This window comes from Oryctolagus cuniculus, chromosome 11 (genome assembly GCF_051225735.1).
Source record: "Oryctolagus cuniculus isolate XC-2025 breed Fujian yellow rabbit chromosome 11, ASM5122573v1, whole genome shotgun sequence".
Classification (NCBI taxonomy): domain Eukaryota; kingdom Metazoa; phylum Chordata; class Mammalia; order Lagomorpha; family Leporidae; genus Oryctolagus; species Oryctolagus cuniculus.
Window position 1 is genome coordinate 119,914,621 of NC_142877.1, and position 68,137 is coordinate 119,982,757.

Consider the following 68,137-nt stretch of genomic DNA (forward strand, 5'->3'; position numbering starts at 1 on the left):
CGAGCACTGAGAGACCAAGTCACCCTGCAACCTGCCGATCGCCCACCTCCACGGAGCTGGGGGCGCCAGAGGCGGAGACCGGGTCTCGGTCTTCCCACCTGTGAAATGGGGATCCCACTGCCTGCCCCTCCTCGCTCCGAGAAGCCAGGTCAGCAGTGTCAGGCCCGGGTGTGGCTGGGCCGGTCCAGCCTGCCGCCGCCTCTGCCTCCTTCCCCGGGTGGCCACGGGAGACGGGTCTGCCACCTCCCAGTGGTGAGGGCTGTCCTGGCTGGCCCAGAGCCACAGCGGCTCGGGCTTCCCGGCGGCCCGCCGTGCCACTCCTCTGCAGAGGTCGGGCTTGTGAACGCCCCTGGGGCAGCTTCGACGTGGGAGGGGTCCTGCGAGAGGCTCCGCCTCCTGCTCACCCCGCTGGGGACCAGGGCCCAGGCCTCACGGCCCTCGCTGGGGGCCTCCTGTTGGCCTTCTGGAACCTTCCACTTTCTCCTCCCAGTGCCACCCCCTCGGTCTCCTGCCCGTCTTCCTCTGGCCTCCATCCCCGCTGATCCCCTCTCCGTCATCATTTTTATTTATTTGAAAGGCAGAGAGAGAGTTTCCATGTGCTGGTTCACTCCCCAAACAGCCACAGCAGCCAGCGTTGGGTGGGGCAGACCATAAGCCAGGAGCCAGGAGCTTCCTCCGGGTCTCCCACATGGATCCGGGGCCCAAGCACGTGGCCCATCCTCACTGCTTTCCCAGGCCATAGCAGAGAGCTGGATCGGAAGGGGAGCAGCGGGGACTCGAACCGGTGCCAACATGGGATGCTGGCGCTTCAGGCAGGGCGTTAGTTACCCACTATGCCGGCCCCTTTCTTTTGTTTTGAACACAAGCCTCCAGCTCCCACGGCCCAGAGCCGGCCCAGGCCTGCAGAGGTCCCCTCCCGGGGCGCTACCTGTGCTCACTCAGCCGCCTCAGCCTCACGGCAGATGCCCGCCTAAGAGCACCCATGGGGAGCCCGGAATTAAGGGTGACACTGAGCCCAGTACCTGCGAGAGGCCCGACGCGCAGCAGTGACATACGTCCCCCCCCCCGACTCGGGCCACCCACTGCCCTCCCCCAGGTCACCCACTGCCCTCCCCCAGGTCACCCTCTGCCAGCCCCCAGGTCACCCTCTGCCAGCCCCCAGGTCACCCACTGCCCTCCCCCAGGTCACCCTCTGCCAGCCCCCAGGTCACCCTCTGCCAGCCCCCAGGTCACCCACTGCCCTCCCCCAGGTCACCCTCTGCCCTCCCCCACGTCACCCTCTGCCCTCCCCCACGTCACCCACTGCCGTCCCTCAGGTCACCCTCTGCCCTCCCCCAGGTCACCCTCTGCCAGCCCCCAGGTCACCCACTGCCGTCCCTCAGGTCACCCACTGCCCTCCCCCAGGTTACCCACTGCCCTCCCCCAGGTCACCCTCTGCCGTCCCTCAGGTCACCCTCTGCCCTCCCCCAGGTCACCCACTGCCAGCCCCCAGGTCACCCACTGCCAGCTCTGTCTCCGTCCCTCGTACCAGAGCCACAGCCAGAGAGCGGCGACAGGGGCCCCGCTCCAGCATGGACCTGAGGGACCCCTCCCCCCAACACCTCCACCAGCGCAGGGGCTCAGCTCCGTGGCTCCTGCAAGTCCCTGCATCCAGCAGGGGGCGCTCAGAGCCTGCCCAGGCAGAGGGCGCGCGGCCTGGGACAGCCCAAGCCTCTCCCCGAGTGCGGGCGGTGCCCACGGTGCGTTCCCCCTCTGCTCCTCAGCACCTGCTCCGGGCCAGGCTCCCAGTGACAGGGACAAGGCGGGCACGCGGCCGGCCTGCCGAATCGCGGGGGAGAACCCAAGGCAGCAAAGGCACAGCTTTTGGTTCTTTTTAAGATTTACTTGAAAGGCAGAGAGAGCTTCCATCGCTGGTTCACTCCCCAAACAGCCACAGCAGCCAGCGCTGGGTGGGGCAGACCAAAGCCAGGAGCCAGGAGCTTCCCCAGGTCTCCCACGTGCGTGCGGGGGCCATCTTCTCCGGCTCTCCCAGGCCATAGCAGAGAGCTGGATCAGAAGTGGAGCAGCCGGGACTAGAACCGGCGCCCATATGGGATGCCGGCACTGCAGGCAGGGGCTTTACCTGCTACACCACAGCGCTGGCCCCTTGGCAAGCAGTTTGGCAGAGCAACCAAAAAGGCGGGCACAAGAACAAGACTGCGGCGTCATCAGAGAACCGGAAGCCGTGCAGGTGCCCAGCAGTGGACCTGGCAAAGGCCGCGTCCCGGGGTTCAGGTGACCGAGCGGAGGGTCTCCACACACGGCGCTCAGACCCACGGATGCGCACGGCGCCGCCTGGCTGAACGCCGCATCCCAACCCGTGGTACCAGCCGAGTTCAAGCTGAACAAGGCACACAGAAACGATGGCAGGGAGACGCCAGCCCCCAGAGGACAAGGGACATGGTCACATCGTCCTCCGCCACCTGCGATGCTTGCCGATGTGAAAGACCGCAAGCAGTCCCCTTCCGCTCCGGCTGAGCAAGCCCACGAGACTCACCTCTCCCAGGCTGAGGCTCGGAACCCTGAGCGAAACAGCACAGAACCCACACGCAGCGCGGACGCGAGGGCCTGCAGGGGCGGGGCGGGGGGCACACCCGGGAGGAGGGGGCAGCGCGGATGAGCGGGCTCCTACACGGCCTGCAGCTCCAAGAGAAGGCAGGTTTCTGGGGCAGCCCTGGCCTGCAGCGCCGGCATCCCACATGGGCGCCGGTTCAAGTCCTGGCTGCTCCACTTCCCATCCAGCTCCCTGCTCATCGCCCAGGAAGGTAGCAGAGAGGAACGCAGGCTCAAGTCCTTGGACCCCCGCACCCATGTGGGAGACCCTGGCTCCGGCCTGGCTCAGCCCCGGCTGCTGCAGCCATCTGGGGAGTGAATCAGCAGATAGCAGCACTCTCTCTCTCTCTCTCTCCCCCTGTAATTCTGCCTCTCAAATAATTTTTAGCAAAAAGAGAGCAAGACAGGTGCAGGGGCAGGGGCAGGAACCCACACGGGGGCAGTGGTGCCCTGGGGGGGCAGGTACAGCGGCTGGAAGCCCAGTGACCACGCGCGGCAGCTGAGGGCGAAGAGACAAGGTGGAGTCCACGCGGTTGCCCCACTCAGCGTCACCCGTGGGGCTGGCCGAGGGGGCCGGGAGGGGCGGCAGAGGTCAGGGCCCTGGCCTGGGGACTGCCAGCTTCTGGTGGCTGTAGTGCAGCAGCCCTGGGGGGCGGCAGAGGGCAAGGGGGGGCCGCGTCTCGTGGCCTGTCAGTCACTGCTGTTCCCAGTGTGCACAGGGGCACGGGGGCTGTCTGGGAGGGAGCCGGCGGGGGCGGGGAGGGGGTGTGGTGAGGGTGGCCAGAGCCCGCCCACAACCGAGAGATGGGGCTGCCCCTCCCACCCCTCAGGGCCTGTCTCTGACCCCACCCTCTCGCTGGGGCTGCAGCCAGGCCTGGGTCTGGGTGTGCTCTCCAAGCCCCTGTGGTGGTGGTGGTGTGGGGGGGTGCCGGGGAGTGGCAGTGGCAGGTGGCCGCAGCCTTGGGGCGGGGGGGCTCTGAGACGTCCCACCACCAATCCTGGCCTGAGAGGGAGGACCCGCGGGGAGGGCAGCGTGAGCACCCCTGTCCCCGCCCCCTCTCCTGAGGCAGGGCGGGGCCTCTCCAGTGCCCCCTCCCCGGCCATGCCAGCCCCCACCCCGGCCCCACAGAAGCGAGAACACAGGACCACACACGGCGTTGCAATCATCCATCAAGTTTAATGCTTCGTACAGAAGGAAACTACAGAGGCGTATGTAAGACAAACACTTCTCTCTATCGTCACTATCGTCGGACGGTCCTCCCCGGTCCAGGCAAGCCCAGCTCCGGACACGTGGGCTGCTGCCCCCAGGGCCGGCCTCTCACACCCTCCCGTGACACTGAACGCAAACCCATTCGCGAAGAAGAGAAAGACAGCAGCGGACGTGGGACGTGGCCACGTGGACGCGGCAAGCCAGGCGGCACCCATCCGGCACCGCGTGACCCCACACAGGCCACCCTGCCCACCAATACAAGAATATAAAAATCTCGCTCAGCCGTGTGAACTGTAGTAAAATAGATCTGTATCGTACAGCACAGTTTCTCCCGGAGTCGTGAAATGGCAGGAGGGGTTCTGGCCAGCCCCCTCGCCCTGCACGTGTCCGCGTGCACGCGTGCGTGTGTGCGTGGCCATGGCCGCACGCGCACACGCGTGTTCAATGCAATTCGGCACCATGTGATACATGCTCGGGGCGGGAGCCCTGCGGCTCCTTGACACTTGTCTTGTGCTAAGTGGCTCGGGACCGAGCGGGCGGCAGGCGGGACGAGCCCGCACGGCCCAGCCGACACAGGAGCCGGTGCCCGAGCACCCGGGACCCTCGGCTCCCTGCTAACGAGGAGACGTCGAGAGGAGGGCACTCTCGCGTCTCCAAAGGCCAGGCTCTCCCCCAGGCCACTGCCCCTCCTCCCCCCTCCCCCCACGCCCCCCTGCTTGCTCCAGGGAGACCCTCTGCGGCGGCGGCGAAGACCACCAGGAGCAGCCAGGGAGTCGGCGAGTGCCTTCTCCCACTGAACATCTCACAGTAAAAACGCCATACAAAAATGCAACGTGGTTTTCTTTTTTTTTGGCATAGTGTGTGTACCGGCAAGAAAGGTGCGGCCGCATCGGCACAGGTGTGGCCAACGGGGATGGGACGAGGCTCCTCCAGCCATCAGCCGAGCGGTCCGCCGGGAGGAGAAGCCCCCGGGCGCTGCCCAGTACAGGGGCCGCCCAGCACGGCTCAGAAACTCAGCGATGGAAGACGGGCCCGGCAGACTGCTGCCCGGGGCTGCAGGCACCGCCAGGCCAAGGCCTCAGCCGCATCCCCTGGGGAGCGCGGGCCTCACGGTTTCAAGTGGAACAGCTGTAATCCTGAACCCTAATAATACTGACCGAAGGGGCCCGCGGGCTCTGCCCAGGCCAGGGAGGGCCTCGGAGGACCGCCCACTACCTCTACAACTCAGCTACGTCCCCTGCGGGACGGCGCCCTGGGCCGAGGGACCCCTCTCCCGCGGATGGGGACGGCTGGGCCCGGGCCCCTCACAGCCCCTCCTGGCTCCCGGGCGTCCCCTGGGGAGGCGAAGGGCGCAGAGGACTCCACCCCGCCCGTCTGGCTCTGAGAAACTTGCACAGCTTCCCCTCCCCCTCTCTCCCAGCCTCCGTCTACACTTGTTCCTGTCTGAATTAAGGCCGACAGCGCCCCCCGGTGGTGGCGGGAACAGGTCTCACAGCGCTCTGGGGGCCTGAGGGTCAGTTGTGGCCCTGGGGATGCTGTAGGGAGGAGTGCATGGCTGCCGCGGGGGGCTTGGTCCAGGGCCCGGCCAGCAGCGGGGCGGGGCTGGTGGTCGCCACGGCGACCTGGAGCAGCTGCTCGCCCTGGATCAGTCTCAGGAGGGCCCGGAGGCGGTCCAGGGACGACTGGGTGCCCCTCTGGCGGGCCAGCAGGCTCGTCTTAAGCTCCAGGCATTTCTGTCGTGGGAGAGGGGACGGAGAGGGGGTCTCAGAATCCACCTCTGGGGCATCCTGGGGCAGCCGCCCGCTCGGCGCTCCCCCAAAGCCCCCTCCTGCTCCACGGAGCCTGAAAGGAAGCAGGCAGCGGCAGAGCGAGTGAGGGCTGGGGCGCCGCGCACGGTGGGCGGGGACGTCCCCTAGGATGGCCGACGCTCCTGAGCCAGGCCGCCGCCTCTGTCCTCCTCCGCCTGCCTCGGATGGCCGACGCTTCTGAGCCGAGCCACCTCCTCGGCCCCCCTCCGCTGCCCCTGGGCCCACACTCCTAAGCCAGGCCTGCCCTCCTCTGTACCCCGCTGGGCCACGCTCTGCCAGGCCGCCTCCTCCACTCCCCTCTGCTGCCTGGCAGCAGCAGCGGTGAAGACCTCTGGCTTGCGGGCAGTGTGTGCGTGTGTGTGTGTGTGCACGTGTGTGTGTCTCTCCCCCCCCCACCCGCCCCCTCTGCTGTGTGGCACGTCCCTGGACTCGCGCAGCAAATGCTCGGGCTCAGAGGCTGCTTCTCGGGCTCCCAGACCCTCTTTCCGAATCTATGCGGACAGTCAGCTCAGAGCCTCTCCCCAGAGTACTGCAAGGATTTGGTGAGGAACTGCCTTTAAAGAGCGGCTTCAGGCCTGGCCCCGCCCTCACCACCACCACATTCATTGTCACCACCACATTCATTGTCACCACCATCACCATCAGTCATCACCACTACCATCATCACCAACACCATCATCACCACCACCATCATCACCAACACCATCACCACCACCATCATCACCATCACCGTCTGTGGTGGAATGAGACAGCCATGCCAAGATGGCTGCTGGCAACAGAAACTGCCTGGCAACAGGCCATGATTGGATGGCTTTGGAAACTGCCCAGCAACAGGCTGTGATTGGTTAGGGCATAGACCACCCCTTGACCGGATTGGCTTCCTTGGCTATATAAGCTGCTGTACCAACTGAAATAAACGAGTCTGTGGGCTGCTTGCCTCTGGCCTGCTTTCACCCCACTCCCGGGGTCTGTGTGGTGACTCCACACCTCTTGCCCTCACCACGCTCCTCCTCTCAGAATGAATCAACAGTAACAACCGTCACCATCACCATCACCACCATCACATCACCATCACCACCATCACCATCACATCACCATCACCATAACTTCACTATCACCACCATAACCACCATCTTCACCATAATTCACTACCATCACCTGTATCTCCACAATCATAACTCCACCATCATCAGCACCACCATCACCATTTCAGTCTTCACTACTGTCACTATCACCATCACCACCATCACATCACCGTCACCATCACCACTACCATCATCACTATCACCATCACCACCATCACCATCACCACTACCATCACCACCATCACCACCACCACCATGACATCACTGTCACCATCACCACCATCACCATCACCACCACTATCATCATCTTCACCATAATTCACTACCATCACCAATATCTCCACATCACCACCACCATTCTCACCTGGTCATCACCACCCTCTTCATCGCCCTGGCTCTCACCACCCTGTGTCCCACTGGACACGAGAGGAAACAGGTTCAGAGATGGGCAGGGCCTGGCCAAGGCCACAGAGCTGGGAAGGGGCAGAGCCAGGATGACTTGGTGGCCTGGCGTTTGCTGAGTCCCAGGGCCACAGCCCCACATCCAGACTGGCTGAGTGCTGCCTGCGGGGCCTCAGGAACGTCCATGGAGGTCCGGCTCCACAGCTCCACAGGCGGGCTCCAGGGGCAGCACCCGCCCACCCGGCTCCGGCTCCACAGCCTGGCTCTAGGGACAGTGCCCGCCCGCCCGGCTCCGGCTCCACAGCCGGGCTCCGGGGGCAGCGCCTGCCCGCCCAGCTCTGGCTCCACAGCCGGGCTCCAGGGGCAGCGCCCGCCCGCCCCGGCGCACCTTCACCGCCGACGCCAGCTGCCGGTCCCGCTCGCCCAGCTGCTGGTGCTCGCTCCGGAGCTCGCTGCCTCGCTGCAGCAGCTTCTGCTTCTCCTCTTCTTTCACTGGGACAGAGAAGGCGGGGCAGTGGCAGGAGGGCCGAGCCGAGGCCTGGCCTCGAGACGGGAAGTGCCCGGAGCCCCGTGTCCCGGTCCCTCTGCAGAGCTCAGGCCTGGGAGCGCCTGCACCCACCCAACTCCCAGAGGTCCCGAATGAGCCGAGGCCGGGGGGGAGGGGGGCGGCACCCAGGGACGCCTCACCTGTCTTGTGGGTGGCGCAGGAGTGCACGATGGCCAGCATCCCGGACCAGGGCACACCCTCATGTCTCTTTAAGGCCTAGGGGCAGATGGGGAGGTGAGCGAGTGGACAGGCCCTGGGATCGCTGGGGCCAGCCCGGCTGTGCCACCTCGGGGAAGGCATGCCCTCTCTGTGCCACGGTGACAGGGGCGGGGCCACTGCTGCCTCAGGGCCTCCACCAGGGACGACTTTCTGGGTCTCCCTCCCTGCTTGACCCAGGGTCCGCGGGATGTGGCTCAGACCCAAGGACTGACCCCTCGTCTCCTTCCCACGTCAGCGGCCTGACAGCAGCCACCCCTGAGAGGCAGGGGGCAAGCGGGGATGCCCGCCGTTGCACTGACGTGGGGAATGGACACCTGCTGCCCCTCGAAGGCCCTCAGGAAGCTGGGAGAGCCAGGCAGGCACAGTGCGGGCTGGCGGCTGCCACAAAGCCCAGGACTCTGGGAACCTACACCTCAGCAGCGTGTGCGGTCAGGACTGGGCACCACGTGTGGGGGCGGGGCAGGGGCCGGCCCAGGGCATCGCCGGTGCGCTGCCCACAGCTCTGCACACACGGCCGAGTGCCCGCTGCCGAGCGGGCCAAACTCCGTGTGCAAAGAATCACTTCCCATGATTCCCGGGGGCAGCCCGGGCGTGTCCACCTCTGTTCTCGTGAGGGGGCCTTTGCCCATACTTGGGTTAGCTTCTAGGAGCCCCTGAAGCAGGATCCGGGGTGTATGGCCCCAGACGCCCAACGTGCTAAGGTCGGGGACACCTGTTCACGCCCTCCCTGAGGGTGGCGCTGGGGGAGGGGCCGTACCTTCTGCTGGCACTTGGGGCATAGCCACACCCCCTTGGGCGGTGTCTTGAGGGGCGGATCGAGGCAGCCGAGGTGGTAGGCGCAGGGGCAGGTGCCGCAGGGCTGCAGGCCAGCCCCGCGCTTGCAGGCCGCGCAGCGTTCATCGTGGGTGATCTCGCTCTGAAAGAGAGGGCGGGGCCAGCTCAGCAGACCCAGGGAGGGCGAGGGGCGGGCCTGGTACGGCTCTCGCCCCTCCCCCCAGCTTTCCCTGCCCGAACAGGACTCTGGGCGAGGGTGGCAGTGAAGGGGGTCCCACTGCGGCCTGGGGAGGTCCCCCTCGGGGTTTGTATGGGACCGGAGACCTGTATCCCAGGAGCAGGGTGTGGCCACGGCTGACATCTTCCCGGGGGCACTGCCGTGGAGGGAGGGGCTGTGGCCGGACAGGAGCCTGGGCTCCTGGACGCCCTGGCGAGTGACCACAAGCCTCGGACTCCACTCCTGGATATAGGCTGACGCCAAGTGCTCCGTGTGCCCCAGCCCAGGCAGGTGCATGAGGCTGGTGGTGAGCCAAGGCCTTTGTGGTCAGTGGGCAGCACTGCCCAGGACAGGGACTGCGAGGGGGGGGGGCTCAGATGCCATCTGACCCTGCTCCTTGTCGTCCACCGACCTCAAAGCCGCCGAGACCGCAGGGCCTCCATCCGCGATGGCCGTGCCACGGGGCACTGCACACCAGATGTCCCTGAAGGCGGCAAGGCCCCCGCAACCCCCCCCCCCATTTCAGTGCACATGTCCAGGGAGGGTGGGGTGTCTGCCGGGGCCACATGGCGTGCTAGAGGCGGAGCCGGGAGTGGCACTGGTCACTGGCTCAAAGCCAAGCCTCCCCCATCAACCTGGGAACCATGGCCTCTGTGAGGGTGGGGCTCAGGCTGGAGGTATCTCCCGTCCCCGCCCTGGCTGGACACGAGTGTCTGTGGACACACTGCCAGGCTGGCCGATACACATGTGGCTGACAACACAGCCTACTGCTTCTCAGCAGTGGTGTGGCCATCACACACACAGGATCTAGAAAATTCCTCTAGAATTAAGTCAGACATTTAGGAAGGAAACCTCTGAGGCCATGTCTGCGAAGGAGGCTGCACTGGCCAGGGGCGTGGTGTGGGGGAAAATGGGAATGTGGGTGTGTGCGGCGAGACCCGGCAGGGTGGGCAGCAGAGGACCAGAGAGGGCCAGCTCTGCGGGGCAGGGGCCAGCTGCCACCCAGCCTCCCCTGCTGCCAGGGCCCTCTGTGGTCCCCAGCACCCCCGCACCTCAGGACTGGGCAGGGAGACCCCACCCCCAGGGTGCAGACGCGAGGGGACACGTACCTTCCAGCAGGGGTCCTCGTTGGCTAGCACAAGGAAGAAGGGCGGACAGCGTTAGTGGCACGGGAGCAGTGACCCAGGGCTGGGACCCAGCAGGGCTGGGGTGGCGGGGGTCTGCCCCAGGGCATGCTGGGAGCAGCAGAGGCCCAAGGCTGTCTGGTTTTCACACAAGGGCGGGATGTGCAGCCCCTGGACACTGGGTCTCGCGCCAGGCCGGGGCCAGGAGGTGGCCTCAGCAACAAGCCAGGGCGCTGCCCGTCCCAGGACCAGGGCCCTCGGTGGGAACCGAGGCTCCCAGAGCCCTCAAAGCAACTCCGTGTTGTCTCAGCTGCAAACCACTCTCATCCTAGTGAGTGCAAATGGCTTCCCCTGACGCACCTGTCAGTTACGCCCCCGGGGGAAGAACCGGCCCTGGGAGCCAGCCCTCAGGGTTCACAGTCCTGCCCTGATCACCCCACATGCCCCCGGGGGGAAGAACCGGCCCTGGGAGCCAGCCCTCACGGTTAGCAGAGTCCCACCCTGATCACCCCACACACGCCCCCGGGGGAAGAACCGGCCCTGGGAGCCAGCCCTCAGGGTTCACAGAGTCCTGCCCTGATCACCCCACACATCAACGTCCCAGCTCCGAGGAGCAGGCAGTCATGGGCCCATTCTATAGGTCAGCGCACTGAGGCCCAGGGGAGGCGTCACACATTGAGCACAAGGAATCCAAAGACACAGATGGTCACTTCCTGCCTGGAGGACAGCTTCTGCTTTCCTAAAAGAAGCGGCAGGTGACTTCCTGCCGCTGGATGTGTGTGGATGTGGGCCCCCCACACCCTGCAAGGGGCCAGGCTGGCATGGGAGGGCGGGACCTGTGCGGACTCAGGTAACGGCCGCAGGCCCGGTCCAGCCAGAGCGGGGCGGGGGGGGGGGGGGGTTGCCAAAGGCCTGGCCCAGTGGCCTGGGGTCCACAGGGACCCAGAGGCAGAGCTGGGCTCTCTTGATGCCCAGAGCAGCACAGGATGGTGGCCAAGGTGCGGATTAGAGCCCCCAGCCCCGCGGGGGAGGGGTCTGAGCAGCCTGCAGCCGGGCAGGACCATGAGGGAGCCCAGGCCAGGACCTGCCCCGGGCCACACACAGCCCTGGGCCAGGGGCGATGTGAGCGCCGGACGGACTGAGAGGTGTGCGGCCCCCAGCCCCGTGGGAGGCAGGTCCCACCGCAGCAGCCGTGGCCATCACGGGGCCTGGTTCTCCACTCGGAGTGAGGGGACAGCCTGGAGCCCTGGGTCCCCGCCTTCCACGTGACAGGGGCGGAGTCCCCAGCTCAGAGCTGCCCTATCGGCCCTGCCCTTCCCAAAGCCTCCAGGACAGAGGCCGGGCCGGGCCTCAGGGCCTTGGTAACCGCACAGCGATGCCCGCCAGGAAGCTGCTGAGGTCTGTGCCGTGGATGGGGCCAGGCTCGGGCACTCGGGTCTGTGGCCACCAGACAAAGACCGGCCAAAGCCAAGGGCCCAGACCAAGACCGGCCAAAGCCAAGGGCCCAGGGCAGGTCGGGCAGAAGCCGCACGGCCGCGGCTGGCACTTACCTCTCGCGGTGAGGAAGAGGGAGCTGTGCAGGTAGCTGGGGGCCAGCCGTTTCCTCTGCAGGGACAGAAGAGCAGACAGCGCTGATCCACCAGCCCCGCCCCCCCGGCCTGGGACCCCCCCCCCCCCCCCCGGGGCTCTGCTCCACAGCCATGTCCCCCCTCAGCCTGGAACCCACCCAGGGTGCTGCTCCACAGCCACGCCCCCCTCGGCCCAGGACCCACCCCCCAGGGCTCTGCTCCACCAGCCACGCCCCCCTCGGCCAGGGACCCACCCCCCAGGGCTCTGCTCCACCAGCCACGCCCCCCTCAGCCCGGGGACCCACCCCCCAGGGCTCTGCTCCACCAGCCACGCCCCCCCCCCACCTGGGACCCATCCACACGGCAGGGGGAGTCCCCTCCAGGGGTGAACCCTGGGGGCACGGAGGACGAGGGGCAGGGAGGGGGCGCTGGCCAAGGCCGTTCCCCACGGGAGGCCAGGGGCTCCCAGCTCTGCTCCCCAGAGGGGCTCATCGGCTGCAGGCTGGCACCGGCTCAGCACCGTCTCCCGGATAGTTTGCTCCACTGGCTCCAGGGTCAGGTGGGGCAAGGAGAGGCCGTGTTTGGCTCCCCCAATCCTGCAGACTCAGATGCAGGTTCTGGTACATTCCAGAAAGGGGGGGCTTTAGTCCCGGCTTCTGCAACCCCACGGTCCACACCCATGTAGAGGCTAGTGGTAGGGCCACAACTTTGGCTGTGGTGAGAAGGTTCTAGAACCATGGGACTGGTTCTAAAACCCATCTCTCTCAATGTGGCCAGGCCGCTCAGGGCCAAGGGAAGGGTATGTGGGTTCACGGCCCTGGGGGTGTGGAAGTGACTCCTGGTTTGCTACCGAGCCCACAGCCTGGGGGACCAGGTCTGGGTTCTGTCCACACAGCACGAAGACAGCAATGGAGACAGGGCCCTCAGTTCGGGGGACAGGCCGCTTCCTGGGACAGAATTCTCCGGGAGGGTCCCAGTGCCCGGGGGCGGGGCCTGCAGGGGAAGGCTCTCCCCACACCCAGGCCAATCACGGGGCCAGGACGGACAGGGGTTCCGACAGCCCCCCGCCCCACCCCCCGCTGGAGTTCAAGTCCACAAGATCCTGATTCAGGACAACCGGCCTGGACGGACCCACGGCCCTGCCTCCCACCCTCGGGAGTGGGGCCAGACGTGCCGTGTGCTGGCCTCTGTGTGCCACGCCCTTTCTCTCGGGACAGCGCCCTGGAGGCCCCCAAAGGCCTCCAGCCCGAGGGAGGAGCCCAGGCCGCGGGCTCTGAGGCAGCCCGAGCCCCTGCTGACCGCCGGCCAGCAGACCTTGACGTAGGTTTCATAGTGGACTCAGCTCCCTGGGCACGTGCTCCCGGCCCGGGTCGCACACCTGGGCTCCGGGACAGCCCGGCCAGAGGCACCACCCAGGGCAGCCGCGGAGACACGGGCTCTGTCTACGTCGGGATGGGCCCTGGACAGGGAGGCAATTTCTTGCCCTGGCTGCTCACCTGTGTGATGCCTGTCCTACCTGTCTAGAGCCATATGGAGGCCACACCGCCCACCAGGGCCCCTGGGGACACGGGAGGGAGTAGCGCCTGCGGCGGGAACACGCTGTCCCCACGCGTGACCGCTGGCACACACAGGTGGGCCCCGGGCTCCGGGTTAAGTGATAGAGATCCGAGGGGCTTCTGCCAGAGTCTTGGCGGCTCTTCCCCTCCCCTCCCCCTCCCCGCGCCGGATCACGCAGGAGGAAAGCCAAGCGGGCAGGTGCTCTCGGCACCAGGCTCCCGGCGCCGGCCCTGCGGCAGCACAACGGGCACCCTCACCTCCTGCTCCGTCTCCCACTCGGGGGCTCTCGCCGCACGAGGCCAAGACAGGGACGGGGTTTACAGCTGCCCAACCCCACTTCCGGGGAGCGGGGAGGGAGGCCCCAGGCGCCGCCCCCCGTGGGCCCCCACCTCTGTCTCCAGGAGGCCGCTGTAGGCGGGGTTGGCCGTGCTCCTCCGCTTGCGCTCCTGCCGCTTGCTCTGGATTTCTGCAAAGGCACAGACAGCGGCTCCTGGACCCTCCTGTCCAGGGCGCCCCTTGCTCACCAAGCCCCAGGCGCTGGCACCCCGTCCCGGGGAGGCCTCCGACGGCCGGGCAGCCTCCGGGACAGCTCCAGCTGCACGCAGATCGGAGGGAGAATGACCGCGCTCAGCACAGAGCCCGCCTGTCGCCTGGCTCACGGCCATCTCTGGGACCCTCGGGGCCGCAGCGCCCACTGGCCAGATGCTGGCCGCAGAGCGAGCCTCCCGGCCGCCCAGGTGGCCTCCGCCCGCAGGTCACCTCCACCAAGACCCGCGGCGGGACCGGCTCTGTGCACCTGAGGGGTTTCTCCTCTCGCTCCTGCCTTTGCTCCGACTGCCAGGCTTCCGCTACCTGCGGCTGTTTTCGCCTTCTTTTCTAACCTCTGGTTTTTCCCAAGCCTTTCCCACGCCTCTCACTGCTCCCTGGAAGGGACCAGACCCTCTGTGGAAGCAGCCAGGGTCCAAAGAAAGGTTTAGGATGATCCCACCCAACCTGGAGCATCGCGAACCAGCTGTCTCCACCGGGTGCCGTCCGCACCGCCCGCCAGCCCAGCCCGCCGCCGGCAGGAGCCTCACCTTCCAGGTGTTCCGTGGTGACCAGGCCCAGAGCTACCATGAAGGCGATTTTCTGAAGGGAAGACAGAGAGAATGAACGCGGCCTTCCGCTGCTCACGGCCCCACAGCTCCAGCCCGGAGACCCGGGAGGCCGGGAGGCGGCGGCTCACCCGGCTCAGCTGAAGCGCCCTTGAATCCTAATTGAAAACCAAGCATCGCCACACAGTGGAAGGCGGGGGCCCTATTAGGGCGCAGCCTGTGCGCACCGACACAGGGCTAGCGACACAGCTGGAGGCCTCAGCCGGCTGCACGGGCTCGGGTCCAGCTGCAGCCTGGTGGCGCCTGGTTACACATCCCAGGTGGACGGGGCAGAGTCCTGAGCAGCTGGCCCGTGTCAGTGGCCTTACCTGGGAGCACAGTAGGGAGGTGGAGCCCACGCCCTGCCCTGTGCCACAGCCCCTCCCCGCCTGCCCCCTCACTCACTGGCCTCTGGGGACCAAACAGCCAACTGCAGCCACGTTATAGCCAGACTCAGGTCCCACAGGCCCTCAGGGAAATTCCTTTTTAAAGATTTATTTATTCATTTGTTTGAGAGGCAGAGTTAGACAGACAGAGGGAGACAGAGAGAGAGGTTCCCATCCGCTGGTTCACTCCCCCAATGGCTGCAACCAGTCCGAAGCCAGGAGCCCAAGCCAGCTCAGCCATGACACCACAGCGCCGGCCCCAGCGGTGATTCAGGGTTCGCTCTTCCTAAGCTTACTGCAGGATATCAGACTTCTTGGTTGTAGTGAGTGTTCTTATTCTATTCTTTTTAAAAAAGATTTATTTATTTATTTGAAAGTCAATAACACAGAGAGAGGAGAGGCAGAGAGAGAGAGAGAGAGAAAGAGAGGTCTTCCATCTGCTGGTTCATTCCCCAGATGGCCGCAATGGCTGGAGCTGCGCCAATCCAAAGCCAGAAGCCAGGAGCTTCTTCCGGGTCTCCCACATGGGTGCAGTGGCCCAAGCACTTGGGCCATCCTCCACTGCTTTCCCAGGCCACAGCAGAGAGCTGGATCAGAAGTGGAGCAGCCGGGACTAGAACCAGCGTCCATGTGGGATGCCGGCACTGCAGGTGCCAGCTTTACCTGCTACACCACAGCTGGCCCCCGCGTGGTTCTCATAATGGTGGTCCCGAGTGGTAGAACTCCAACTCTGCCTTCCCATTTCAAAGCTGCCTCGATTTAAGCCGGTATGAAGCCCTGCGCTGGCGGCTGCTTCCCTTGGCAGCCACAGTCAGGCCTGCTGTGTCGGCTCCTGCGGCTGCCGGGGCCCGGCATGGCTCAGCTCCCGGTGTGAGGCCTCCCCGCTCTGTCCCCAGCAGGACGCAGGGCTGCCTGACGATGGCGCCTACTTTGGATCCCGCAAAACAGACACCCTTCAACCCACGCCCCCCCACCTGCTCTCTCCCAGGACCCCAGCTCCCCTCCCCAGGCCCCTCCGCTTCCAGAGGGTCCCGAGAGCTGGGGGTTGCAGAAGCTGCAGCCCCACCCTGAGGCGCTTTCCTGCGTGTGTCTCCACCCCGGCGCTGCGCACGCCCCGCGGGTGCTGCTCCCGTCGCCAGCTTCTCACCGCTGCAGCTGCACATTTTCCTAACTCCCCCGGCCGTACGCGCCCGTGTTTTCCGATTCCTTATTCGCCATATCTGTCTACAGGACCCTCCTTTCCCTCCAACTCCGCCCAGCAGAGCACCCGGCACCCGGCACAGCACCAACCCCGCCCCGCACCGGTCCAGCGCCCGGTGCCGGTGCCGATGGTGCTGCGCGCCGCCCTGGCTATCAGGCTCGCAGGCTGAAGGACTCCGCCCGCACAACCGCCCCGTGCAGCTGCGGCCGAAAGTGCAGGCTGCAGCGCATCCCCCATGCCCTGGCCTGATCCAGAACGGGGAGCCAGAGTGCCCGGGCGCTGCTCCCCGTGGTGGCTGCTTTGGGGACCGCGTGAGGATCGCGTGTCCTTGCGACACCTCAAGTGGGCGCTGTCACCACAGCGCCCGAAGCTGTAGCTCCCTTTGCCCTCCCAGGGTCAGCCCCAGGCTCGGGTGACCCGCGTCCCAGACAGCAGAGCGTCCCAGCCACGAGGGGCCCTGCCTGCACCTGCGCACCACAAGCTGCAGCCCCGCCCCGCCCCCACCCCGCCCCCACCTTTCCACTCCAAGTGGTTTCCTGGGGGCCCGTTCTGTGTCCTTTTTTGTGGCTAGGAGGCTCCTGGGGCGGCACAGGCCACGGATGTCAGGCGCGGGGCTGGGCTCAGGAGCTCAAGGTCCAGCCGGGACCTTGGGCAGGTCACCTGCTGCTCTGCGCATCCTGAGACAGCTATGACCCGTGTGGCGGTGCAGCTGTGACAGGATAGCGAGGACAGACCCCGGCTTCCCCGCGGTGGCCCGGACGAGCCGACGGCAGGTGTCCTCGGGGAACGAGCAGCACATCCCAGACACACAGGAAGAAGACGAACAGGAACAGGTCCTCCATGGACGTCGTGGCCCGGGTCCCGGGGAGCGCAACTGGCAGGTGGGACCAGCACGGTCACCGACATCCATCCCGACTGCAGGGAGTGGGAGGAACGAGGGGACGCACAGGGCAGGAACGCCTGATGGCGCCAGTGAGGTCCGCAGGTCAGAGGCCCATGCCAGTGCCAGGGGCGAGTCACAGACCGGGCTGTGAGCTCCCTGGTGGCCACAGCAAAGAGGGACGTGGGGCCAGAAGTAATACCCCAGGGGTCCCTGGATCCTCTGCCACCCCTTGGAGGCGCAGGGGGCCCTGGTGGGGGTCGGGGGCAGCTTTGCGGCCCCCTGGGAAGCCTAGCCGTGGGGTTCCCTTGCACCCATCATCTTCATCTGCAGGAAAAGCCAAGACACGTGAGAGAGGACATCAAGGAAGGAGGGGACCCCGGGGGAGCAGCCAGTCCTTGCTGACTGTCCTGCGCAGTCCCACTCTGGCCCCAAGCTCACCCATCGGGGACACGGGCAGGGCCGCCTCCCAGCCCCGAGGCAGCACAGTGCAGACAGGGCCGGGGGAGGCGCCCGCTCCCAGGTCACTGCTGCTGGGCTTCGGCGTACCCACACGCACTGCAGGCCTATGGGAATCACCAGTGCACCGGCTGCCCCGAGGGGCCGGCTCTGGCCACGCCCACACCCTGCTTGGCCGCATGCACTGGGGCCAAGAGCCACTGGCAAATCTGCCATCCCGTCTGCCACGGCTCTGCCACCGCCTCACCGACCCCGGGCCACGTGCACGTCCCCCACAGAGTCCGTGCCCCCTGGGCTCCCCGAGCTGCTCTGGCTCCCAGACACCCCCCCACCCCCCGTACAACTCTGCTTAGTCTCCACATAACCTCTGCCGGGGTCTTCACACCAGGACGCGCTCACTGCCCGGTTCCAGTTAGGTCACCGCCCGCACGCAGGCTGATCCCGCAGTCTGACATCACGCACACTGGCGGACGGAGACTCCACCCCTAAACCCGCCCCATCCTTGAGGCTGCGGCACAGCCTGGGGAGGCCGCAGAGGGCTCGAGGGAACCTCGGGCTGCAGGCCGAGACACAGCCTCACCACACACGCAGTAGGCGCTCAGGTGCTGCCACACTGAGCCTGCTGGCACAGGGCGGACTGGGTTCACGCCGAGGCCTCCTTTAGCCTCTGGCTTTGCCGGCATTCGGGACACGTCAGAGGACCCCACGGCTCCCCGTCACCCAGGGGACACAGCTCTGTCTCCGCTGTCCGGCCTCCCAGGGCCAGGTTCTGCCTCTGCCTTAGCCCCACATCCTCACGCCCACACGGCCCTGCAGCCCTGAACGTGCTGAGTTCCCCCACGTCCCTCCCGCCCACGTGGTCCCCGCCAACCAGCACGCCACCTGCCGCCGCTCCCGCGTCTTGCCCACTGCCAGGTCTCTGCTGCTCTGCAAAGCCTGCGTCCGCCTTCCGGACACGGGGCTCTCCCCGGCTCCCCCCAACCCCGTCCCTCCCCGGCTCTCTTCCTGGCTCCCTCCCCTCCCCGGCTCCCCCTCCTCCTGCCCGGCTCCCTCCCCGGCTCCCCCCCACTCCCCATCCCTCCCCGGCTCCCCCCCCCCCGTCCCTCCCCAGCTCCCTCCCGGGCTCCCTCCTCCTCCCCCCACCCCATCCCTCCCCCGTCCCTGGCTCCCTCCTCAGCTCCCTCCTCTGCTCCCTCCCCAGCTGCTCCGATGGCACCCAACATTGCCTGACCCGCCCCAGAGCCCTCAGCAGCCATGCGCAGCCCTCGGCAGCCATGTGCGGCCCTGCCAGGGGAAGGTGCGCCCTCAGGGTGGAGACCACGGATGCCCCCGCCCCTCTAATGTCAGCGCAGCCTGAGGAGCCCAGAGGGGCTGCTTGGTCCTGCTGGGGACGGCCAGGGCAGGGCAGCTGGAGGGGCCTTGTGTGAACAGAACCTCAGCTGAACAAGGGCTCAGCAGGCAGAGGACGAGGACCAGGTAGGAGGCGTCGCACGGACGAAGGCGCAGAGGGCAGAGGCAGGCGGCTGCTGCCCCAGGGCGGCTGCGCATGAAAACCCCAGGCCACACCTGTCACCTGCTCTGGCCACTCACAGACAGGGGCCGAGGATCCACTGCGGCCTCCTTCCCCTCCGGGAGTCAGGGGCTGCCGTCAGCCGGGCGTTAGAGCAGCCAGCTCAGTGAAGAGCCTTGTTTTTTAATGCCGTCATCCGAGAGGGCAGAGCGACAGAGCGACATCTCCCACCCACTGGGTCACTCCCCAAAGGCCCACAGCAGCTGGGGCTGGGCTGCAACAGGAACCAGGAACCCAAGCCAGGTCTCCCCCGTGGGTGGCAGGGACCCAAGTAGGGGCCCAGGGCTGAGCTGCCTCCAGTCACCACTGGGGGCAGCGCAGGGCACTCAGCCTGGGGCCAGGACCACTGCGACCACTGCCCCACGCTGTCACCCCGCCACCCCGCCGCCAAGACCCGGCCTCTCAGGACCGCCCCGCAGGCAGCCAGCCCAGCTCCGCACAGTGGCTCCAGGCTGGGCCCTCACCCTACCTCGGGGTCCTCCTGGCTCGAGGGCCCGTCTTCCGCCTTCCTCCTGCCGGCCTGAGCTCCCTGAGACGGCGGCTCCTCCGGGGGCGGCCGCGACCCCGCCGAGCTCTCGGGCCGCGTCTGCACCTGCGGCTGGAGGATGATGACCTGGAAAAGGGGCAGGGGGCTGGGGGGGTTTCCAGTCCCGCCCGACCGCCTCCCACCGCGCAGCGTCCCCACCCATAACACCTTGGCAGTAACTGTGGGAGGGGCCCACAGCAAGGACTCCAGCAGAGGGTCCCTGTGCCCCAGCTCACGTCCAGGTAAACTGAGGCTGAGAGCCCAGCCGTACTCCCTGCCCGAGGCCATGGGGTTAGGGACGGGGTGGGGGCGGGGGCTCTCGCTGGGCCATCTGGCTGCACGGCTGACCCCTCCCCACCTGAAGTAGCTGAGCCACTGCGGGGGGTGCAGGTGGGCACCACAACCTGCTTTGTTTTTCTCTCTCTGCCCAGGGGGCCCCACCAAGACCACCAGGGTCAAGGCAGGAGGAGGTGGGCTCCAGACCTATCCCACCCCCACCCCTGTCCTGGCCGGCGCCCACCACCTGCATCACATCGCCACCTGTTCACACGCCACTCACGCACCTGCTCACCTCTCCCCCCACTCCGGCACTGGTCCACAGGTCCTCGGGTCACTCGTCCCTCCCGCGGCCATCCCTCCAGCAACCATCCGCTCACCTGCTTCCACCTCCCCTACCCGTGCGGCCACTGGTCCGCGTCCCTGCTGGACGACCCCCTGGGCCCGCCCTGCGCCATGCACCGGCCGGCGGGCACTCACCTTGCTGTCGGCACTGATGAGGAGGGGCTGCACTTTGATGCTGTCGCTGACCACGGACACAGCGGTGCTGGGGGCGGTGGAGATGATGGCGTAGGCCACCCCGGCACTGCTCAGGGGCGAGGTGATGGTGGCGGGCTGGGCGAGGGCCTGGGGCTGGCTGCCGGGCGTTGGCACATGGCTGACGGTGTTGTTGGCGGTGGGCAGGGCGGGGCTGGGGTTCTTGACGCTGACCGCGGTGGCCTTCTGGAAGGCTGGGGGCTGCTTGGGGGGCCGGTCCCGGCCCGGGGCGATGGGGAGGCTGTCTGGAATCAGAGTCTTTGGCCTAACCTGGAGGAAGGGGCAGGTGCACGGTCAGACACACGGACGCAGGCGGAGGGGCCTGGCTCAGAGCCTTCCCTCTGTGGGAGGCGATGGGGTGGCACTAGGAAGGCCAGTGACCCACCCGGGGTCGCCCAGAGGGCAGGCGAGACCTGGACTAGACGGCTAAAGGCAGCAGCGGAGGGATGGGCCAGAGGGTGTGGCCCTTGGGCAGAAGCTGGCAGGAGCCGTGGGGACTCCAGGGCCCAGCCCAGCTCTGCTTCTTGCCCGCTGGGACCCCTGAACACCAAGGGGCTGGCGGGGCTGTGGTTCCACTCCCAGGAGTCCACGCACACCTGGCAGGGTTCAGGCCAGGCAGGGACGGGCTGACCAGGGCCAGTCCTGGCTCCCTCGGGACACAGCAGGATGCCCTGGGCCCAGCTCCCTCGTTGGTGCCCTGCTGATGGGACACCCCCGCGGCCCCCGCGCAGCCCCTGAGGGACAACTCGCCCCTCGCAGGACGCCAAGTCAGCCCTGGGACGTCCTCGCTGGTTTAACTTGTTAAAAAGATCTATTTATTGGCAAGGCAGAGTAAGAGAGAGAAAGAGAGAGAGAGAGAGAGATCTTCCATCCCCTGGTTCACTCCTCAAGTGCTCCGGGCTGGGCCAGGCCGAAGCCAGGAGCCAGAAACCATCCAGGTCCCCCACGTGGGTGCAGGGTCCGTCCTCCGCTGCCTCCCAGGCACGTTAGCAGGGAGCTGGGCGGGAAGTGGAGCAGCCAGGGCTCAGTCCAGGCTGCCAGTGCCAAAGGCAGAGGCTTAACTCGCCGCGTCCCAGTGTGGGCCTGGGCGCTGCCTTCTCAGGGCTCACGGGAGGAAGCTGCTTTGCCTTCTCATCCTGAACACCCCTACCATGAGCCACAGAGGATGAGGGACTGGGTATGGTGTACACAGCAGGCGCCGAGCCACGGAGAATGAGGGATTAGATATGGTGTACACAGCAGGCGCCGAGCCATGGAGGATGAGGGATTGGGTATGGTGTACACCGCAGGCGCCGAGCCATGGAGAATGAGGGACTGGGTATTGTGTACACAGCAGGCGCCCAGCAAAGCTGAGCCATGGAGGATGAGGGATTGGGTATGGTGTACACAGCAGGCGCCAAGCCATGGAGAATGAGGGACTGGGTATGGTGTACACACCAGGCGCCAACCCATGGAGAATGAGGGATTAGATATGGTGTACACAGCAGGAGCCGAGCCATGGAGAATGAGGGACTGGGTATTGTGTACACAGCAGGCGCCCAGCAAAGCTGAGCCATGGAGGATGAGGGATTGGGTATGGTGTACACAGCAGGCGCCAAGCCATGGAGAATGAGGGACTGGGTATGGTGTACACACCAGGCGCCAACCCACGGAGAATGAGGGATTAGATATGGTGTACACAGCAGGAGCCGAGCCATGGAGAATGAGGGACTGGGTATTGTGTACACAGCAGGCGCCCAGCAAAGCTGAGCCATGGAGGATGAGGGACTGCGTATGGTGTACACAGCAGGCGCCCAGCAAAGCTGAGCCATGGAGAATGAGGGATTTGGTATGGTGTACACAGCAGGCACTGAGCCATGGAGGATGAGGGACTGGGTATGGTGTACACAGCAGGTGCCCAGCAAGGCTGAGCCATGGAGAATGAGGGACTGGGTATGGTGTACACAGCAGGTGCCCAGCAAGGCTGAGCCATGGAGAATGAGGGGTTGGGTATGGTGTACACAGCAGGCGCCCAGCAAAGCTGAGCCACGGAGGATGAGGGTGCCGGGCGCTGACCCCGGGCCCCTCTGCACCGACACGGCTCGACATGCCCTGGGCGTCTCACTCAGTCCTCACAGGGCTGAGGCGCGGCAGGCACCTGCGCTGGGCCCTGGGCAGCTGGGGGCCAGGTGACTGGGCCACAGCGTGCGGCCCCTGCGGGAACACCTGCTCTGTCCAGGACACAGCGCCTGGGGCCAGCTGACTCTCTGTTCCAGCCGAGCCTCCTCCTTCCTCCACGGAAACACAGCCCGGTCGGGGCCGCTAAACTCCCAGCGTCTCCACCAAGGAACGGGCGGGGGGCGGGAGGGGGCGGCGCCGAGGGACGGAGACCGCCAGACACGGGCCGCCCCACGCTCACCTGAGGTAGCACCGCGGCTCCTTGTCCGGCCAGCCTCTGCAAGGAGCTGACCTGAGGGCCCGTGACAGGCACTGTAGTGATGACGCCCAGAGCCTGTGGGACAGAGAGGGGCGAGCTGAGACCACCGCGGCCCCGCAGCCGGACCACCAGCGCGGGGGCCCTGCCTGCAGACGCCCAGCTTCTGCTTCCTTATGATGGGAAGCACGTCTCAGCAGAATCAACAGCCATCGAAGCCACCGAGTCCCGGCCACACCAGAGCCGGGAGCCGGGAACTCCACCCGGGTCCCCCACGCGGGTGCAGGGGCCCGAGCACCTGGGCCATCTTCTGCTGCCTCCCCAGGTGCCTCAGCAGGGAGCTGGATCGGAAGAGGAGCAGCCGGGACTCGAACCAGCGCCCCCATGGGGAGCCGGCCTCCAGGCAGTGTCCTGCCCCGCTGGCCACAGTGCCGGCCCCAGAAGGAAACACTCCTGGCAGAGCGGCAAACCAGTCCCGGCAGCAAGGAACGGGACGATTTCGCCCAAACAGGGTGGATGTGGCCGCGGCGCAGGGCTGGCTGCGCCGATGCCGGGAACTCGGTCCTGCCCTCGGGCCCCGGAGAGCTGTCAGAATCCATCCGGAGGAGCAAGGCGGCAGGAGCACCGGACGACAGGCGCCCGCGTTCCCACAGACCAGGCGCCCGCGTCTACGAGCAACAAAACAACTGAGCGTCACCTGTCACGGCGTCAAGACTTACCCATAAATCTGACAATGGCCAGTGAGACCTGCCTACTGAAAACCCAAACTCTGCCCAGACAAATCTAAGAAGAGCTACGAGAAAAATCTGAAAGACCCGAGCCAGGAGGTTCGGTAATTAAAAATTAACTCGGCACAATTAAAAACCCCGAGGCTGGAGTTCGTGCAGGAGAATGGAAAGCCCGACTGCTCCGAGTCGGCGGCGGACGAGTGAGCCGAGACATGAGTCGCAATTCGGGCAAATTCACAGCCCCCCCCGGCCCTTCCGAAGACCCCCTTGTGCCCCTGTGACACAGCTGTCCCGGGGGTTCCGTGGCAAGGACGAGAGAAATCCAGTGTCGGCGGTGGCGTGGGAACCAGAGGCAGCTCTGGTTGGACACCCGACCCCCGCGTGACAGTCCCTGCAGACGGGGTCGTGGAGGGTGACCGGGCCGTGGAGACGGAGCCCTCCCGTAGCGTCCTCATGAGAAGGGACCCAGGAGCGCTTGTGCCCCACCCCCCGTGCCTGTCCTGATCACAAAGGCATGGCTCCCGCTCCGCTCGGCCATCACCCCACCAGAACTCCTCCAGGCCCCGAGCCGGCCGCCTGCTCCTCTCGGTGGAGCCCGACTGCCCACTCCTGCCTGGGAGGTCCCAGAGGAGGCTCGGCACAGACCCGGCAGCTTCCTGTGTTCCTTGCCGGTGGCCTGGTGAGCGGCGCTGCCGTGTGGTCCTCGGTGCCACCCAATGCCCACTTTTCCAGGCGCATGTGGGGGCGTGGGAGCTGCCCCCGCCGTTACCCCTGACGCCCGCTGTCTCCCAGAGTCTGTCAGGCGAGGCGAGCGGAACCTCGGGCTTCTCCTGCCCCGGGCTGCCAGCGGCCACCTGCGCCCGGACAGCGGTCAGGTCCCTGGGTCCAGCTCAGACCCGAGAGGCGAGAGCAGCTGCTTGGTTCTGGGCTGCGGTGACTCGGCCAGGCTGGGGGCCCGGGCCCAGGGGCAGCTGCTGTGTCCCCTGCAGGCGCTACACAGGCGGCCACACGGCTCTCCCGTGGTCTGGTGTGGGCACTGCAGGGCAGGGCCACAGCGGCCCCGGAGTGCGAATTCCAGCTTCGATGGGTGGGGGCTTGAGGACCCCATAGGGACTGTGAGGAATCTGCTTCCACTGGGCTTCCCCTGTGGCTAGGAGGCTGTGGGCCCGCACACTTTCCCAAGTCTCTGGGCGTCCTCTGTGTGCCCAGCTGCTCTGGCGGGCCGGCTCCCGGCTCCCTGGGACCAGCAACTGTCCCAGGAGGGCAGTAGCATCCACACCCAGAGGGAGGGGAATGGGAAGCCGAGAGAGGGAGAAGGGGCAGTGGCTGCCGGACACTCGCGCTCCCGAGAGCTGGGTGGGAGAAAAAAGGCGGAGCGGACTTTGCTACACCCACGGGGGGGGGGCGGGGGCGGGATGTGGAGAACCCACCCCCGGCTCCACAGAATCAACGCGCTCAGCCCTGAGCCCCCGGCGCACCTTCTGACCCCACCCACTAGACCCCTGACCCCAAGCCACCTGGCGGAGGGCGGGGCACCTGCACCACCGTCGGGCCCAGGGCACCCAGCAGCTCCATGGGCGCTCAGAGTACGGGAGCCCCCAGCCAGGCTCCCGGGAGGACAGGTCCGTGCTCCGCACACCGAAGAGGGGACAGCCCTCTGGGCCAAAGCAGCTGTGGCAGGCAGAGGCCTGGCCGTGGCCCTTCCAAGACGGCTGCTTCCTCCCAGAACACGCGGTCGCCTTCCACCCACGCCAGCAGGGCTCCGGACAGTCCACTCTGACTGCTTCTCACCCCTGCTGGGGAGACCACCAAGCACGTGCCCCGCGTCCCTGCAAACCTCTCACTGCCAAGCTGGAACAACGCTGTAGCTGGCCAGGGCCGGCTCTGTTCCCGCTGGGAATTAACGGAAATGGCAGCGCCACCAGCTCGGAGGCCGGGGGACAGCGGAGTTCACGGCCGCCCTCTCGGGTAAAAGAGCGCCGACAACTCCATTTCCAGCTCCAAGCACTGAGCAGAGAGTGGCCACGAGGTCAAAGACAACGTCAAGTCTCCCTGCATTCCTGGGGCACCTGGGACTCCCCAGGAAGGCTGAGACAGGAGGGCACAGAGGAGGACACACAGGAGGGGACACAGGAGGGCACACAGGAGGGGACACAGGAGGGCTCACAGGAGGGGACACAGGAGGGGACACAGGAGGGCTCACAGGAGGGGACACAGGAGGGGACACAGGAGGGCTCACAGGAGGGCACACAGGAGGGCACACAGGAGGGGACACAGGAGGGCTCACAGGAGGGCTCACAGGAGGGCACACAGGAGGGCTCACAGGAGGGGACACAGGAGGGCTCACAGGAGGGCTCACAGGAGGGGACACAGGAGGGCTCACAGGAGGGCTCACAGGAGGGGACACAGGAGGGGACACAGGAGGGCTCACAGGAGGGCTCACAGGAGGGGACACAGGAGGGCTCACTGGAGGGGACACAGGAGGGGACACAGAGGGGACACAGGAGGGGACACAGGAGGGCTCACAGGAGGGCACACAGGAGGGGACACAGGAGGGGACACAGGAGGGGACACAGGAGGGCTCACAGGAGGGGACACAGGAGGGGACACAGGAGGGCACACAGGAGGGCACACAGGAGGGCTCACAGGAGGACACACAGGAGGGGACACAGGAGGGCTCACAGGAGGACACACAGGAGGGGACACAGGAGGGGACACAGGAGGGCTCACTGGAGGGGACACAGGAGGGGACACAGGAGGGCTCACAGGAGGGGACACAGGAGGGGACACAGGAGGGCACACAGGAGGGCTCACAGGAGGGGACACAGGAGGGCACACAGGAGGGCTCACTGGAGGGGACACAGGAGGGGACACAGGAGGGGACACAGGAGGGCTCACAGGAGGGGACACAGGAGGGCTCACTGGAGGGGACACAGGAGGGCTCACAGGAGGGGACACAGAGGGGACACAGGAGGGTACACAGGTGGGCACACAGGAGGGGCACAGACCAAACCAACAGGAAGCCACAGGTGGCTCTGGGAAAGCCCAGCTGCTAAACCGTCTGAGAGCTCGGGGCTGGGCCAGGAGCCGCGGCGGGGCCGGTCTGGGCTCGGGCAGCAGCATGGCCGCTGGGCCTTGCTCAGGAGGTTCCTCACCTGCAGCAGGAGGGGCTCCGAGGGCGGGTCCTCAGAGGAGTCCAGAGAGTGAGGCCCACAGCCAGACAGTGCCTGGAGCAGGCCCGAGGCCCCTGGGCACTGGGCAGAGGGCGACTCCCGGAACTGGGGAGGAGCGGGGGAGCCGGGCTGGCAGGAAGCAGGGCCGAGGTGCCCGGGGGCAGCTGCTTCCAGGGCCTGGCCTGAGCCGCAGGCCAGTGTGGACCCTGAGGGCAGGCGCTTGCCCCACCTGCCTCCATTTCACCCCCGCGGGCGATGTCTTCCTTGGCACAGGCTCTGTGGCCTCCCTGGAATGCAGGCAGCACCGGCCCCGCTCCCCTCTGGACTTGCGAGCTGACCCTTCCTGGGTCCCCTCGGCCCTCAGCTCGGGGGCCACACCCATGCCCAGCCGCTGCTCGTGCAGCCTCGGAGAGCCACCACCCCTGCACCTGCACAGAACAAGCAAGCGCCGATGCAGGTAACCGCTAATAAACATTACCACAGCACAGCGCCACGTCCTGCCACGTGAGCGCCACGTCCTGCCACGTGAGTGCCACGTCCTGCCACGTGAGCGCCACAGCCTGCCACGGAGGCCGGCGCTACCCACACAAGAAACACGGCTGCTGCCGAGAGAACAAGGCGGTTCCAGGCCGGGCCTTTACGCCTCGACCTCTGGCCTCCACTGGCCCCCAGCGTGTCCACGGGGGCTGCCTGGAGTCCACCTGAGCCCCAGGGACGTGCTCAATGCCCCCGCCTTGCAGCCTGGCTGCCCCACACAGGGGGCAGGGCCACCAGGCCCACTGCCCAGGCGAAGAGGAACCAGCCCAGACCTGCAGGACCCCCCACCCGGGGACTCCTGCCCACGTGCACAGAACCTGAACCAACAGCAGCAGCTGCAACCAGGATGGCGCCCCTGCCTGGGCAGGGGACCCGGTCAGCTGGAACGCTCTCCCAGGGCAGCAGCCGCGGCCTGGCCCGGTGACCCTGACCGCGCTGGGCCGGGGGCAGGCTGCAGAGCGCGCCAGACTCCTCTGCCCCGACACTCACCCCTGCCAGCGGCTCTCTGCGCTGCAAAGTGGTTTAATTAACTTGAAAGGATGCAATTTTATGCTATTTAGTTGGAAGCCCACACCCTGAAGGCGTCCTGGTCTAAGGATCGGGGCACAGCACGGTCACGAGGTCCCCAGCAACCACGGGGGTGGGGGTGGGGGAACGCCCACACAGGCAGGTTCTGTGGCGCAGGGAGGGCAGGGAGGGTGTCCCGGGAGCCGCCACGCCGGCCGTGTCTGCAGCGATTCCACTGGAAAACGAGAACTGGGCTGGGTGGGGCTGGGAGGGGCTGGGAGGGGCTGGGTGGGGCTGGGAGGGGCTGGGCCCCCCACCTGCTGCCATTCTCAGGCTCTGCCTGCTGGGAAAGCCGGGGGGCACAGCCCCGGAGAGAAGCAAACGGCCTGCGACCCGGACCCACGGAAGGAGCCTTCCAACAGGCACCCCTCAGGGAGGAGGGCAGGGCTCAGAGGACCCGGGCGGGGCGGGGTCCCGACTCCTGTCTGCTCCTCGGGCTGATGCAGCAGCCCCTGGAGAGGGGCCCAGGGCTTGGCTCCAGGGCCACTGGCAACGGGAGCCCAGAGGGGCTGCCTCCCTGGGGCCTGGGGTGCCCCTCCCTCCTCCCTCCCGTGCGCCTCGCCTGGGGTCCCCGTGCTCGGGGACTCGAGGCTGTGCAGGAGGCCCCGGCACCCGGAGGGGCAGGCAGGCAGCTCCCAAGCAGATCACGGCGGGTGAAACCCAACCCCTGGCCGGGCCTGTGACTGCCGCTCCCCCTCCGGCCTCCAGACCTCAAATCTAATTTCCATGTCCGCCGGCCCAGGCCTCATCACCCCAGCACCCCCACTGCCCCGGAACCTGGTTTAGGGGACGTGCACCTGCACAGGCGGTGCGGGCAGCCAGATGACGGCTGGGACCTGCCCCGCCACCCCAAGGCCCCCTCGGTGACACTTGGCAGTGACGGCAGGGGGGCCCGGGACCTCCCAGCCTGGACGCCCGGCTCTGCTGAGGACACACCACTGTTAGTAAAGATGGAGGAGCGATCCATGGCACAGGGCTGGCTGTGCAACCTGACGGGCTCTCCCTGGGGCCTACACCAAGGAGGCCCCAGCCAGCCCTGGCACAGAGGCCCACGGCCCCACAGGAGAGCCGGTGTGGAACCCGCCCCGGGGCCCATTCGCATGCACCACTTGGTCCTTCTGCTTTCTGAGCTGTGCACCTGCCCTGTGCCGGGCCTCCGGGTGCAGCAGGACAGTTACTGCCCGCAGAGTAAGGGGTGGACACCTCGGTGATGAGGGGCCCAAGGACATCCCGCCAACACAGACGCAGCACCTCCCCGTCCGGGCGAAGTCCACAGCCCGGGGGCCGCACAGGAGGATTCCGGTGGGCACCGAGAACGGAGAGTGAGCGGCCCCCGCTGCAGAGCGAGGAGCTCCAGGTCCCCCATGGCTCAGCAGGGCGTCGGGGTGTGCGTGGCGCTGGGGTCAGACGGCGGGACCGACTCCGTCCCTCCCAGTGCAGACCCGCATACAGGAACCCTCCCCCACGAATGGCCCGGTGCCACTCAGATGCCACGCCTGCCCCTCCCTGTGCTGTCCCCAAGTGAGAGTGCCCCCTCCCACCAGGAGAAGAGTCAGGCGCTGGCCCCCAACCCCCCACCCCGTATCTGACCGGCTGCGGCAGGGGCCTGGCCTGTGCCTGGAGAGGCCCCGCCCCTCCCGGCCCCCCCAGCTCCCCTCAGAACTCAGGCGCCGCCCCTCCCGGCCCCCCCAGCTCCCCTCAGAACTCAGGCCCCGCCCCTCCCGGGCCCAGCCCCCCTCAGAACTCAGGCCCCGCCCCTCCTGCTGCCTGGACCACCCTTCCCCTCTGCTTCCCATGCCGCCCCTCGAAGTGGGCCTCACCGGCAGGCCTCCAGTGTCTGGGCCACAGTGCCCGCCACGGTGCCTGCAGGCAGACCAGGCGCACTGCGCCGCGCCCTCCACACCAGCAGCTCCAAAGGTTCCCAGGGCAGACAGGGTGCAGGGTCAGGTGGGGCGTCTCCTCCAGCCTCCGTCCCCCCCCCGCCTGGGGGCCCAGCAGCAGGTGGCCCGGGTGCCACTCCTCCCTGGCGCACCTGCCTCCCTCGGGTGGGACGGGCTGTGCCCCCCGCCCGGTGTTTTTAGGGCACAGAAACAAGTCAGCACGGATGGCAAGCGTAGGACTGTGAGTGCCTGGAGCCTCCTTGCCGGCCAGACACAGCGGAAAGCCCGGCTCTGGGGCGACCTGGATTCAGGCTCGGCCTTTGGGCCGTGCCCAGCAGCCACGCGTGGGTTCACATCACAGAGGTTCCTGCCCCTGCTTAATCCACACACGAGAGCCTCTGCCCGGGGCCAGGCGGCTCCATGGGACGTCCGGGCACAGCTCCAGGTCCCACCCACCATCAGCCTGCGCTGAAGGCGCACAGCGTCCCAGGAGGCCGGCAACGAGGGGTTGCGGGCGCAGGCTCCGCGTGGGAAACAAGATGAGGGCGTTTTCGCCTGGAGAGCAGCTGAGCAGAGAGGGCCACGAGGAGGGCTCCACCCCCGGCACTGATTGATGGCGCCGGGCCGACCCAGGGCCTGCGCGCGGGGACCAAGCTCCCGCACGAGTGAATCTTTTCGTCATCACTCAACACTTGACAAGGGCAGCCAGGATCAGACAGACAGGAAGTCCTCCCCAGCCCCAGTGCCGCGCCCGCAAGGTGCCTCCAAGTTAAATCCCACCGTCAATCTTCAATCCGCTCACTGCAGGTGGCAATTCAGCCCCGGCACTGGCACCGCGGCACGGCAGGAACGCCGGGAGCATCCCGTGTCCCGGGACTGCCAGCTTCCGCCAAGGGGAGGGCGGACACCTCGCACGGCCCGGGAGAACCGGGTCCAACTGGCCTTGACCCTGAGGCCTTGGGAAGACCCTGGAGCCCTCTTGCTGGGCCCACTCTAGGAAGTGGTTTTCACTTTTGGAAACAGGAAACACAGGAACAAGTAAGGGATGGGCGACGGGGAGCTGGACAGGGCTGGGATTCCACGTGCGCCCAGCTAACGAAGGAACGACGGCCGGGCAACCCGGGAGAGGAGCAGGGCGACCACCGCGGCCACAGTCCCGGGCTCAGTCCTCACCCCGGCGCACCTCCGGCAGCAGGTGCTGTCCACCCTCCGGCCACTGCCCAGGGGCTTCCCGACCGCCCTCAGCCGCCGCAGGCCCAGCCCCGTCCCTCGAGGTGGACCGCGGCATTCACAAGCAGTGGCTTATTCGGAAAAGGCTGCCCTGGTCTCCCCCACCCCTGATTCTCCGCGTGAGGCCTCACGAAGGTACAAAGTCAAGTGCAGACAGCCGCCGCCTCAGGAGGGAAGGCGAGAGCCCTCCCAGCCTCCTCCCGCCCGAGACCCCCACGAAACAGCAGCCACTCCTGCACCTGCGGCTGTCAGCATGCCCACCGCACACCTGCGGCCTCACCCGTCTGCAGTCCCATGTGCCAACACACGCACACAGCACACACACACACTACACAGACGCACACACTCATGTATGCACACACGCATACACACAATACACATGCACACACACTCATGTATCCACGCACGCATACACACATCACTGGTTGAACCACTGCTTCTCAGGAGAGCCCTGATGAATACAAGCCGGGTGACCTGTGGCCCAGGGTCTCCTCAGGTGGACATCCGTGCGGGGCAGACGTGTGAGTGGGTGAACCGCTGCTCTCAGGGTCTCCACAGAGCCACGGCGGGCGGAAGCGCACGGGGGTCGCCCACACCCCACACTGGAGTGCCTGCTTTCAGTCCCTGTGATGGGCTCTGGCCAGTGCCGGGAGGCCGCAGGTGATGGGTGGAGTCCCTGGCCCCTGGCTTCTGGCTTTAGCTGGGCCCTCCAGCCGGTGCCGGCCATCTGGGGAGTGAACCCTTCCCCCCTCCCCCCTGCCTCTCCCTCTCTCTCTGGGGAGTGAACCATGGACGGAGGCCTCTCTCCCTCCCTGCCCCTCCCCCCTCTCCCCTGCCTCCCTCTCCCTCTCCCTCTCCCTCTCTCCCTTTTGAATCCCGTGCGCACACAATACCCTGCCCCTGGTGTGGGTTCAGGCGGAGGGCATTCCGGGAAGGGGCCTCAGCTCCTGAGTCCAAAGCCCAAACACAACCCCGACCTCGGCCCTGCCCTGCTGCCTGTGCGTCAGGAGGGGCTCCGGGCGGGAGGGGCTGGGAGAACAGGGGTCCCACAGGGCCGCCCTGGACACACGCGAGCAGGGCTCAACCTCTGCCTTCACCCAGTGTTCCCTAAAGCACAGGGGCACACGCGGACCCTCGGCAGCTGAGCCCAGCAGGCAGCCCCAGCATGGGCCGCCTCCAGGTGCCACCGTACCCCTCCCACAGCCCTGGAGTGGTGCCCCCCATCGGCTCAGGCCGGGCCCCTGGGGGCTCCGGGGAAGCAGGGGTCTTCGACCTGTGACTCAGCGGGGTAGGGGGAGACTTCGCGGAGGCTCACCCTGGACCCGCGACCCACAGCCACACTCCAAAGGCAGACACCGCCAGGGAGCTTCCCACTTGCAGCCAGAATCAGTCTACCCCCTCACTCGCTCACTCTCTCTCGGGGAGAGCACCTCCTCTCCCTCCCCTGGGCCAGGCCGATGCCCCCCCCCAGCCCCCAGCCTCCTGGAGGATCCCACTGCTCTGGGCTCGAAGCTGCCTCCAGCTCTGTTCTCAGCGTGCATGGTGTGCAGCTGGCCACTGCTACTGCTCCTGGCTGTGTCTACCTGGGCAAGCGCCTTAGCCGCTTGGCTCCCCAGCTTCCCCCTGGTACCCCGGAAAAGCACGCACAGAAAGTGCCCTCCCCCTCAGAGTGGCGGGTCTCCCGGCAGGGCCACCTACGGCTGGTGTGGACACCGCAGCCTCTCGTGGCTCCCGGCTCGGACCCGACCCGCCAGCCTGGAGCTGGGACACCTGTCCTGGCAGCTGCCGGGCAGACCTGGGTCCAGCCTCAGGCTGCACTCCCCACCCCCACAGGCAGGTCCCTCGGGCTCCGTGTGCACCCCAGATGGCACATCCCGTCCTTGGCACTCACGACACCTGCCGCCTGCACCCATCAGAGCTCACCCTGAACCCGACCGTCCCACCCGTCATGGGTCGTCCCGCCCCCTCCAGCCTCGACTCAGCCCCTGCTCAGTCCAGGCTCTCGGCATCTCCCCAGCTCCCGTCTCCTCCAAGATCCCGAGCCGACTCAACCCCCACCTCGGGGCATCTGCCACGGCAGAGCTGTGCTGACCGTGGGGGGTGTCCTGGCCCCCATCGCTGCAGGCCAGAGCTGAGCGGCTGGCGCCTGACCCAGGAGCCCGCATGACAAGACCACCCTGGCCACTGCTAGGAAGTCAGCCTGACACGGGAGCCACTGGCGGATGCCGGCAAGGGGCACATGCGTGCGTCCCCGCACCTGGGGCGAGCGCCAGCCCCGGGCCACACACCAAGGATGCCCGGGTCACCCCACCACCACCAGCAACACCGACCACTTCTTCCCCACGGGTGAGCCCCGGCTGTCCCACGCTCGGCAGGCCGGGCGTTCCGTGTCTGCTCACCTGCCACACCTGGCTCCCAAGGCGGGGCTGCGACTTCAGGTGGCACAAGAACACGGCCGGGCAGCGGGCAGCCGCGGGCGGCTCTGCAGGTGACCTGACCTGACCTCCGGCCTGCAAAGCTCTTTCCTCCTGGCAGCCGCCCCATCTCTCCAGCCCTGTGCCCTCACACGCTCTGCCAGCAGGTGAGTGGACAGGAGGCAGGCCGGTGCCAGCAGGGAGGACTGGCCCGGCACTGGAGGCGGAGCAGAGACCCAGCCGCTGTCCCCAGGGAGTCTGCAGGTAGCAGGGGGACCACAGCTGCAGAGCCTGAGCCAGCAAGGGTGGGGCTGGGTGGGGCTCCCCCAAAACCACCTCCGCACCAGCACAGAGGCCAGGGCCCCCACCGGCACCTGCAGCAGCCCCAGAACAACTCCAGGGCCGGGAAGGCAGGCCTGCGCAGTCAGAGCTGCCGGCGGCACGGCTGTCGCGGACCGGGACAACACCAAGGGCCACCTGCCGGCCCTCGGGCCCACCTTGAACTCCAGGGCCGGGAAGGCAGGCCTGCGCAGTCAGAGCTGCCGGCGGCACGGCTGTCTCGGACCGGGACAACACCCAAGGGCCACCTGCTGGCCCTCGGGCCCACCTTGAACTCCAGGGCCAGCCCAGCACCAGCAGCCAGCCTGTGAGCCGCCCTCCTGCACCCAACACGGCCGGGGCTCCCCGGGGTGTCCTCCTCGAATGGACACTGAAAAGCGGCCCAGCCCTCTGCTGGGTACACGCGCCTCTGCTCAGGGTGGAGCCAATCTATGTGCCCCCCCCACTGTCCCACTGTGTTCCCAGGCACCTGCGAGAGCCTGGCCCACTCCGCACAAGCCAGCTGGCCCGGCTCCCGGGGAACCGCGTGTCCCCACCCTCGGAGGCAGTCAGCAGAGCTGGACGCTCTGTCCTCTGGGTCATTGAGTGCCTGACGTGAGTCCACACCGGCCCCTCCCAGGCAGGGCTCCCAGGACACCTGCGCCCCCACCTGGCCCCACTCAGTCGGGCTCGGGGCAGGTGTCCCGCCACTGTCGACCACCGAGTCAGAACCCCGGCTGGGGAGGGTCGGCGGCAAGGGCCTGGGTTAGGGCTGGGTGGACACAGGCAAGGGTGGCCCTGGCTGTCCACACCACGTGCGCTGGCTGAACCCCCAAGGCCGGGCCTGGGGCAGCCCTCACAGAACAGTGATGAGTGATAAACTCTGGGCTGGGACATCCAATTCCCTGCACCCTCATGGACCCAGGCTGGAGCCTCCAGCCCTAACCACCTCGCCAGCATTGGTGAGAATGGCAAAGGCAGTTACCGACAGCTCAGGTTTTCATTTGGGGGAAAACGGATGAGCTAGGGACCTGGGTGTCTGGCCGGCTGTGCTGTCCCGTTTCACTAAAGGGAGGGGAAGCCTCGGACAGCAGAGACGTCCGAGTCCCCAGTGGCCCAGGGTCAGGTGGTGGCAAAACTCCTCAGCCACGGCCAGCTCAGGCGTGCTCTGGACAGAGCCGGACCCGGTGCTGGGCACTGGAAAGCCGTCACGCAGTCAGTCCACAGACGGGAAGCAACCTCCTCCCTGGACAAACGCAGCCCCACTCCTGCCCTCCCGCGCTGTGGGCGCAGGGCTGGCACCACGATCGCTGGAGGCCAAGGCAGGCTGGCAGGTGGCGCTGTCCAGACACGGGCGATGACCGCAGGTGCAGCCTGTCATCAAGGCGATGGCGGCCCAGGCATCCGCGGCTCCAGTCAGCCGGCAGAACCCACACTGGGCGTGGAGGAAGTGGGGTGCTGTCCCGGGCGAGGCCGCACACACTACAGCAGTGCACTGTCAGGATTCTGCACTGACCTCTCACTGGGCCCAGTCTGCAAACGCATCTTCACCCCGGGCGTGGACGGGCAGGAAGACACGGCGGGGCGGAGGGGGGGCTCTGGTCCTGGCCGAGGTGTCAGGTGCCCATGGAGGGCTAAGACACGGCTCCGGGTAAGGGGAGGGGCCGGCCCTGCACACAGCGGCCCCTGGAGCCTGTGGGTCTCCGTGCTGCACCCCCTCATCAGAGAGATCACGGGGATGACTCGAGTCCTACAGATGTCCGGGGGTGACATAACAGTCATCACTCCCACTCTGGACCCGAGAGCAAGGCCGAGCAAACGGAAAACTGGGGGCTTCTCGGCTGCATCCGAGAGCTGAGGCGCAGGACAAGCCGCCAGCCCGAGCACCGGGAGGCAGACGGAGGAGGGTGGGGGCTTCCAGGGGACCGCCCTTTCCCAGGGCTAACCTCCAGAAGTGACGGCGGGAGCAGAGCACCCCCGCGTCCCCAGCCTGGGCAAGGCCCTGGGACAGGTGGAGAGGGGGCACCATGGGAGGGGACTGTGCGCTGGCAGACCCTACCCAGGACGCTGAAGTCAGGGGAGACTTCTCGGAGGCAGTGGTGTCAAGTCAGTCAGCTGTTAAAGGATCAGCAGGAACAAGGCCAGAGAGCCGGGTCACGGGAACCCGGGCAGGAGCAGGAACAACAGAAGGTGCCCATGTCAGGGGCGCTGATGAGACCCCCGCTCCGGGGTGTTGGGGCTCTCCCCCGCGACCTCAGACGGGGAAGCACCGATCCCATTCTCTGCCTGGATATGTGTGTGTGTGTGTGTGTGTGTGTCGGGGGGACTCTGAGTGAAGACGCGGGTCTGTGACACCCACACCTCGCTGCCTGCCCGGCTCTCACAGCCACAGCCACACATGGGACGGTGGGAGGGACCCGGCCAGGATTCAGAGCACACAGACGTCCCCAGGCAGCAGGCGCCTCCCCCCAGCCACGCGCACACACGAGGTTCACAGCTCAGATCCGAGCCCGAGTCTGACTTGGACGAGCAGGACCGGGAGGCGCTCGCCACGCCCACCTGGTTTCTGGGAAGGACGCCGCCTCCCCCTGCTACTGAAAGCTGTGGTCACCCCGTGTCTGCTCAGCACCCACAGAGCCGAGCAAAACAAACCATTAACAAATGATGTGGCGGTGACGAGCCCTCGAAGCCGAGAGAATCCCCAGCCGATCCTCCCCTGGCCTGCCTGTACCTCGGCCACAGGGCAGGGCCGGGGCCTGGCTGGGGATCCCCCACAGCACCCTTGGCTTCCGGCTTTGCTTCCCCCTTGCCGGGGAAGAGAGCAGAGAACCTTCCAGAAGCTCCTCCACCATCTCCACTCCCACCCACGCACATCAAGCCCGCCTTTCTCCAGAGACTGAGAGTCAAGGGTCCAAGCCCACGACCGACCCACTTCAACTCCCTTCCCCACCCTGCCCTACCACCAGCAGGTGCCGCCTCCTCCTGTACCCTGGTGTGATCCTGGCGGAGGGTGGATGGGGGCCTCACGTAGCAACCGCGGGGCTCCTGGCCCCGCCCTGCCCCAGCCAGCCTCGAGAGTGACTGGACCCCGGGAAGCAGGACCGATCAGGCATCTCCGCCCCAACCTGGCCACCGCAGCCACTTCTGATGGCACAGGCTGGGGACTGCAGCAGTGTCGCCTCCCTCGGGGGGAAGACAGGAGGGAACGGAGGCTCGGACATCCTCCCTCCCTCCGCAGCTGCCCGGCCCGGCCCGGCCCAGCCCGTCAAGCGCACACCCACGCTGCGGACCAGCGGCTCCAGGAGCTGTCCATGGTGCTAACCCAACGGGCCCCCAGGACCGGCGCCCCTCCCACCAAGACCGCCAGGGACCCGGCCCCCTCCTCACCCAGGAGAGGGCGCAGGGAGGGCTGTTTCATTTCCCGAATTTATCTTTGTTAGAAACAAAGCGTTTACAACTTGGCCTTAAGCTTGTCATCATGGGTCGCTCTGTGTGTATGTAAAAAAGTGCCCTGTGTCGTTTTCTGCAGTTTTTAAACTGTAACAGAATCAGCCCAGGACATATAACGCTGCTTCACGCTGCCGCTGCCGCACGGGCCCGCAGGCTGCGCTCCCCTCCACTGCCGCGGGCACCGGAGTTTCGCTTCAGTGGCTGAGACATTCAGGTCTCCTGGTCCACCCGGGACCGAGGCTGGCCAGGACACCTGCATCCATCCCCAGCTGCACTGGCTGGCTGGCAGCTTCTTCTAGACGTCCCCATTCCCACCCCCCAGCCCTCAACATGGACCCAGAGGGGACAGAACCAAACCTCGCCAGGTAGTCACCGGCACTCCCCGACAGAGGTGAGGCCGGCATCTCTGTGCGTCTGACTGACCTCCCCTTTCTCCTCCTCCAGGAAGGCTGACTCTGAGGAAGCAAGTGTACGTGCCCACCTGGTGGGACTGGACAGGCCAGTCCAGCGTGGCCCCTGGGTGAGACAGGCCCACCCACCCCAGGGGGAAACGCAGGAGTGAGCATCGCCCCAGCTCCCAGACCTGCCCCCAGTAACAACCCCAGAAGGTCTTTCCTCAAGCCCCGACCCCGCCCAGGAACCCCCAACCCCGCACCCCCCACAACAGACCCAGGGCTCAGGAACCCACCCCCAGGGTGGGCCACACCTGGCTCACTCAGCTCCCCCTGCACCACTGACCCAGGTGCACACAGGTCTGGAGCCTGGAGCATCCCCCCGGGGGTGTGGAGGTGGTGGGGGACAGGAGGAGCTGCTGTCTGGGCTGCCCCTCCCAGCAGCCGTGGCTCCTTGGGTGCTACCTGCCCAAGGGGTGCAGCAGCCACGGCCAAGTCCACCTGTGGCACCCAACACCCCAGAGCCTGCCACGGGCTCCGATAGGCACCGAGATGCTAGAAGGTGGCTGTTAGCGGGAGGGGGGCTGCTGGCCTCCTCCCAGCCTCGATGCTGGCCCACTGCCCCCTCCCTGCGGCATCCAGGGGCACCCTGAGCACCTCCCCCTGCAGGGATGCGCCTGGGACCCGGCAGCATTCCCCTCCCCGCCTCACCCCTCCCGTTCCTTCCCCTCTCAGAGGCACCTGTTCAGAAACTGCCTCACTAACGCCTCACAGATGTGCCTGGTTTACAGGCTGGGGGCTTCAAACTTATCAGCTTAGCACTTAGCTCCTTTTCTCATTGAGATGGAATTGGTCCAACACAGACGTAACTGTTCTGGGGCCGGCGCTATGGCACAGTAGATTACGCCTCCACCTGCCGCACCCGCATCCCATATGGGGGCCAGCTCGAGACCCGGCTGCTCCACTTCCCACCCAGCTCTCTGCTGTGGCCTGGGAGAGCAGCGGAAGATGGCCCGAGTGCTTGGGCCCCTGCACCTGCGTGGGAGAACTGGAAGAAGCTCCTGGCTCCTGGCTTCGGATCGGCCCAGCTCCAGTCGTTACGGTCATCTGGGGAGTGAACCAGCAGTTGGAAGGCTTCTCTGTCTCTCCCTCTCTGTTATTCTGCCTCGCAAGTAAATAAATAAATCTTTAAAAAAAAAGAGCAACTTTTCCAAGCACTCGCTCCAGTGGCTTGGAGGGCGTTCACTGCTGCACAGCCACTCCGCGCGCTGCCCCACAGGAGCACCCGGCCCAGAGGACAGGTGCAGGGTCACCCTTGTCTGCAGCCGCGGAGAACACACGGCGAAACACATCGGCTTGCAACGATGGGCCCAGAGCTCCCGGTGTCTCCAACGGGGGTGTCCAGCACCCTCACCACAGGCCAGGGCTTGGGCCGGGGGCCAGCTGTCCAGTGAAGAGATTTGCAGGGACTGCTGGGCTAGGGAGGGAGCAGAGGAGATGAGCCGGGCACGGAGGAAGCCACTGCCACTGTCACTGACGGCGCGGACTCGGGCCACCCTGGAAGGCTGCAGCCCTGCCGACGCCGGCCCCACGGTCCCCCCAAACACCACGGAGTCACTCTGGGTGCTGGTGTGTGTGTGTGCGTGTGCGTGTGCGTGTGCGTGTGTGTGTGTGTGTCTCCCAAGGGACTAATTAGCGGCTACTCAGACTCGACAGCAGCCGGGCCAGGGTCCTGCGCCCCAGCTCGGTCTGACCCGGGCCCGGGAAGCAACCCCTGTCACCCACTGCCGTGGAGCCTCCGCCCGGCTAATCACCGCTAATTGTGACACGGGCTCTGTCTTGCTGCAAACGCGCTCAGACTTGCCAATCAAACACACCGCTCCACCTTGCGTGTTCTTCCGAACAAACGTTCGTGCAAGGCGAGAAGGAACTCCCAGCTCTGTCCTCTCCCCCACCTCGGGGGTGGGACCACGTGCACAGAAGGGGTCTGGGGTCCACAGCGTCCCTGCGGGTGGGAGGGGGCGGCAGCAGGGAGGGAAAGCGAGCCCAGGAGCCCAGGTGAGGGAGGCAGGGGGCACAGAGCTGCCGGCGTCACCTGCCTCTCCCCCTCGGGGACACTGTCTCCCTAGCCGTCCCCGCCTGGGCTGATGGCTCCCCTTCAGTCCCCCGCGGCCCTCTGGTTCCCACTTTCCCTCACCAGGCCGGGAACTGTGTGCAGCTCTGTCTCCGTGATCCCGGGCACCTCACCCAGGGCCTGGCACACGGCAGACGCACAGGAAGCTACAGCTCCATGGACAAACGGCCCGCCCCTCACTCAGGACTCGGGACGCTGAGCGCCTGGCACCGTGAGCGGCTGACGGCAGGGCCTGGCAGGTCTGGCTTTGCACCTGCGCTCTCTCAGCCAGAGGGCGGCAGTGCTGGCTCCTTGGTGTCCCTAAATAATACCCCCCGCCCCGGGGAAGCAGCACTGTCCTGGCCCAGCTCAAGGACACGGTGAGTGATCCTGGCATTTCTGGAATGGGAACTGACAAAAGGTTGACCCTGAATGTGACTTAATATAAAAGCATTGGTTACTATAGCAACGCCGCCAGAGAACTGACTCACCCCTGCACCCACCCCACCCCCCCAGGACAGGACCAAGGCATCATAAGACCCCCAGCCAAGGCCCTCAGCCAGCCCCTGTGGCCTTGGCAGACGCCAACTCCGTCACCCTGCCCGGCCTCGGTCCCTTCCCCTCTCCGAGACTTCGCTTCTGCCCAAGTGAAAGGAGCCTGGCGCCCCCGCCACCTGCCACTGCCCTCACAGAGACGTCAGGGATGAACAGAACAAGGCTAACTGCCTGGCGCAGGGAGAGTGGAGGAGGGGAAAGCAGGGGCGGCGCTGGGCACCGGCTGTGCAGTCCTGGGGGGCCAGTCCTGCTGAGCCCATTTCACAGATGAGGAACCTGAGGCCCAGAGGCTTGTCCACCTCCTCTAACAGGATGCCCGGGGCCCCAGTGGCGTCGGGATGGTTCCAGGCCCTCATCCCCTGCTCCATGCACAGGGCCAGGCAGCTCCGCAGGCCTCCCCGGCCCCGCCCCCGACAGTACCCAGCCCCCTCCACCTGGCACTGGCCCTGGCGTCTGGCCCCTGCCCCAGCAGGAACCACCCAGGACCAAGCAGTGAGAAGCAGACCCTCCGTCAGGGGAGGCTGTGGATTTTAATTAATGCCCGACTTCGTGTCTCTGGCACTTGTCTGTAACAAGGCTCGCGGAGGGCGCTGACCACCGATGGTGACTCTTATCTGGAAATCAACGCTCATCCGCACGTAGCTCACTCCAGGGGAGAGCCTGGCTGCCGGGGGAGGCTCCGGGAGACAGCGCGGTGCCGGCTGTGACGAGGTCGGGGGCGGCACAGCCACCACGCACGGCTCACGCACACAACACGGCATCTGACCCGCGTCAGACGTGTGCAAAGGCAAACCAGGGGAGGCCCCTTACACGTCTTATTATCTTCATTTTCTTTAAAAGAGGGAGAGAGGGAGAGGGGGAGAGGGGGAGAGGGGGAGAGGGGGAGAGGGGGAGAGGGGGAGAGGGGGAGAGAGATCTACCCACTGGCTCACTCAAATGCCTGTAGCAGCGCCGGGCTGCAGGCAGGAGCCGGGACTCCACTCAGGTCTGGCACGCGGGTGGCAGGGCCGAGTTCTTCCGCCGCCACCTGCTTCTTCCCATGGTGCACAGGAGCAGAAAGATGAGCGGAAACAGAGCGGCCAGGCCTCAAGCTGGGCACTCTGACGAGGGCTGGAGTGCCACGCGGCGACTTCACCCCTGCCCCAAACGCCCGCCCCGGGGAGTTCGCTTACTGACCCAGAATGGGAACAGAGCGGGGTCCTTCCCACTGTGAGCCATGCCGGCCGCAGCGTCGGCAGCCTCGGGGCTGTGGGACGCCCAGCCACCACGTGGCCCTGCAGGGAGCCCAGACCAAGGGGAGGAGCCACCGTCAGCACCAGCACCTGAGCCTGGCAGAGCCAGGGCCGGGCCCACCCACCACCAAGCTAAGGGTGGTGCCACAGACATGTCGGGTCACCTTCCATGCTTCGTGCATTTGTTGTTGTTTTTAAAGATTCATTTGAGAGATGGAGTTACAGACAGTGAGAGGGAGAGAGAGGTCCTCCACTCGCTGGTTCATTCCCCAAACGGCCATAATGGCTGGAGCGGCACTGATCCGAAGCCAGGAGCCAGGAGCTTCCTCCAGGTCTCCCACGTGGGTGCAGGGGCCCAAGCACTAGGGCCATCCTCCACTGCTTTCCCAGGCCACAGCAGAGAGCTGGATCAGAAGTGGAGCAGCCGGGACTCGAACCAGCGCCCATATGGGATGCCAGCACTGCAGACAGAGGATTAACCCACTGCGCCACAGTGCCAGTGTTGTTGTTAAGAAAATACATTTTAAAATCTGTCCTAAGAAACCCCAATGCAGGTGAAGAGAAGTGTCTAAACAGCCATCACATAAATCACCATGGCAACAACCTGACAGCGGACTGACCAACGCCAGGGTCGCCGGGTCGCGGCTCCATCGGGCACAGCCCGCGGGGCTACGGTGATCACACCACTCGTGTTTGCCGAGGACCTGACAGCTTAGAAGGCCTTCCTCTCCAGGTTCCAGGTGGCAAACCCAAGGCCAGGGATTCTATGCCTCACCCCAGTGCATGAGACGAGCAACGCAAGAACCTAGGGCTGGGCCCCTCTTCCACGCCCCACAGTCCTCACTCCATCCCTGGGGTTAGCCAGGCACCACAGCCTTCACCACCACCACCACCACCACCACCACCACCACGCCCTACCGCCACTGCCATCCTCACTACCCCCATCTCCATCTCCACCACCATCACCACCACCATCATCCTCACTACCCTGACATCATCACCATCCTCACTACCTCCATCACCACCACCACACCATCATCCTTACTACACCACCATCATCACCATCACCATCATCCTCATTACCCTGACATCATCACCATCACCGTCCCATCACCATCATCATCACCATCCTCACTACCCCCATCACCATCACCATCATCCTCACTACCCCGACATCATCACCATCCGCACTACCTCCATCACCACCACCACCACCACCACCACCATCATCCTCACTACCCCGACATCATCACCACCCTCACTACCCCCATCACAGTCCCATCACCACCATCATCACCATCCCATCACCATCCTCACTACCTCCATCATCATCATCATCACCATCACCATCACCATCCTCACTACCTCCACCACCACCACCACCATCATCCTCACTACCCCCACCACCATCCCATCACCACCATCACCATCACCACCACCATCATCCTCACTACCCCCACCACCATCCCATCACCACCATCACCATCACCACCACCATCATCCTCACTACCCCCACCACCATCCCATCACCACCATCACCACCACCACCACCATCATCCTCACTACCCCCACCACCATCCCATCACCACCATCACCATCACCACCACCATCATCCTCACTACCCCCACCACCATCCCATCACCATCATCCTCACGATACCACCATCACATCACCATCCTCACTACACCACCATCATCACCATCCTCACTACCCCCTTCACCGTCCCATCACCATCACCACTACCTCCATCACCATCACCATCATCATCACCACCATCACCATCACTACCCTGACATCATCACCATCCTCACTACCCCCATCACCATCCCATCACCGTCCCATCACCATCCCATCACCACCACCATCACCATCGCCGCCCGTGGTCCTGCAGCCGGGGGCAGAGGGCAGACGCGTGATTCAGGGCTCAGGACGCAGCCGCGGCCCCAGAGTTCCCTCTCCCTCCACGCTGAGCGAGAGGCTAACAACCTGGGGCGACAGCGGGGGCAGCGGGAGTGGAGACCCGGGTCAGCAGAGGGTAAGCCACGCTCACAGCGGGACGACAGACGCTGGGAACAAGGGGTGCAGCTGCTGGCGGCAGGCACGTTCCAGGTGGGAGCCGCCGGGAGGTGAGGAGGAAGAAGAAATGTTTAGGAAGTGAAGGCGCAAGAAGAGGGACGGGGCCAGGGAGACCGTGGCCGGTGGACGTCTTGAGCCAGCGGCAGCAGCGACGGCTCAGCCTAGAAATCCCGTCTCTTGGGTGGCCACGGCACCAGGCTCCAGACACCCATCACTCACTCACTCACGCATGCCTGCCGCCTACCGGGCGAGCGCCAGGATTTTCTGCACCTGGCTCGTGACGGCATCTGACAGCTGTCCAGGGCAGAGTTCACAGCAAGAAAATCTCACAGTCTCTGACCGCCCACAGCACTGGTGGCCACCTCTGGATGCCACAGCAATGGCACAGCCCAGCGCCAAGGAGCTCGCGGAGGGCAGGCCCTGCGGTTCAGGGCCCCCAGGCCCCCGCCACACGCCGTCTCTGTCTCGCTTTCACCCACATCTCCCCCAACAGGTGGACGGATGGGCGGACGGGAGCGGACAGACGCCGGGGTGCCCTGAGGATCACAGCTGGGCCTTGCTGTGTGGACGGTGCGGCCCCTGCCCCACAAAGAACCCACCCAGGAAGGAGGACTCGGAGGGGCTTCCTGGGCGACTGGGTCAGCACTGGCGCGGGGCACGGCCTGGCCAAGCGCCGTGAACTTGGGGCAGCGTCCGGGGCGAGCTCCCCACCGCATCTGCAGAGGCTGCTGCCCACCGGGCACAGGCAGCTGTCGGGGGTGGGCAAGGGCGGTCAACATAGGGACCAGGGCGTGTGCCAGCGAGAGCCAGGTCGTCAGCAGAGCCCGGGCAGCCTTCATCACCCACGTGCCTCGAAGCCCGGGCCCGGGGACCAATCAGAAGTGGCAGGCAGTGGTGTGGGGGTGGCTGTCTGCCCTGCCTCCAGATGTGTGCTGGGAGGCACAGCACGGCGCCTCCGCCCGGAGCCTGGCCTGTCCCCGGGGGGGGCATGGGGACTCTGTAAAGGGGACACAGCCCAGCCCGCAGGCTTTTTCAGTTCAGTGGACGGCAAGGAGCAGGGGCTGAATCACACAAGGACCAGAAAGTTAGCCGCAGGGCAGCTCCGGCCCTGGCTTCTCTGTGCCATCAGGTGGCAGAGCCGGCGCCAGGAGGAGGCTCACAGAGCTCAGTCTGAGATTGTACATGGGTGGCCATCAGAGTGGTCACTCAGAATGGCCTTAAGGACCAAGTCCCCGGCCTTTGTCAGGGTCCCCCGAGGTTTCCTGGGCTGCTCCCGACTCCACGACCGAACCATGGCAGAGTGGGGTTTCAACCAGGGAAGGCCGGGGCCCGGCCACTGACAGGATCTGAGCCGAGCCCGGCGCAGGTTAACAGCCTGATGCCAACTCCGATCTGGCGTGGATGTGACCAGCTTCAACCAGCAGAAGCACCGGGCTGAAGAGTGCCCCCGAGGGTCGTGTCCACCTGCAACCTCGGAACGTGGCCCTGTTTGAACCCAGGTCTTTGCAGATGCAATGAGGTGAGGCTGAGGCCACTCAGGTTAGGGTGGCCCCTAAACCCAACGCTGGAGTCCCCTAGAGGACGAGAAGACACGGGGGGAGGGGGCCGTGTGAGCGCGGAGGCAGAGATGGGAGTGATGCGACCACCGGCCAGGGACAGCAGGAGCCCCCGGTGCAGGGAGACGCAGGGAGGAGCCCCCCGCGCAGGGAGACGCAGGGAGGAGCCCCCCCACGGAGGACGCGTGCATTTCAGACCTCGGTGCTCCCGACGGGACCGTGAGCCGCTCCTGCTGCTCGGAGCCTGAGGCAGCCCCGGGACACCCGCAAGGCAGAGCAGGGAGGTAACAGGCAGGGGCCCTGCAGGCAGTGGCCAAGCCCACGGTGCCCCAGGCCCACACTCCCTCCCACATGCCACCTGCCGGGTCCACAGGGTCTGGAAGCAGCTTCTCTCCTGTCTCTCAGGCAGCTGACAGCGAGGGAAGATGGACCAGTCTCCACTTGTGCTGATCTGAATTAGTGTCGTTACAAGGGAGCCTGGACGAACAGGCAGGGAGGGCCACGCGGGGCGTGGGCTGCCAGTCACAGCAGCCCCTTCCCACCAGGGCCACGCTCCCTCCACACCCCAGGTCCAGGGCCACGCTCCCTCCACGCCCCAGGTCCTGCCCCCAGGGCCGCATTTACCTTTCCCCTCAACCAGACAAAGCAGCCGAGCTGCGGAGCCGGGTGGGCACACTCCTGCCTCCAGCCGCCCAAGTGGGGGACCGGGCGGGGGGGGGGGGATACATACCCGGTGAGTCCAGCTGCCCCGCCGTGTAATGAAATGTGTTGCTAAGATACGAGTGGCACAGAAGTTCATCAGGACACTGCCGCCGGGCCGCCGGCCCTTCTCCCTTCAAAGGCGGCTCATTTGGTTCCGGCCCCCGTGCTCCTAATTAGATCCACGCTATCGGAGGCTGCGCCCCCCGTTCCAGCCCACTCAGCAGAACACACTAATAAAACCGCTTCGACGGGCGCTGCCTTGCGCCGGGCGTGGGGGAGACTGTGGGACGCTGTATCTACAGAAACACACCTGAGCTCCACTTACTTATCTCAACGCGAGACGCGCACCCACGGGAGCCTGTGCCCACGGGCGTCTGGTCTCACGTCAGGACTGCACACTGCCAAACGCAGGGGTCCTGTGCTGTTTGAGAATCCGGGGTCGCCTGGTCCTGGCATCCAGGGGCATCTCAGGACCTTGAGGCGTGTCGGGGTCGGCCCCGCCCCCGCCCTCCAGTCTCTGAGCCCCGGATGGCACTGTGCAGGGGGTGTAGATGGGAGGGAGCGAGGTCACGGCCGCGTTACAACCCAGTGTGACAGGGCCACCAAGAAGAGGCACCCGGGGACGCCTTGTCCATGAGGTCAGGACGCCCGCTCCCAGAGCTGGCTCTGAAAGCAGAGGGCATGGCAGGCAGCTCAGGGGACGGCCACAGAGGGGACGGGCACACGAGGCCTCCAGGAGGGGCCCTCTCAGCTCCAGCCTTGGGAACCCACGGGAGCTCAGGCCGAGCAGGCTGCACAAGGCCGGGGCACAGAAGCATGGGGGTGCAGGTGGAAGCATGGGGGTGCAGGTGGAAGGGTGCAGGCCACACAGCCCCTGCCATGGGGCTCGTGCTCGGCACAGCCAAGCCCTCAGCAGGACCACGCACCGGCCCCTGCGGCATCGGCGTCCGCTGTCCCTGCCGAAGCACTCAGGCCACGGAGGCCCCGTGGGCCAGGGAGGTCTGGACCCCAGAGTCTCAGCACTGGGAACAAGCAGCCCGGCCTGCCCGCCCTCTGCTGCGGCTGCCGCTCCTCCCTTGGGGACGGATGGGCAGTTTGGTGGGCGAGGGTCTGCGAGAACCAGCCCCAGGCACCAGCTCCCGACGCGCTCACGAGCCGGGAACTCCTCCACACCAGGCTCTGCTAACGCCAGCTCCGATCAGTTTGGTTACAGGTGCAGCTCCGAGTGAACCAACGAGAACACCTCTTCCCCTCCCCCCCCAGTCCTGCCCATTCCACGTCTGAGGCCAAAAGCCTCCGGCCTCCCCAGGACACTGCTCCCTCCTCGGCCCCTTTTCCTCCTGGGAGTGAGTCCCCCCTTGCAGGCCCACGGTGGGCGTCCACCCCAGTGCAGACTCCGGGGACAGCCTGACACCAGGTGGGAGGAAACACCTCGGCTACCCCCACCCCGGGCCAGGGGAAGAGCAGCCAGCCTGAGCCAGTGACAGCCTGCGCACACCAGCCTCCACTCTCACTTGTGCAAATCCAACAGGGCTCTGGAAAAAAAAAGCCGCTAGGGTGTGGCCCAGGGTGCGCCTTGGATGCACACGAGAACTTCCTGTGCCCCACACTGCCCGCTGCCGCCCCACACCGCCCCACGCCGCCCCACACTGCCCCACGCTGCCCACTGCCGCCCCACACTGCCCACTGCCGCCCCACACCGCCCACTGCCGCCCCACGCTGCCCACTGCCGCCCCACACTGCCCACTGCCGCCCCACACTGCCCCCCGCTACCCACTGCCGCCCCACACCGCCCATTGACGAAGCAAAACTCCAGTGAGCCAAATCTCACTGGGGAGCGCACGCCGTGTGGCAGCTGGAGGGAGACAAGGCCTCTGGGCTGATGTGAGCGCTGGGCACGGCCCCACCCCCGGCCAGGTCCTCGGTTTCCCACAGGTAAGACCGGGGCACGGCCGAGGTGGCTCCGAAGCCCACCGAATCCCAGGTCGCCCAGGTCCGGGGCCGCTCGCGAACCTGGACAGCCAGGGCAGCCCGGGGCCTCCGTGCCGGAGAAAGCCGCACAGGAGCGCTTCCTCCAGAGCTCCCCAACAACTACCAGAGACGCGTGCCGGGAGGAAACCAGGCGCGCGGGCGCCAACGTGCTGCACCAAAATAAGCTGACTTTTCCTCCCATCTCCCACACACTCCTTGGACGCACCCGTTCTTTTCCACAGCAGTGACCCTCTGAGGCCCGGCCAGCCTCGGGTTCTCGTGTTGCCGCTACCAGAGTGAGAACACCGGGACCAGGCCAGGCATGCGGCACACACTCCCCGGTCCTTCAGGACGGGACACGCGTGCCGGAGGCAGCACCGTCGCCACTGTGGGACCAGGAGCCCCTCCTTCAGGCTGAGGGTCTGACCCAGCCCACACCCCCCACGGGGGTGGGTGCTGAGGCACGGCGGGCTGAGCCTGCACCTGAGACCCCGCTCCCACACAGGAGCACGGTGACGGAGTCCCCCCGTGCCTCCCCCAGCTCCTGCTAACGCACCCTGGGTGCGGTGGATCCCTGCCACCCACAGGGGCCTGGATGGGGTTCCGGGCTCCTCCTGGCCTCTGAGGGGTGGACCAGCTGCTGGTGGCTTCTCCCTCTTTGCCTTTTCCTCTCTCTGTCACGCTGCCTTTCAGATGAATAAAAAAGACTAAACAATCTTTTGCTAAAATCACACATGCAAGGGGTGGCGCTATGGCACTGTGGGTAAAGCCGCCATCTGTGACGCCTGCATCCCATGTGGGCGCCAGTTCGAGTCCCGGCTGTTCCACTTCCGATCCAGCTCTCTGCTGTGGCCTGGGAAAGCAGTGGAAGATGGTCCAGGTCCTTGGGCCCCTGCACCACGTGGGAGACCGGAGGAAGCTCCTGGCTCCTGGCTCTGGCCTGGCACAGCCTCAGCCGTGGAGGCCATTTGGGGAGTGAACCAGCAGATGGAAGATTCTCTGTGTGTGTCCCTTCCTCTTTCTCTGTAACAGCCTTCAAATAAATAATCTCAACATTAACGACAATCCCCACAGACACAGCCCTCTCTCCTGGGTTTAAGAACAGCGCCGGCGCCAGGCCAAATACACGTGGTGCGTCGGAGCCGGCCGGAGCGGCCGGGGCTGCCGGGGCTGCAGGAGTGGCTGGGGCAGCCGGGGTGGCCGGGGTGGCCGGGGGTGGCTGGGGCTGCCGGGGTGGCCAGGGGTGGCCGGGGCTGCTGGGGCGGCCGCTACGGCAGAACGAAGCTGCATCAGCGGTTCCCCCCCAGCTGGAGGCCGCTGGCCTGGAGCAGTAAGCAACCGCAACTCCAGGACGACGGTGAGGGCACAGGCCATCTGCAAGTGAGGAGGCCTCCACACTGACGCACCAAGTCACACCGGTAATAACACGGAGAGCCCGGGCAGCCAGACGGGGCAGCCAGACGGGGCAGCCAGACGGGGCTCCGGCTCGGGCCACGGCTCGGGCCACGGCTCGGGCCACGCAGACGCAAATGCAGGGGAGGTGCCGACAGACGCAGCGTCTCCACCAAGCCCAGGCTGAAAACTGGGGTCCGTCCGAGCTCCCACGGCAGTGGGCGCGGCTTCCCTCCTGCCCTTGGCCTGCCGTGTGCCCCCACCCCGCTGCCCCACGGGCAGGCGCTCCCAGAAGGGAGACTCCTGAGACCCAGGCCCAGGCGGCTGTACAACTTTTCACCAGACAGCTAAACTCCCGCTGTGCCGCCCGCCCCCCCGGCTCCCGGCCGCCTCCCCCACAGCTCTCTGCTCTGCTGTCACCTGGGTGACGCCCTGAGTTCCAGCACACACACACACGCACACGCAGACACACACATCCACACACACGCAAACACACATGCACACACATCCACACACACGCACATCCACACACACGCACATGCAGACACATATTCACACACACACACACGCACGTGCACATATCCACACACAGACACACACACGCACGTGCAGACACATATCCACACACAGACACACACACGCACACATCTACACACACACACATCCACACACCTGCCCACACAGGGGTTCAGGTCACGTCAGGCAGGAAGTCAGAATTAGCTAAGCTCACCTTGGAAGCAGCCCAGGACCCTACACGGCAGAGTCCTGCTGCGCCTGGCACCTCTCCAGGTGGTCCCCGCCCCCACCCCAGGGAAGCTCCAGGAGAATCCTCTCTGCCCAGCACCACCTGGGGGCCCAGCCTCACCACACGGGCGATGGAGCCCTCACAGCCCCCCCAAGCAGGCCTAGGGGCAGCGCCTCTGCCCGCCCAGGTGGGCTCCCCAGTGGGACCTGGGGAGGAATCTCACCTGATTCACACCCAGCAACCCCTGTGTCCTGGGGGGGGGGGGAGGAGAAGCGGGAAGAGCAGGACCCAGCGCCCTGGTAAACCCCCGCTCAGCTCTCTGCTCTCTGCCGAGCCGCCCGCCTGGCCCGCCGGTGCATTCTCTGCACTTGACCCCGTCCCCTCGCTCTCTCCAGTCTGAGTGCCCGGGCGCTCAGATTCTGTCCCGTCTGTTCTGACGGATGCCCACCCCACTAAACCTGTGTGCCCACCTCCCTGCGCCACGTCTGACTCCTCTCCCGAGGGAACTCGAGAGCCCACCCCACCCATCTCTGCCGACGATCACGAAGCCTACGCGGCTCCACTCACCGGCTGGGTGACCCCAGCAGACCGCTGAGGGCCTGGGAGGGGCGGCCTCACTGCCAGCCTCGCCCGGCGAGGCCCCAGCAAAAGACGACAGGGAAGTCCACGCGCTGAGGGCTTCACGCACAGCTCACTGAATCCTGTTACAGCCCCTTGAACAGTTGGGGGCGCTACCGAGCACGCCACGCACCCTGCTGTCTTTCCCAAACCTGCCCCAGACGGCAGACCCTTGGGGGCATGGGGCAGGTGTGGGATCCACCTCCATGGATGGAGCTGTGGAAACCAAAGACTTCCGTGCAGGCTGGGGTGGGGGGCTCCAGAGCAAAGCCCTGGAAGAGGGACCAGCACTCTCCCCTCAGGGTCTCCTTGACCCCCCGAGAGTGACCAGAGTGGCCAATGGTGCTGCGCCCCGTCCAGACCTCCCCTGCAAGGGCCGGGCCCTCAGCCCCGTGCGGGCCGCTTCACAGAGCGGGCTACACAGACCACAGGTCGGCTCACACCCACGAAACATACACAGGTAGCAGGCCCAGGATCAGGTTCCTGGAGAGACAAAAGCATTGTAGGAAAAACTCGCTACCCCGGGGCTAATCAGCAGAGCCAGCAATGGGGCAGATGGGATGACCAAAGTTATCATCAGCTGCACCAGGCTGGACAGCGGCAAGGTTAGTTGAACTCGGCCGGGCAGTCCCAACAGCAGGTGCGCGCAGAGGCAGAAGGCTGACGAGGGCTCAGACACTGCCGGGCACACAGGTGCCCTCCTGTGGAACACACAGCCCCAGAAGGGGCCAGCGAGGTCCCAGCTGCCCTTCGCTTTCCAACTCAGACGCTCTCCCCTGTCCACACTCTGGCTTCATCGCAGCCACCTGTCGTGGCTCCCTCCACCGGCCCACATCACAGGGAGGCAGGGGGGCTCCAGGGAGCAGACCAGCTTGCCCAGTGTGCCGACTTGGTAGGCAGACCGGCTTGCCCAGTGTGCCGACTTGGTAGGCAGACCGGCTTGCCCAGTGTGCCGACTCGGTAGGCAGGCCGGCTTGCCCAGTGTGCCGACTCCGTAGGCAGGCCGGCTTGCCCAGTGTGCCGACTCGGTAGGCAGGCCGGCTTGCCCAGTGTGCCGACTCGGTAGGCAGGCCGGCTTGCCCAGTGTGCCGACTCCGTAGGCAGGCCGGCTTGCCCAGTGTGCTGACTTGGGGGCCTCTGCTCCCCAGGGCTACAGCCACCCTGCCGGACGGGAAGCCGGCTGGAGATGAGGTGGAGATGGAAACAGACGGTGCCCGAGGCAGGGGCAGGCGCCCTCTTGGCCATCCTCACCTGTCTGACCTGTGCAGAGACAGGACTCACCCACCCATCCCGACCCAAGTCACGGGATTATCCTGACCATCGAAGGAAAACACGCCCACCGAGGAGGAGCGCACACGGCTGAGGGGACGAGCCTGCACACTTCCGCCCTGGCGCAAAAGCCACCTCCGTGGAGCGCCCTCACGCCTCCCACAGGAGCTCCCACAGAAGCGCCCGGTCTCTCCTGCAGGCCGAGCTTCCTCTCATACAAAACACCGGGGCCACATCTGCCTGCCCAGCTACACGGGCAAACGCTCACGGCAGAGACCCTCCCCGGGGAGCTCCCTCTACCCACAGACTGGCACAAGGGAGCCCTGGCCCGTGTGTGGAATCCGCCCGAGCTGCCCCCGGGAGATGCCCACACGCCGTGTCAGCTGCCCAAGGCAAGTACTGTTTGGTGCATCCACGTGTACAGCACAGAGGTGCCTACCCAATCACACACGTGTGCGTGTGCAGGACACGCCTGATGAACACGCCTCACAGCTGGCTCGGCGGCTCCCGCCCCCAGGACAGAGCAGGGCCAGCAGGGGGGGACCAAACTCTACCACCTCAAACCCACGCTGGGATTCTCCCGCAGCCCGTGCTGCTCCTCAACAAACTCCAGTCCACGCTGTGATTCTCCCACAGCCCGTGCTGCTCTCAACAAACTCCAGTCCACGCTGGGATTCTCCCGCAGCCCGTGCTGCTCCTCAACAAACTCCAGGCCACGCTGGGATTCTCCCACAGCCCGTGCTGCTCTCAACAAACTCCAGTCCACGCTGGGATTCTCCCACAGCCCGTGCTGCTCTCAACAAACTCCAGTCCACGCTGGGATTCTCCCGCATCCCGTGCTGCTCCTCAACAAACTCCAATCCACGCTGTGATTCTCCCGCAGCCCGTGCTACTCCTCAACAAACTCCAGTCCACGCTGGGATTCTCCCGCATCCCGTGCTGCTCTCAACAAACTCCAATCCACGCTGTGATTCTCCCGCAGCCCGTGCTACTCCTCAACAAACTCCAGTCCACGCTGGGATTCTCCCACAGCCCGTGCTACTCCTCAACAAACTCCAGTCCACGCTGGGATTCTCCCGCAGCCCGTGCTGCTCCTCAACAAACTCCAGTCCACGCTGGGATTCTCCCACAGCCCGTGCTACTCCTCAACAAACTCCAGTCCACGCTGGGATTCTCCCACAGCCCGTGCTGCTCCTCAACAAACTCCAGTCCACGCTGGGATTCTCCCACAGCCCGTGCTGCTCCTCAACAAACGGCTTTCTGGGAAGCAAGTCGTCCTCATCTGCTCCGCGGCACAGAAGTAACAGGAAGCCAATGGCCGCCTCTCCGGCAACGCCCTGCAGAACCGTAAACCTTCTCCCGACTTCAGGAACAAACCCTTCCTCTCCTTTCAGTCACATAACCCTGGACAAGTTATGGGCTGATGTTCTAACGCACGATTACCAGGCTCAGCACAACTCAGTGAGGTTACACTGTTTATCATTATAGTCAACAAAATCAGCGAAATAAAAATGTAGCTGATAGAGGCATCTAGAGATAAAGGTGTACAAATGGACAGACGCTTTCTTCTCAAACCAACTGAACAGGGGCCAGCACTATGGAACAGAAGGTTAAGTCTCCACCTGCAGTGCCGGCATCCCACGTGGGCACTGGTTCAAGTCCCGGCTGCTCCACTTCTGATTCAGCTCTCTGTTGTGGCCTGGGAAAGCAGTGGAAGACGGCCCAAGTGCTGGGTCTCCTGCACCCACGTGGGAGACCTGGAGGAAGCTCCTGGCTCCTGGCTTCAGAGGGGCCCAACTGCAGCCATTGTGGCCATCTGGGGATTGAACCAGTGGATGGAAGACTTCTCTGTCTCTCCCTGTCTGTAACTCTACCTCTCAGATAAATTTAAAAAATCTTAAAAAAAAAAAAAAAAGAACTGAGACCCAGCAGTTAGGTTGGGCTGGGAAGATTCACATCTGCACATCCGCTCAGAGCACACGGAAACCCTCTCCGAGGAGGGCACGGGAGGCACCCCGCCCCCAGCCGCACCCGCGTTCCCGGAGCCATGGAATCATGCTGGAGATGGGCCTGCGCCCAGGGAGGCCACGCGCGCCACCCTTTCAAGAACATGGATTTTATTGCTGCACCTGAGGACAGCCCCTTGGAACGCGAGTCCATCAGAGCGACGGATCGGGCCACGCACAAGGCCCCGGTTCACTCTCGGGGGGCTGAGTCCCGCCGGCAGGCTCCTCCAGCCTCCGTTAAAGCTGATGGAGCACAGGGTCTGGAGACGCCCCCGCACCCGGCCGCATGCGCACCCGCTGGGTGCCCAGCGAGGACGCGGAAGGGGCCCTCCCGGCTCTCAGGGGCCTGTCCTGTCCTGCGAGGTGCCTGCTTTTGACAAATGAGATGCAAACTTGGCTCCAGTTCCTGGTGTGAAACCGCGGGAGCAGCTGACATGTGGGACGCCGAGCAGTCTTCACACGTGGGACCCGGTTCCAGCCCTCCCCGGAACCAGGGCCAGCAGCGAGCAGCAGCCTCCCCACACCGGCTCCGCCAGGCCACCAGGCCACCAGGCCACGCTGGGCTCTGACCACACCCTACCACGACCCTGGGATTTTTTTTTTTTTTTTAAGGAAAACACAGGAGCTCTGTTTTCAAACACCAAGGTCCCGTGGAAGCTCATTTCCCGTTTACCCTCTAATCCCCAGGAAAACCCAGATGGTTCCAGAGAATTCATATGCATCTACTTGTGGCCAGCCAGCTGCTCACCCTCCCCGAGTCAGAGTCCTTGAATGGCCTTCCCACGCTTGTCCACAGCGAAGGCGTGAGTGGACACCTGGTGGCTGCTGTCCACTCTCCCAGTCCTGATCACCCGTGTCGCCATCTAGTGCAGCACCCACTTGTACACTGTTCATAAAAACTTCACCTGGGCGTCTGACACTCCCAGCCAGGGCAGCAAGCACACAGACACCCACCACCTGCCGGGAAACCCCCCTTCAACCCAAGCTGGAGTCTCACATACCTGCCTTCTCACCCCCACCCCCCCAATCCGGCTCCAGCTAGCTAGGCCCCCGCCTGCGCAACAGAGCAGGTCCAGTTTCGGCCCGGCCAGGCTGCCCACTGGAGGGCGAGACGCCTGGCCCCCAGGGCGAGATCTGCAGCCAGGGAGAGGCTAGGCAGCCTGATTAGCATGCGGAGCCACGGCCGGGCCCTCCCCTCCCCCTTCTCACAAAATGCCACAAAGGAAGCCGAAGCAGGCACAGGCTGGCTGTCCGCAGACACGAGTTCCCACGGCCCGGCCGGAAACCCCGGCTGCTCCCGCGCGCCGCTAAACGCAGGAGCAGGGTCTCCAAGGCCAGAGAATAAAAGTTTTCGTCTTTTTTTTTTTTTTTTTTTAACACACACAAAAAGATGGAGACCCTGGGCGAGCATCCTGGCCCGCGTCGACATTTCAAGGCGAAGCGCTCGGGCCCCAGAGCCGCGCACCGCGACCTCGCACCGCGTTCCCTCGGCGCGCTCCAGTCCCCAGCGCAGCGAACAGCAGCCACGCCGCGCCGGCCCCGAGGAGCCGCTCCCGCGGCGAGCTCCGGCCACGCAAGCCACGCAAATACACACTGCTGGGGCCGGCGCGGCGACTCCGGCCCTTCCTACGCCCGCTCGGGGTCTCAGCCGCCGCCGAGGGGCGCGAAGAAGACCCTCGGCGGCCGCAGCCGAGCGCCGAGCGCCCGACCCGACGCCGAGCGCACAGCAAACAGCTTTGTGCTCCCAGAGGAGGGGCTCCCCACCCCTCCCCTCCCCCTCCAAAAATGGCATCTGAGCCATCAAAATGGAAATGCCAGGCCGCCCCCTCCGCCGGGAATGGAAGCGTCCAGGCCCGGGCGGGGGCGTGCAGCGGGGCTGGGGGGCGGGGAGGGGGCTCTCCGCCCGGCCGGCCCGGCCGAGCCAGGGCCCGCACTGCCAGCTTCTCCAGCGCCCCCCGCCCCTGCCCAACTTTAAAGACTCCCAGGACGCGGTCCCGGCGCGCTCCCCCCGCCCACCCCGGCCTCGCCTCCCCGCTCCCGGCCCCGCCGGGACCCAAGTTTGGCTCCCGCGGCCGCCGCATTCCGGAGGAAGCGCGATCGATGGCCGGGGGGCGCGGGTGGGGGCGGCGGGGCAGAGGGGCGGGGCGTCGCGCCCCCAGCCCCGCCTGCGCCGCAGTGCCGAGCGCGGATTGGCCGAGCCGCTCAAAGTTCTCGGCTGGGGCGGCGCGGGGCGGGGCGCGGAGGGGAGGGGCGGGGGCGCGCGGGGCGGGGGCGAGGGGGCGCGCGCCGGCGTCTGTTCGTGGTGCTGAAGGCCGGGCGCCGAGCTGCGCGCAGCCAAGTCACAATGGACAACTTTTTGCCCCCGAGGGGGCCGGCGACCGCGCCACGCCACGCCGCGGGCAGCCGCCGGGGTGCCCCGCGCCCGAGAGGCGCCTGGAGACCCGGGCGGGGGCAGAACCGGGGGTCCCGGGGGCGCCTTTCTTTTGTTCCCCGGAGCCGGCGTCAGGTTCCAAGAATCCAAAGTGAAGCCGGCGAAGTGCAGCGAGGGGGCTGCGAGCCCGGGGCGCGGGCCACGGCACCCCAGGAACTGCTTCCACGGAGTTGCGCGTCCGGGCCCGCCTGGCGCCCCCACCCCCCGCGCGCGCCCTCCGGGCGGCGAGGCGGAGGCGATGGGGCCGGGAGGAGCCTGCACGTCCCCCAAAACACGGCCACCTCTCAAAATGGACGCCGGCGGCTCGCCTTCCGAGCGCGCCTTCCCTCCCCCGCCCCGGCCAGAGCCCACCCGGCGCCTCCAGGACCAGCGCCGGCTCCCCGGCGCGGGCGCCCTAACTTTGGGACACGGAGAAGCCCCCGTGGGACCCGAGCGCGCGAAGCCCGGGCCCGCACTTCCCCGGGGGCGCCGCCGAAGTGCCCGGGGCCCTCCCTGCCCCCACGCCCGGCGGGGGCCCCGCGCTCACTTGCTTGTCGCCGAGCGCCGCGACCCGCGCCGGCCTCTCCTGGAGCTGCTTCCTGAGGTCGCCGTTCTGCGGAGACACCAAGCAGCGGGCTCAGGCCGGCGCCCGGGTCCGGCGCGCGCCCCAAGTTTCCCGGGCGCGTCCCGCACGCGCGGCGGCGGCGGGGCAGCGCCGCGCGGGGCCGCTTACCTGTGGCTGCCGCCGCATCGGGACAGCTCGCGGGCGGGGCGGGGGCCCAGGCCACCCGGCGGCGCGCCCCGAGCCGCGCAAGTTTGCAGGCCGGGGTGCGCGTGCGAGGGAGTGCGGGCGTGCGTGTGTGCCGGGGGAGGGGGGAGGAACAAAGAGCCAAGTAAACACGGCGAGTCCGTGTAGAGCAAAGCTCATAAATATTCAAGTCGCGTCCTAATCTCCCCGACACACACGCGCGCACGCCGCGGTGCCGCCGCCGCCGCCGCTCGCCGGAGCAGCGATCGCCAAAACTACTTTGGCAAACAGTGCGGGGTGGCACGGGGGCGTGCGGGGCCTGTGCACGCAGCCCCCGGCTCAGGGGCGGGCTGCCGGAGGGGCCCCCTCCCGGCACCCCCGGACTTGGGACCCTGCGTGGCTCACGGAGAGAAACTGCCCCCGCGCCCTCGACCTCCCAGTGCGTGCCGGACCGCACGGGAGGGGGCCGGAGGCGGGGGCTCCCCGCAGGTGCGCACGTCCCTCCGCCTCCCGCCCGCGCCCCTGTCGGGGACTCGGAGGCGGCCGGGCTCGGCCGCGCCCCCCACCCCGTGCACCACTCGCCCGCCCCCGGCCGGGGTCCCCGGCCCGCTACCTGGCGGCGCGCGAGCTCCACGGCGAGCGCCTCGGGCCGGCTCTGCAGCTCCATCCCGCCAACTTAGGCACCACTTTGCGCAGACTTTGGCGCCGGCTCCCGGGAAGTTGTGCGGACCGGGCGGGGGTGCGCCCGGCCTCCGCGGGGGCAGGGGCGAAGGCACGGGACACGAGCCCCCTCCCCCACGGCCGAAAGGGACGGGGGCTGGCGAGGGGGAAGAAAGGCGGCCGAGCGCCGAGCCCGCGGCCGCCCCAACTCCTCAGGCGGCCCGGCAAGTTGCGCCGGGTCCCCGGACTGCCGGCGCGGCCCGGCGCATGGCCCCCGCCCCCGGTGCGGGGAGCCCCGCGCAACCCCGCGCGCGCCCGCGCGAGCCGCCCGCCGGCAGGGACTATATTTCCTCCGGCGCGCGCCTGGATCTCCCTGGGCCTCGGCGAAGTTGTGCCTCGGCACGATGCTAATTCGGCAGTGCCCGGATGGAGCGGGCCGGGGCGGCGGGGGGCGGTGCGGGGCCCCGCCCCCGCGCCTGCGCACAGCCGCGGCCCGGCGCCGGGAGCGGAGAACAAAGTGGCGGAGCACCGGGGCACACGCTCCCGGGCAGGGGGCGCGGAAGGGCTCGGGATGGGGGACGGGCGGCCAGGGGCGCAGGCTGGGGACCGGCGGCCAGGGGCTCAGGCTGGGGTCCGGCGGACAGGGGCTCGGGCTGGGGTCCGGCGGACAGGGGCTCGGGCTGGGGGCGGGCGGCCAGGGGTGGAGGGCGCACCCTCGCCGGCTGACCGGCCGGGGGCTCAGACTGGGGACGTGCGGTCAGGGGCGCATCCTGGGGACCGGCGGCCAGGGGCTCAGGCTGGGGACGGGTGGCCAGGGGCTCGGGCTAGGGACCGGCGGCCAGGGGCTCGGGCTGGGGCGGGCAGCCAGGGGCGCATCCTGGGGTCCGGCGGACAGGGGTGCATCCTGGGGTCCGGAGGCCAGGGGCTCGGGCTGGGGGCGGGTGGCCAGGGGCTCGGGCTGGGGCGGGCAGCCAGGGGCGCATCCTGGGGTCCGGCGGACAGGGGCGCATCCTGGGGACCGGCGGCCAGGGGCTTAGGCTGGGGGCGGGTGGCCAGGGGCTCGGGCTAGGGACCGGCGGCCAGGGGCTCGGGCTGGGGACGGGCTGACAGGGGCGCGTCCTGGGGCCGGCGGCCAGGGGCTCAGGCTGGGGGCGGGCGGCCAGGGGCGCATCCTGGGGCCGGCGGCCGGGCGGGCGCGGAGGGCGCACACTCCCCGGCTGGCCGGAGCGGAGCGTCCACGACGTCCCTCTCTTCCCTGCCCGGGAAGCCCGAGTGCCCCGTGCCCTCCGCGGCGCGCGCAGCCCAGCTCCGAGGCGCTCGGAACTCTGCGATGCGAGGGAAGACGCCGGTGTACGCCGGTGTACCCCGCTGCTCCCCAGGGGCGCGCTCTGCCCTTCTGCGCGGCGCGGGGACCTGGAGTCGGTGCGCCCTGTCCCAGGCCCCGCGCCGCGCCGCTTCAGCTGAGGACACTGACCGCTTGCCTGACTTTGTGTTTGGTTTTTACGCTCGCAGTTGCACTCTCAACAGATGTCACCAGAGTTAACAGTTGTTAAAAATTGTCAGCATGCACGGTCGATGGCGACATCAGACCGCGGTAACTACAGCTGCGGGCGCCGCGTTCCGGAACTGGGGGAGGCGGTTGTCCCCCCGCCGGATTCTTGGGTCAGCGTGGAAACGCTGTGGGCGCTGTCCGCAGCCCCCTGCGTTCCGGAGGTGCTGGGGCTGACTGTTAACTGGTAAAGCTGCTGCCTGCGGTGCCAGCATCCCATGTGGGCACCGGTTCGAGTCCCGGCTGCTCCACTTCTGATCCAGCTCTCTGCTGTGGCCTGGGAAAGCAGTAGAAGATGACCCAAGTGCTTGGGCCCCTGCACCCTCGTGGGGGCCCTGGAAGCAGCTCCTGGCTCCTGGCTTCCAGTCGACCCAGCTCCAGCCGTTGCGGCCATTTGGGGAGAGAACCAGCAGATGGAAGATCTCTCTCTCTTCTTTCTCTGTCTGTCTCTCCTCTCTGTGTAACTCTGACTCCCAAATAAATAAATCTAAATAAATCTTACAAGGGGGGAGGGGGCTGTGACGCTACTACTAGGTGCCCCTTTGAAGTGGTGAAGCATCAGGACGTCCACCAGCGGCTCCCTCGCCCTGCTGCAGCCGGCAGAGGGAATCCCGGGTCCCTTCCTCTTTGCTGACCCCTGCGAAGGCATTTGTCACAAATGCCCTGGCTTTCGGGAAGTGCGCAGTAAGCCCCGGGCTGGATTATTGGATGGCGGCCAGCACGTGTCCTCAGGCGCGGTGACCACGCACCTGCTTAGCACCTTTCTGGGCTGGGCTTGTCCTGGTCCCGTGGGCTGCTGTGGAGACCCATGTTGGGAGACCCAGAAAGAGAGAGCACATGGAGAGGATTCCTGCAGTAATCTCTGTAAATGTCACCGGCTTTTTGGTCAGCGTTCACCGTGCACTGTAGTTGAACCACCAGGTTGTCCACGAGCCAGGCAGGTGCTGGCCGGAGGACAGGGGCTCCTGGCGGGTGGACTCTAAGGCACCTTTGGCGAGTTTCTGGCAGCCCACGGGGCCATCAGGTGCCTCTTGCTGACTGCCTGAGGGGCTGGGCTGTCTCTGGGCGGGGGAGCCAGTGCTCGTGGAGTGAGCACGCATCTCCCCGACTGGGTCCCTCCTGGGGCCCGTGCCCCGGCCTCCCTCTGGGCTGCCCCTGTGCGAATCCTCCGCATCTTTCCTGGCTCCCTTCAGACCCCCCTTCTGGGAGACAGTCCTGACTCCTGCCTGTGAGTTCTTCCTTCCTCCCCTGGAGGCCCCGACACAGAGCTCGCTGAGCGTGGACGGCACCCTGTCCTGAGACGAAGGGAACCGCTTCCTCCCCAACTGGAGCCGAGCCTGGCCCACGCCGGAGCCACGCACGGAGCCGAGCCTGGCCCACGCCGGAGCCACGCACGGAGCCGAGCCTGGCCCACGCCGGAGCCACGCACGGAGCCGAGCCTGGCCCACGCCGGAGCCAGGCACGGAGCCGAGCCTGGCCCACGCCGGAGCCAGGCACTGGAGCTGGCGCTGTGTGGGTTCTGGAGCTGAGGGCTGTGGAACACGTGAGTGAGGAGTGGGTGCCGAGGCTGTGGAACGCGTGAGTGAGAGTGGGTGCCGAGGGTGTGTTCCCTTTGGGAAAGCTGGCCTGCTGGGAACGGGCGCGGCCGTGGAACTGAGTGGTGTCTGCAGGTAACCGCAGCCTCCCAGGTCCTCTCCTGCGCTGTGGCCAAGTGGAGGGGACGGGTGGGGCTGGAGGGGACCCAAAGGTCCCGAGCTCAGCAGGCTGGGGGCCTGGGGACAGTCCCTCCGCATCTCCCGGCCTCTGTTTCCTCAGAAGTAAGACGGGGGTGCATCAGTGCAAGGGCAGGTCCCCCCAGGGCCCCTCGGCTCCTGCCCGGGCTTGGTCACTCGCTGCGTCCATTGCTGGCTCAGCCTGGCCCCGGCTGCAAGCCCAGCACCCAGGTCCACTCCGTGGGCCCATGGAGGACCAGCTGTTTCCCCGTTCTGGTGCCTGAGTGAAGCCTTGCTCCCTGGGACCAGCCAGGGCTCGGGTCACGAAACCCCCAAGTCCAGGGAACTGGTCCTACATGGAATGAGCTCGGGCCGGTTAGAAACAGGATTCCGGAGGAGCACAGGTCAGCCCCTCCCTTGGTGGGCACGATGCCCTGGCAGCCTGGGAGGGTCTCACGTAGGCCAGCCCAGGGCCCCCTGTCGCTGATCAATCACCTTGACGGTGTGGCCCCTCCTTCCCCTTGCTGCCCTGGGAGCGCACCTGCCGGTGTATTCCAGGGCGCCCCAGGAAGGGCCAGGCCGTCATGCACACGAGAGGATGTCTAGAAAGCTTTTTTTTTTTTTTTTTTTTTTGACAGGCAGAGTTAGTGAGACAGAGAGACAGAGAGAGAGAGGTCTTCCTTCTGTTGGTTCACTCCCCAAATGGCCGCTACAGCCGGTGCTGCGCCGATCCGAAGCCAGGACACAGATGCTTCCTCCTGGTCTCCCATGGGGTGCAGGGCCCAAGCACTTGGGCCGTCCTCCACTGCCTTCCTGGGCCACAGCAGGGAGCTGGACTGGAAGAGGAGAAACCGGGACAGAACCAGCACCCCGACTGGGACTAGAATCCGGTGTGCCGGTGCCACAGGTGGAGGATCAGCCTAGTGAGCCATGGCACCAGCCAAGAAAACTCTCTTTTTTTAAAAGATTTATTTTATTTACTTGAAAGACAGAGTTGTAGAGAGAGGTAGAGACAGAGAGAGAGGTCTTCCATCTGCTGGTTCACTCCTCAGATGGCCGCAAAGGCTGGAGCTGTACCAGTCCGAAGCCAGGAGCCAGGAGCTTCTTCCGGGTCTCCCACGCAGGTGCAGGGGCCCAAGGACTTGGGCCATCTTCCTCTGCTTTCCCAGGCCATAGCAGAGAGCTGGACTGGAAGAGGAACAGCCGGGTCTCGAACCAGTGCCCATATGGGATGCCGGCGCTTCAGGCCAGGGTGTTAACCCACAGCGCCAGCCCTAGAAAGCCCTCTTTACACCACTGAAGACCCTCGGGCTGGAGAGTCACTCCCCAGTTTCCCGCCCCCCCTCCCCACACACACACACGTGGGAGGTTCCTACAAAAGGCCAAGGTGGCACCCACGGCATACAACGCCAAGGTGGCACCCACGGCATACAAGGCCAAGGTGGCACCCACGGCATACAAGGCCAAGATGGCACGTGGATCCCAAACCTCAGAGTCCACGGGATGGGGACAGCACAGATGTGGGGAATCCACGTCTGAGGCACCCGGCGTGGCCAGTGGCCCCGGGAGAGAGCAGTGGCAGGCGAGGAGTCCAGAGGAGTGGGCTGAGGGCTCACCAGGAGTCATCTGAGCAGAGCCCTGGCAAGGTCTCCTTTGCCCTGGGCTCTGCCTCCCACAAAGCCTTCCCCACATCTGTCGTCTCGCTGACCCTCGCCAGAGACCAGGAGGTAGGCAGGGCGCCCATTTTACAGACTGGAAGACTGATGCTCGGGGCACCGGGTCGGGGACTGCAGGCGCTCGCACACCCTGAGGCAGAAGAGAGCAGGTAGGTGTGTAAGCGCTTCCCCTGGGGCTGGGTGGTCTTGGGCGAGTGGCTGAAGGACAGGTTGGTTTCCTAGAGAGGAAAGTTACTCCTTTTTTTATCATCATTTGAAAGGCAGAGGGACAGAGATCTATCTGTCCGCTGGTCCGCTCTCCAAACGCCTGCAACAGCTGGGGCTGGGCCTGGCCAAAACCAGCAACTGGGAGCTCCGTGGGGGGCAGGACCCAGCCACCTGGGCCATCACCTGCTGCCTCCCAGGAAGCTGGACCGGAGGCCAGGACTCGAACCCAGGCACTCTGCTGTGCAATGCAAGCATCCCACGCAGCCCGGGGTCAGCTATGCCAGGGACCTGTAACGGTCACTGCTGGAGAAGAATTGGACAGAAAAGAAGGTGGACAGCCCCTGAAAGCCTACAGCAGCAGGCCAAGCTTTTAAATGTGCTTTGTGGGTGGGGCAGCCAGCCCAAGCTGTCTGCACTGGTGGGCGAGGCGTGACCAGGGTCTGCTCTGAGCTCAGCCGGAGGTGATGTGAAAGACGCAGGGAGACTGAAGGCGGGGCCGGTCAGAAGGCAAAGGCCATGACCCCTGAAAAGGGGCCTGGCCTCGAGGACGAGACAGGAAGCAGGTGCCCAGCCCTGAGGAGGCGGGAGGGGCAGTGGAGCCTGTGGGGGCAGGGTGTGGCAGTTCTCGGGTGGACGCAAAGTCGCCGTCAGCGTTAAGCGGCAGGTGCCGCTCCCCCGAGAAGGCACCCTCAGGTCCTGGTTCTGCGGAGGGAGGTGCAGTCATCCCCACTTCACAGCCGGGAAGACCGAGGCTCACCGTGCACACCCGTAGACGGGGCGGCCGCCCGTGCTAGGCCCGGGAGCAGTCCCGTGTACGCCTCCTGTCCTGGATAGCAGGCCCCTTTCACGTTTAAAGGTGCTCCAGGGGGCAGGCATTCAACCTCACAGTTAAGACACAACTTCCCGGGGCCCGTGCTGGTAGCAGGTGGGGCCCCCACCTGCAGTGCCGGCATCCCATGTGGGCACCAGTCTGAGTCCCGGCTGCTCCACTTCCGATCCAACTCTCTGCTGTGGCCTGGGAAAGCAGAGGAAGATGGCCCAAGTCCTTGGACCCCTGCACCTGCGTGGGAGACCTGAAAGAAGCTCCTGGCTTCAAATCAGCACAGCTCCAGCCATTGCGGCCATCTGGGGAGTGAACCAGCGGATGGAAGACCTCTCTCTCTGTCTCTCCCTCTCTCTGTAACTCTAGCTCTCAAATAAATAAATGGAAAAAAAAATCCCAGGTTGGAGCGCGGAGACTGATCCCAGCTCTGCTCCTGACTCCAGCTTCCTGCCGATGCTGACCCTGGGAGGCAGCATGCTGGCGCGGTGATGTCCCGTGGACACTTCCGGCCCCCATGGTGTGCCAGTGACTGTTGCCGTGAGCCCGTAAGGCTGCGGGGATGGGGCTCCTCCCTCTGGTGCACAGCTGAGCCGCGCAGTGGGTGCGGGGCAGAGCCTGGCCCCTTAGGGAGCTGCTTGTACGGGCTCAGCTGCCTGCAAAGCACATGGGTGCGTCTGGAAGCAGCCGCCCCAAGGGGCCTCAGGGGCTTTGGAGGGCTTGGGGGAGAGGACCTGCCAGCCATTGGTGGCCACCCCAACCCTGGAGGCTGGGACCATGGCTGAAGAAGGGGTGGGACCCCCGGAGCAGCGTGGGTGAATCAGACCCTAGCTGGCAGACGAGGGTGGGGAGGTAGGGAGGGGGGAGCCCCAAGTGCCGGGGGTGAGGCCAAATTGGGTGAGTGGGGGAAGGAAAGGCAGGTTGGGGGCCAACAGTGCCACCTGCCCCGGTTCCTGGGAGGCCCCGGGGACTGTGAAGACCCTGTCCCTGTGTTGGGGCAGGCAGGTGGTGGGAGTGAGTCCTGCTCCCCCCACCTCGGCTTCCCTCCCGCACTGGGTTTCAAGTTCACAGCCCTCTGGAAGCTCAGAACGTGACCGCGTTTGGGAGTGGGGTCTTTGCGGACGTCACCATCGACCCGGAATAGGCTGGGCCCTAAACCACAGGCGCCAAGGGGGCCCAGGGAGATTGTCACACGCAAACTCAGCCAGCGCCAAGGGCTGTGGGCAAGCTACGCCGGGTGCTATGGGGCAGGGAGCCGGGCTCTGCCTTGGTTTGGGACTTGTGGGTGCCAGAGAAGTGAGCGGCACATGGGCGCAGTCACGGCCGCCCCAGGAAGTGCGTGCACTCCTCCTCTGTCATCCCTGCCAGCTTCATTTGACTGCACCTCCTTCCCAGCCCCGAGCACGTGGGGAGGTGAGGCTGGGCCCGCTCCCCACCAGGGCCCCGAGCAGCTGCATCCCCGGCCTCCCCTAGACTTGCCCGTCCCCTTCTCTCCAGCGGGCCCTCTGGATTCGGTGATAGGCGACGCCGACCCTCGTCAGGCCTCTGCTCCGTCTTCCAAGCCCTACGGCTTCTCCGTGCTGGCTGGCGCCGCAGGCGTGGGAAGCTGAGCGCGATGCTTCTGCATGGGTCCAGTGCTCATTTCCCTGCAGTTCATGGGAAACGGGCAAGGACTTTAAAAAGATCTTTTATGCTCTGCTGGCTGGAGGGAGCAGAATGCTCTGTGGGTTTTCCGTGGTCGGTTTGCGAGTTACTTTGTGGTGTGAATTCCTTCAGCAGGTGTCCTCGGTATACAGTAGGCGCACAATAAGTGCTGGTGGTGGTTGTGTGCAGAGAGAGCCCTGTTGGAGAAGCAGCAGTGAGGGGGCCCTGGAAGCTGCCCTGAGGTGCGTGTCGCCCGCCCCCACCCCACACTGGCTCTCTGAGTCCGGTGACCGAGCCACAGTGAATCGTCCCAGGGGAGGGACGAGGACTCTTCTCTTTTCCCCGCCCCCTGCTCTCACCTCCCCACCCACACACACACACTCACAGGGAGACAACCCTTCCCACCTCATCCACTTAAACTCTTTTTTTAAAAAAATTTATTTATTTATTTGACAGGCAGAGTTACAGAGAGGCAGAGAGAGAAAAGACCATCCGCTGGTTCACTCCCCAAATGGCCACAATGGCCAGAGCTGTGCCAACCCAAAGCCAGGAGCCAGGAGCTTCTTCCAGGTCTCCCACGTGGGTGCAGGGGCCCAAGGACTTGGCCCATCTTCTGCTTTCCCAGGCCATAGCAGAGACCTGGATCAGAAGAGGAGCAGCTGGGACTTGAACTGGCGTCCATATGGGATGCCGGCACTGCAGGCAGAGGCTTTACCCGCTATGCCACGGCGTGGGCCCCAACACTTAAACTCTCTAAGTCCACGCTCTCATTTTACAGCTGGAGAGGCCTCAGAGAACCTCAGCTGCGCTTGGAGTCTGTGGCAGGAGCAGGGATCTAACCTCCGCTCCGCTCTCTCAGCCCTGGAGCAGCCATGAGGTGTGGGGCCACCACTCTCCTGCTCCCAGGGCAGACATGAGCAATCAATCACAGCTCTCTCCGTGGCTGAACTCAATCTGAAAATCTTTCTTTTTTGTGTGTGTGTGTAAGATTTAGTTATTTGTTTGAAAGGTAGAGTGGTAGAGAGAAAGAAAGAGAGGGAGAGAGAACTTCTATTCCCTGGTTCTTTCCCCGAAGGGCCACCGTGGTCAGGGCTGTGCCAGACCGAAGCCAGGAACCCGAAACTCCATGTGGATCTCCCACACAGGTGGCTGAGGTCCAAGCACTTGGGCCCCCAATTCTGCCTTCCCAGGTGCATTAGCGGGGACCTGGGTGGGGAGTGAAGCAGCCGGGACTCGGATCTGCACTCCGACCTGGGGTTGTAGCAGGCGGCAGTGCGGCACAGCTTCCCGGGAGCCACGACCAGCTGCTCAGCTCGCGCCGGTCCCAGTCACCAGCCCAGCTGTCCCCCAGCAGGTGCTGTCCGCCGGGAGCCAGAGCGTCTACGGTGCCAGTGCCAGGCTTCGTGGGCCTCTCTCTGCCAGCGAGCAAGGGGCTTGCTCCGGGCTCGCCGTGCCGTCTTGGGGGTTCTCTCCAGGCAGTGCCCACAGTAAGAAACACACAGTAGTGGCACAGGACCCGCATGCACGTGTGGACAGAGGCACTGGAGAGCTCCCTCCATGCAAAGTAGCCAGCGTTTGAACGCTTCCCTTCTGTTTCCATACGCTGGCCTCAACGGCTAACCTGGCTTCCTGCCCACACGTGGGATCGTTCTTTTCTTTTCCTTCCAATTGTAGAAGGTCTTACTTGCATTTTGCTAGACAGCTCCCCAGAGCTCCCAGACAGGATGTCAAGTTCAGGGCTGGGTCCCTGCCAGCCCCACTGACAGCCTGCGGTGGACGGCACACGGGAGGCCCAGGCCGCACCGTCCACTGCAGCAACCCTGGCCACGTCACGTGTGACTCCTGGGCGCTTACAGCGTGGCCGGTCCACACTGACGGGAGCTCGGAGTGTGACCGTGCGCTGGTTTCTTGTATTTTTTTCCCCAAAGAAACTTTTTATTTAAGGAACAAAAACTGCATGCGTTTCCTAAGCACAACTTTAGGAATACAGTGATCTCCCACCATGCCCACCCTCCACCCCTCTCCCACCTGCCTCCTCCCTCTCCCACTCCCAGCCCCATTCTGCACTAAGATCCATTTTCCATTAACTTTATACACAGAAGACCAACTCTAGACCAACTCTATAATAAGAGTTCAACAATTTGCATAGTAAAAAAAAAGCCAAAAACCAAACCAAACAAAAAACCCTGTTCCTCAACAGTGGAGACAAGGGCTGTTCAAAGTCATTGCATCTTGAAGTTAATTTCACTTTTTTTTAAATAACTTTAATGAAGCACCCAAGAATGATACATCTTTTGGGAGCACTTAGACATAATTATAATACAACTCACTGAGGACAGAGGTCCTGCATGGGGAGTTTGCGCACAGCGAATCTTGGTGTTAATTTAACAATCAACACTCCTGTGTATGACATCAGTGATCACCCGAGGCTCTTGACACGAGCTGCCGAGTCTAGAAGCCTTTTGAATCCACAAACTCCATCAGTCTTTAGACAGGGCCATAAGCAAAGTGGAAGTCCTCTCCTCCCTGGAATCGGCGCCCATACGGGATGCTGGTGCCGCAGGCAGAGGCTTTACCTGCTACGCCACAGCGCTGGCCGTGGCTTTGAAACTCTGAATGTCCTAAGGAGTCCCAAGGCCAGCATTTCCCCACATAACCTCTTACCCCTCTGTATTCGCTCCATCATGACAGGATTCCCTGGGCACAGGTGACAACAACCCATTGCAGGGTGCTGAGGTTCCACTGGCGGGGGACAGCAGCCGATGGCTGTATGATACTGTCCATTGGCAGGTGACAGGCTTCCATTGGTGGATGACTGGGGCGGGGGGCATCCACAGGTGACGGAATTCCATTGGTGGGGGCCGGCGCCGTGGCTCAATAGGCTAATCCTCTGCCTTGCGGCGCCGGCACACCGGGTTCTAGTCCCGGTCGGGGCGCCGGATTCTGTCCCGGTTGCCCCTCTTCCAGGCCAGCTCTCTGCTGTGGCCAGGGAGTGCAGTGGAGGATGGCCCAAGTGCTTGGGCCCTGCACCCCATGGGAGACCAGGATAAGTACCTGGCTCCTGCCATCGGATCAGCGCGGTGCACCAGCTGAAGCGGCCATTGGAGAGTGAACCAACAGCAAAGGAAGACCTTTCTCTCTGTCTCTCTCTCTGTCCACTCTGCCTGTCAAAAAAAAAAAAAAAAGAATTCCATTGGTGGATGACCAGGGGCCATCCACAGGTGACAGGATTCCACCAGCAGGTGCTGTGTCCCATTGGTGAGCATAAGGTGGTGGCCTTGTATCAGGAAGGCACAGACTCCA

General features: G+C 65.7%; 1 protein-coding gene across 3 annotated transcripts; it reads right to left on the reverse strand.

Moving 5' to 3' along the window:
• Positions 1–4,639: 4,639 nt before the first annotated feature.
• PHF21B (PHD finger protein 21B) lies at positions 4,640–57,372 on the reverse strand. 3 transcript variants are annotated; one of them, XM_070051536.2, is made up of 13 exons: positions 57,180–57,372; positions 56,366–56,431; positions 22,470–22,562; positions 20,015–20,341; positions 19,202–19,345; positions 14,180–14,231; positions 13,493–13,569; positions 11,529–11,583; positions 9,964–9,986; positions 8,621–8,779; positions 7,785–7,860; positions 7,486–7,589; positions 4,640–5,535 (listed from the first exon to the last, which is right to left on the reverse strand). In XM_070051536.2, the coding sequence occupies exons 1-13, from the start codon at positions 57,231–57,233 to the stop codon at positions 5,317–5,319; spliced, it is 1,449 nt and encodes a 482-aa protein (XP_069907637.1). In that variant the 5' UTR covers positions 57,234–57,372; the 3' UTR covers positions 4,640–5,316. The 3 variants fall into 3 exon arrangements, 2 of the variants coding, with proteins under 2 accessions (XP_069907637.1, XP_069907634.2); XM_070051533.2 differs by lacking the exon at positions 57,180–57,372 and adding an exon at positions 56,552–56,584 and having other exon boundaries at positions 5,168–5,535; XR_016216382.1 differs by lacking the exons at positions 9,964–9,986; positions 57,180–57,372 and adding an exon at positions 56,552–56,861.
• Between the last annotated feature and the right edge of the window lie 10,765 nt (positions 57,373–68,137).

Coding starts and splice junctions, on each gene's coding strand:
- PHF21B (XM_070051536.2), bottom strand. CDS start 57,233: ATGGAGCTGCAGAGCCGGCCCGAGGCGCTCGCCGTGGAGCTCGCGCGC. Junction 20,342..22,469: donor GAGCCGCGGTGCTACCTCAG/GTGAGCGTGGGG, acceptor CCCTTCCTCCAG/GTTAGGCCAAAGACTCTGAT. Junction 5,536..7,485: donor AGCTGGCGTCGGCGGTGAAG/GTGCGCCGGGGC, acceptor CTCCCACGACAG/AAATGCCTGGAGCTTAAGAC.